Below are 60,948 nucleotides of genomic sequence, written 5' to 3'. Positions count from 1 at the left end.
GGAATTCTGGTTACAACACAATGAAACTGTAAAATTCTTATTTCAATTTAAAATTTGATCTTTATGAAGAAAAACTGTAGAATTTCCAATTAGAAAATTAATCATCAGTGTAAATTAAGCAATCAAAAGGTGGACTTAATTATGATTATGACCCCAGAACACTTACCTATTCAAGACCTTCCTGATACCAGGTCATAATGGAAACTATGGAGTGAAAACAAGATAGAAATACATGACACAATAACAAAAAAAAAGGAATACAAAGTAGGACAAAATAGCTTCTCAGCATTCTAACAGTTTTTACATAACATACCCATCAGTAAGTAGAACAATATTTTGAGATTTGAGAGAAACTGTATAAACATGATACATTAAGATGTTGTTTCTCACCTTTTCATCTCCACTAAGCAAGTACTGATCAATGGCATTATGTTTTTCACTAGTAAGTTCCTTTTTTTTCCATTTCTTGTTTTACCTTCTTCTCCAGTCTCCTTTCCAGTCTTAATTTCCTTGCACCTTTCCCATGGGGTCCAAAGTTCTGAAAAAATATTAAATATTGACTTTTGTCACCTGATACAACATTTTGATTACATTCACTGAAGTAAAATTTCTCAGAAGGAAGGATGCACAATTTACTTAATAGATGATCACTACAATTTTAAGGCTTCTGGAAAACGTGCTTCCTTCTCATCTTTTGTATATTGTAAGCAGGTGGTGATAGACTGCACCTTAAGTAACTACTGTGAACAGCAATGGTAGGTTCAAGATAAATTCCTTGCACTTACTCAGAAGTCAAAATAGGCTGTCTGCAACTCCAGACTTTAAGAGGTGAATGGAAAGTAGTGAGGAAAACTGTCAGTATGCTTACCTTCTGTTCACCCAGGACTGCCTTGCCAGTGGACAAAATTTATGGGTTACAGATGGAAAAAAAGATTGGAAACCACTGTTTTGGACTGATGTCTAGAGAGACAGTAATGCTACTTGAACAGTATTTAAGTGAGCATAGTCACAATTCCTCCTTCCCACTTCTCAGGCAGCTAGGGTCACTAAGTCTTGCAGCTGAACGAATATAGTAATTGTACATCAGTCCGCTCTTCATCTCTTTGATCTCTCTGCTTCAAGACAATGACACTCTGGCTTTAAGGAAGGTTACAATGACCTCATTTACTTATTCCAGTAATTCATATTTCAGTGCAAATCCATGGCCTGGACAACTGATGTTTCAGCTCCAGCTCTGCAGTGCTAAAGAAGTTAAAAGTTGTCACCTGTCGCTCCCTTGCTCATTCTCCTTTTGGGTGGAGTCTCCTGGTACAGGTCCTTGGTGGCCTTTGACAGAAGATGATCCACCAGAATAGGTTGCTTAGGAGTTTTCTTTGTATTCTGGCTCAGCCAACCCTTTACAAACCTAGTCTCTAAATTCCCAGTGACAAAAAGGTCCCTGGCAAAACATCAGGATTCTTTGGTATCACATGAACCATGTTCTGGGAACAGCACCAAAAGATCTTATCCAAACATTTCTCACAGACCTCACAAACGCTAGGGAAAACTAACTTAGTCCAACAGGCACAGGGAAGAACAAGTTGGCATCTTTCTGCTCCAGTGAGGTCTTTATTACTGTTAGAGGGTTTTATCCTCAGAAAGTGACTTCTTTTGTCTTCTTCCGTTTTGGAAAAGGGAGCCTTAGCTCACAGTTTGGGTCCCACAGCAGCTTTGAAACTAAGAACTACAGGCAACCTTAACCAGACTTAAAGTTTCCACTCAGATACACAATATACTGTAAAGAATTGCTTGTTTTCAGATTTTAACTTTATTTAGAGACACTTCCATGAGTATCTGGTGGATTTTAAGAGAATGCCCTTTATGCTACTGACTATTGTGACTCAAGAAAATAAAAAAATGAGGATTGTTGCCTGAACACTCATTTTATTTAAAAGTATTTAGCAGTTACTTGTACAGAGCATGAACATATATGATTTGTTCTGTATGTAAAACTTTGCGGATGATGCAGTTAGTGCCAGAGACAAACTCCTACCTATTCTCAGAGAGGCCAAGCAGTAGCCCTCCCTCAAGAGTCCTGTACTTTTTACTTTGGCAAGGAACGATGTAATGACCTGACTATTTCTCCACATAATTCTTTTTCAAAAGGTCATAAGATAACAATCTAGTAAAAATATAAAAAACCCCACCTTGCCTGCTTTGTGTATTTAATTATCTAAGTAAATGTCTTGTTTAATTAGGTTTTACAGAAATGTGAAAAAATATCCATAATCATGCACACCCACCCGAACTTATATTCTGAATAAATTTGCATTTAATACCTGAAAAATTTGTCTCAGAGAATCCAAAAGAGAGGCCAAACCTTTGCCTGTAAAGACAAAGAGTTTTGTATCCCTCACCAGCATGATTTCAATGCTTTCTACAAGTCTCTTCTCCATTCTAACAGTATAGCATTTTGATTTTATTATGTTTGATGCTGTAATCACTCTGGCACTGAGATTCCTGCATACAACATATCTCCAAGACAAAAAAACCCAAAAACCCAAAACCACTCACCAGTCTATGACTAGTAATTATTCAGCCTACAGAGTTGTCCCTGTTATGTTTTAAAGTTTGAAGTGCCTTGTTTTATGGATCTTCTGAACATTCCCATCACAGTGATCTCCAATTCCCCAGCACAGATATATATGTATCCAGTTGCAACATAGGACTGAAACCCTGGCCTCACTGAAACCAGTGGGAATGAGGAGTTCACTTTTGGAGTTCTGAGCTTGCATCATTAAAAAAAAAAAAAAGAAAAATTATTTTTGTTCATTTTTTTGCTATAATTTGGCTGAGACACATTCTAAAAAAGTCTCTACATGAAGGTGTTGCGAGGATGTGTCCTTTGGCTAACTCTTTATGATCAACTTGTTTTTAAATGGATGATTCCAGCAGTGCTCAACATCGGTGTTCATGTTAGGTGTGAATCCAGCCCTTTGCAATGTGTAAACTACTTAAGAAACAAGCAAGGCAATTCAGGCACAAATTACAGAAATTAGTATATTTTGTCTGTTGTTTTCAGCAGAACTACCTTTTAAAGGCTTCAGTCATGCTTTCAAAGGCAGTGTTGTGCCTGTCATGTTGTCTTGTCTGCTACCTGCCCTAATCTGAAAGAAAGGGAATGTTTAAACATCAAATACCTGCCTATTTTGAACCTGCATAGGACAATTCTGCATAGCCACAATGTCCCAAATTCTTTTTGTGTTTTGTCCCCTTTTTGTAGTAACAGTCAAAGACTGGCCATTGATCTTTACAGCCAAGTTCCATGTTCAAAGGTGGTTCTCTTCACCACAAAAGGCTAAACAATAAAGAAGTTCAGGACAAACACCCACATATTTAAGGTTAAATTGAGAAAACAATATTTGTAGCACAGGAATAGAATATTCTGTAATAACACATGTGTCTGTGGTTGTTCTACTGGGACTATCTTGTGAGGTTGCTTGAAAAGTCCACCTGAATTTTGCTGTCCACCTTTTTGGTAAGTACACAGAGGCCAGGTACACAAAAGTCTGCACTGGTGATCAGTTCACTTTCTAGGTGAAATACAGGGTGCTGATCACTATGTATAAAACCTGATGTGATCTGACTTACGGAGAATGTAGAAATTAGCAAATTTTTCTCTCTGCAATTGTCTTACCACAACAGCTGTGTTCAGAAGGAATGTTTCAGGTATCTTTTCATGAGCTAAGCTGCACAGGATTTAAGGACTTGGACATTTTTTAGAATAAGCCATTGTTTGACTTTAATGCCATTGAATATGTTTGAATCTTGTATTATTTACAAGAAGACATAAAATGTATATTCAGTTATAGATATTTGATAATAGTACTCGTTTTACTGATAAAGTATTGAGACAGCAACGGAAGCTTGAATTCAGCACTGAAATTCAGATCTTTGGTTTCCAGAATTGTGGAGATGTTTAGGATTAGAGAGTACATTTCAGTGATAAAGAGCAACGATAACCTTTGGAACTTAATTTAAATTTTCTTAAAGTTTCATGGAATTGCTATGAAATTTGGTTCAGATCTCCTGTATTCTCACAAGAATGAATATACTTGTTCACCACTTAAGCCTGTCTCCTTTGTCACATGATTGATTTCAGAGCACTCAGGTAATTTGGTATTCACTTTTTTAACCACATGGCACCCCATTTTCCATTGCAATCTTGTTACAGGTGTTCATGTGAAACAGTAGGAAATTGAATAACATACCATGGTAAAGTAGAAGAGATTATTGAAATACATCAGTACAGACTGTGCAATAACTAAGGAATATGGAATGACAATACTGATGGTTTGAGAATTACATTTGTATGATCCTTTCAGAAATGAATCAATCCACAGAAACGATTCTCCTTTATTTAAACAAATGACAACAGAAATGAAACTGCTCACCTGCAAGATGAACTGAAGGTAACTTGGCCACATGCCTGCGGTCTTCAGATTCAAAAGTATTATCTCAGTGGTATTCGTTTTTGGAATACGGCTGAATGCCATGAAATGATAGCCCAGATGATTAACGAAGCAGGAGCAAATAAAGTCATTTCAGCAATCCTGAAGAGTGTAAGAGTAGGCAAAGGTGCTAACACTGAAAAGTTCTACTTGCATAATAGCCTGCTGCCTCGTAAGCAACAGCAGAGCTGTTTGTAGCAAGAGGGAGGTTTCTAGTACACCACTACAGGCACTTTTAAAACAGCAATTGTTTTCAAATCTGTAACATTATCTGAAAAGAAAATGTGCTCTCTCAAGAATATTTTAGGGTCAAACTCACCTCAGTGTAAAGCAAGGGCAGCCCTGCTGACCCTTCTGAAAGTAATGGAGTAATACAGAATTTGCTCTTGGAGCAGCTGCCAGGCATGATAGGATGCATGTACCAGAATCTGGAAGGTTTAATGGAGGCGTGAGAGAGCTGAAACCGCCTGCCTTCAGATGGAATGCAGCTGGGTGAAAAAGTTAGGGGTAAAAGCCCAGATTTTTAGAACTAATTAGGCACCTAAAGTTGCTGGAAAGCTGCTGGCGTGATTTTCAAAAACTCCAGAAGAATTTAGAAAAGATGCTCTTGAAGACCTCATGGGCCATCCAAATATTTTAAATAATTGGGCACAACTTCCTTTTCTGAAGAAACAGAAATATAGTTTCTAAACTTTCATTACCTAAAGATCACAAGGAAGTAGTCATTAGTTATAGCTTCTCCCTGAACAGCGGCCACAGAGTTTTGGCATATCAGCTTAACAACGACATCTCCCTTGCTAGCACTGAACACCATGGTTTCTTTTCTATTCCTGTACAAAAGAGGAGTCAATTAAAACAGAGAAAACATACCTGTAGCATTATTCTGTCACACCACTAAATAAAACCTGAAGACTAAGTGGATGTACAAGAAAGACTGAATTGTTTCCAGATGGGTATGTGCAACCCAGTGCAAGAGGTATATGACAACATCAGGTCTATACTGTCAGAATCAACTAGGTGAGTAAGGTACAGAATGAATGCCAGATACTCTGATGCAGCCTGATATGGACTTTTTATACCAACTATGATATGAACTGGGAGGGGGAGGATTGGAAGGGCAATCTTGCTGCTCTGGCAGTGAGAGTTCATGAATAAAAAGACCTATCAGGTTGTCAAGTATGCTAGTTAACTGCACATTTTAATGCTATAAAAGATTGTCATGTACAGTAGTTGGGATTTTTAATGTGGTTTGATTTTGCCCCTGTCTCTGCCTGCACTGAATGTAGATGCAGCATACATTATGATTTGCTGTCCTCCCAATGTCATTACCGCCTCCAAGTCTAGCTTTTGAACCCTTCAGACATTCCGTGGATAAAATATGGGACTGAATAACAACATCAAAATACACTTTGGATTATTCTCTTTATAATCTCTTTTATGTATGACCTATTGCTTCCTTCCTCTTTCATCATTTTCTTTCTAACATTTTGTCTTAACTCCCTGCAACTGGATTTGCCTTTGCAAACGATGTCTATCTTTAATATCGAATACTGCCAGTGCCATTTGAAAATCAAATTGATGTGAGTGGCAGAAACTGGACTTCTAAACCTCATCATTCAAATCCTGTCAAACATACTGCGTAAGTAATTATGATTATCCTTTCCTACTGTTATATACTATAGAAGTAGACTAGTCATACTTAGAAAACCTATAATTTTTTTTAAGTGACTACAATATTTACACAGAGCAACAATGAGTAATGAACTCCCAGCTGATACTGGGAGTAGGATACCTGCTGAGCGAATACTCCTGCACTGCACTAGCACAAATCTTGTTCTCAGAAATTTCAGTTTGACAATCTCAACAAACATTGTGTAAAGCTGCATGCTGGACTGGCGCCTCAAACCAGGAAAGAATGCCCTTCAACTTATGTTTGGAAGAAGTACTTGAGTAGCAGTTTGTTAGTGGAAGATATAGTAGATTGTTGAGGGCATGAGGGAATTCATACCTACAAAACGTACCCTGAGGATTAACCCCTTATAACATGTGGATTATATAATGACAATACATCAATTATAGAGCAATGCAGTAAATGTAAAGAAATTATGAACAGATCTGACTTTCACAAAAATATAATGATGGAAGGCTGATATTCAGTTATGAAGAGGAATTTTTTAATCCGAAGTTCTCACTGGTGAAAAATACTTCCTACTACTCTATAAGCACATAGAATATAATCGTTCACTGAATTTCTTGATATAAGTATGGAGCAATCCCTGTATATAGGAGCATCTGCTGAAGAAATGTGTATTTAATGCAGCAACTGGCATGAGTCCATCAGATCAAAACCCTGAAATAATAAAAAAACCTATAGGTTGAAACACAGAGCTGAGTATATTTCCTGAGTCTGCAGCTGGCATATATTCCTTTCCCTTCCCTGACCTCAGAATAAAGTATGAGGCAATAAAATTCTGAGGGGAAGGGAAGTCAAATGTGAAAACAGGGAATATGAAAGTATCACCCCCACACAAGTGAGAGAGAAAAATAAACCCAAACAAGAAAGAGACCTGAAACAAAGATTGAAATGACAGTGGGAATGAAGTGCAGAGGCAAAGGAAAAAAGCTGTCAGAAATAATCAGGAGAAGCATAAAAAGTAACCCAAGGAAACTAAAAAAAAAAAAAAAGAAAAAAAAAAGAAGTGAAGGGTCATTTTATAGCTAGTTAATGGCATCTGAAAGAAATTATAATATAACGTATCTCCTCTTCCAAAAAAGTTGTAAGATTTTCTCCCCTTCTATTTTCTTTAATTAAGAAAATCCTAAAGTGCATGTTCACAGTGTCATACAGCACTGTAATTTATCCAACAGCCACTGCTGAGGAGGTACAATTCTAAACTGCATAATTTAAGGTTTGTTTTGTTTTTCAAATTTGAGTATCCTGCTAATCTTTTTGAAATTTTTACATTTCTCTTTTTATTTACTACATTTGACAGATTAATTCCCGTTGAAATGTTGGAGAATGCCTATTAAAAATCCTGACAAGTTATGCCATCATTTAACTAAATTGACAGAAAAATATATACCAAAATAAGTCCTCCTCTCTGAAATGCTGAAATATGGATAATGAGCCCTTCATAAGTTAGGTAGGATCCAGACATGAAAAAAATCTATTTAAACCTCACGCTCCGGTATATAAGGCAATTTCTAACTGAGGAAACTGTAAAGTGAAGTCCATTAGACAGCAATTTAATATAAACTGTCTCATACCTTCCTTTGAAGGACATGACAAAACACTGGCAAGGAACAGAAACCTGAGCTGAAATTGAGGTTATTTGATGTGACTATTACCGTTTTTGTATGACAAGATTTTGAATTTGAAAAAAAATCCAATAGGAGGTCTAATAGGCTAACTGTTTACCCACAATTGGTGGTGTAGAAAGCAAATTTGACTATTACCTAGGGAAGTTTCAATGTCTCCCATCGGTCTAATTCTTATGACCAATAGACTAATGGTTTTGCAGAAGTCAAAGGATGCCACAGCACTGAAAATTACAAAGTACTTGAGCAAGTAGCAAGCAGCTTAGAGGCAATAAGGACCAGCTTTGTATATGACTGCTCAGCTATAATTAATTGTGTGAGCTTTCCTGTCTTTTATAGTACAAAGAAATCAACTCCATCTATTCCTAAAGACTGTTTATGTTCATATGGTCAGATACAACTCAGAAATTGTGTAAGAAGCTGTTCCTTACCACTTTTCAGCTGTTAATCTCCATGTCTCAACATCTACATATTTCTCTGTGGATGACTTATTCCAAGTGCAGAAGGAAACATGTGGGAAGAAGCTCATTTGTCCAGAAGGATCAGCACTCCTACCATCCTCTAAGTCAAAGGAAGATTTTTTTTAAAAAGTTGATTAGATATAAATTGATCTTATGATTTAATGAACGGAAAGAAAACCAAGCACAATAAAACCTCTCTCACCTTGACCTATTGGTTACCATCAAAAAAACCAACAAGGAGTTCCCCATTCATTGCCGATGTCAGTATTGGCACACCCAAGGCAAGGAGATGTATGTCTTAATCCTTCATGTTTACTGATAAATAAATTAGCTATACCACTATTCTCAAGAATTTTTTTTTTAAATTACTTTTTATGGGATGTGTCAGGCTCCTAAATTCTTCACCATAACACTGAGATTTAGATTATATAATTTTAGAGGCCTGGGGTTTTTACATGTTATAATGAAAACATAGCTTTGTATAATTAAAAAAATTGTTTTAATTTTAACAAGCTTCTATCAATATACATTTAAAAAAACACTGCGGTTAAGCTGAATAAAAAATTGGCTGAGTGAAAAAATCAGAACATTCTTCAGTATATCATCATGAATTGGTATAAATTGGAGTATGTCAAAATACTGTGAATTTTAAGGAAAAATGAAGACATGTAAGTTTGGAAACACTTAAACACTTAGTTCCAAAATTACTCTCAAAGTTATTTCTTTTATACAATTTTGGTGTGCTTATTCATGTTACAAAGAACAGCATACGTAAAACCCAAAGAATGATGACATGTACATCACAAGGTTTTGCTTTGCTTACTTTGACACTGAAGCAACGGTTCCCAAAAGAGGTCAGAACTTAGCATAGGGAGGTACACTGATTTCCGACACAGTCCTCATCTGCTCCCAAGCTAACTTGAGGATAGATGCCCAAATCCAAAGTCCTGTGAAGTGTAAAAGAGGACTTTCACCAGGGAACCCCCTGGGAATTGAAAGGTCAACTCAAGTTGTACCAGGGGAGGTTTAGATTGGATATTAGGAAAAATTTCTTCACCAAAAGGGTTTTCAAGCATTGGAATGGGCTGCCCAGGGAAGTGGTTGAGTCACCATCCCTGGAGGTATTTAAAAGACGTGTAGATGTGGCTCTTAAGCACATGGTTTAGTGGCAGACTCAGCAGTGTTAGGTTAATAGCTGGACTCTATGATCTTACCGGCCTCTTCCAACCGAAATGACTCTATGATGCTATGAAAATCTGACAGTTCTTGGCTGCAGCTCCCTCTGGTGGATAATGCACACTCCAGAGAAGAGCAACTACTGGTAAAGGTAGCCACTACGAAACAAAACAACATGCAGGTTGCTATACTTTTCTTAAAATACACAGCAAATATACCAGCTGAGTAATGATTATAACTGAGATCAGAGCTTTAAGCTGCAACTTGAGACACTAGTCCTGAAAAGAGGAAGATGCAAGGTTCCTGCCAGAACTGAACTCCCTTCAAATTCAGAGAAGAAAAGAGATGGGGGTTTTGGTCCAGGTGGAATTCTATTTTCAGCACCTAATGCTGATTAAAATAAAATAAAGAACTAGTTAAACATTATTCTTTTTGACGAGAACATTCTCTTGGATTTCTGTTCTTGACTGATACTTTGAGGCCTAAATTTTGATGTTCTTTCTCAAAAACATTTTGTTTGCAGGATTCAGAAAATATTACTTCACAAATCTCACACCCCAAAGATTCTTTATTTGTAACAGAGTTTAGTTCCAGTGGGAAAGGAAAATATACTTTTAAATCTGTGATATCTTGCCTACAAACCATATACCTCCACACATTTACCAGCTGAAACAACTGAAAATATAAGCATATTTTATGATTTATATTCTTGGGCACAAATCTAAGTCCTTCCACAAGAACGATATGCACACTATATTGCAGTAGCCCAAATACATGGGTTATGAGAATGGCAATTTGTGATAATTATAATATTAAAATAACCAGCCGTAACATCTGCATGATATAACAGTACTGAAATTTTGGTTACCTCAGAAAAAAGCATGGAAATTTTGCAAACATCAGCAATCTGACAGCAGAGGCTTAGAATTAATCATACTTTTCTGCTCTCACCAATGGCACCAATAAATCAAATTACAGCTTTTGCATCCTTGTGTTATTTTTTTTTTTCTTTCAGAAGCTTACTTGTTGATCTGAAACACATACCGACAGTTGTTTTGTTGGAAAAATAACAATGTTCCCATCAGAAAACAGTAATCAAGTGTGAGAACATTTAGGGTAAGAATAGTCACATGAGTTCATGTTCTTCAGTGGACCAAGTCCATATTGTTCAGGCATAGGATCAACTTAAACAACTGTATAGTCTATTCATGAAATTGCTTATGGAGTTACGTCATATTTGAAGACAACTCAGTGGATGAAAAGCTGGACATGAGCCGGCAATGTGCACTTGCAGCCCAGAAGGCCAACCATATCCTGGCCTGCATCAAAAGAAGCGTGACCAGCAGGTCGAGGGAGGTGATTCTGCCCCTCTGCTCCACTCTCCTGAGACCCCACCTGGAGTACTGCATCCAGCTCTGGAGTCCTCAGCACGGGAAAGACACGGACCTGTTGGAGCAGGTCCAGAGGAGGGCCACGAAGATGATCAGAGGGGTGGAACACTTCTCCTATGAAGAAAGGCTGAGAGAGTTGGGGTTGCTCAGCCTGGAGAAGAGAAGGCTCTGGGAGACCTTATAGCAGCCTTTCAGTACTTAAAGGGGGCTTATAAGAAAAATGGGGACAAACTCTTTTGCAGGGCCTGTTGCGATAGGACAAGAGGTAATGGTTTTAAACTAAAACAGGGTAGATTTAGACTAGATATAAGGAAGAAATTTTTTACAATGAGGGTGGTAAAACACTGCAACAAGTTGCCCAGGGAAGTGGTAGATGCCCCATCCCTAGAAACATTCTAGGTCAGGCTGGACAGGGCTCTGAGCAACCTGATCTAGTTGAAGATGTCCCTGCTCATTGCAGGGAGGTTAGACTAGATGACCTTTAAAGGTCCCTTCCAATCCAAACTATTCTATGATTCTATGATAACTAAGCTGCAGGCAAGTATTTTACATCACAACTTTCACTCTGAAAGAAAACTGTAGAATTTACAAAAAGACATTTCTTTCTAATTAATATTTTCCTCCTTTTAAAAAGGAAACCATCCAAATTTCAGATACAAATAAGAATCTGGTATCAGAAGCTCTTCGCTAGATATGTAGTTTTAATTGGCATTCTAAACAATGGATGAAATACCCTAGAAATCTCTCCTAGAATTATTTTAATTAGGTCCCTCTCCCCTTACGCTGCTTCATATGTTTGCATCTTACATTAACTAACATAAGGTTTTGATGGGGTGAGGGCCTTGCATGCAAGTCACACAGTACACAGACTGACTTGTTTGTAGACATGTAGGACTGGATCCTCCATGTGGTCTCTGCTGGCTAATTAATTTGTAAATTTATGAATCCTCCTGCTTGTGTATCAGGGACTGGGGACAGAATGGATTTGTATCAACCTGCTTACAACACTCATAGTTCTGTGCGAAGATAATACATATAAGCAAATCTCATGCTTCTGGCATTCATCTGCAGAGCTCAGGAGAAAGACTGCTCCTCCTCTCATGTACGTAACTCACTCCTCTCAGCTACTGATATATTTGTGTATATAGACATATTAGATATATTTGAGATGAGATATATTTGAGAGAGGGCAGGTGTTTTGTCTTTCCTTGAAACATTGAGACAGGCTGGGCTAAGAGAGGGCGAATGGTGGCAGTACACTGAGGCAGCACAGAAAATCCTTAGTTTTCAAATCCCAAGCTCTAGACCATGTGTATGGTCAGGTTTTATATCAAGAAATCACTCTTTTACAACAGACTGGCTACAACTTTGGAGGATCTTTCTTTGCTCCTGAAGCACTGAAAACTGTGTCCCTTCTTAGGATCATAGGGAGGACTCCCTTAATAAACTGGTGGGGTATGAATAAGATGAATCACCATATACTTTCGAACCTATTTGAGGGGGGGGGCAAGGAGGGGGGCAAAAGCAAACAGCTAATCTCAAAAGGAAAAAAACCTCATCAATTTTTACAGACAGGTGAGATATTCCAAGTTTTCTCCACCACACCATGTTCTACTTAGCTTTGAGCTAACAAACATAAAATAAAGGGCAGCTTGCTGCTGAACTCAGAGCCTGACGCTGCTGAACATGTGCCAGAATTTCCTCATCCCCACTGTAAACACTTCCCTTTTCCTCCTGACTGTAGCATTGCTGGGGAAAAACTTGGAATTCATCATTCTAGGTAAACAGAAAGAGAAAGCCTTTGCTAAACACATTTTCCTTTTCCTTTATTTACAAAACTACCAGCAGTCTTACAAGTAAATAAATAACTCTTCTTGACCAGTGAACAGCAAACCCAAACACCATTATGACATTGGAAGTACACATGCAAGTTACCTAATATGCAAATTACATTCTTAAACCAGCTGCCCTATCTACAAATTCGTCATAAAATTGCAGAGATAGGTCCTTCGTAAGTACACACAAAATAGCTTCAACTGCCCTAGTTAACTCTAAGCACATTCAAAGTTAGAGGTTAAAGTCTTACATATGACATTTAGTGTACAACCCAACAGATTTATATAGTTGCAAACAAAAAAAATATTCTTATATATTCATATTCAGTCACATGCAGACAAAGGAATATAAAAATTAACAGGAAGGGCAAAATTTAGTTTAAGGGTTTACTTTCCCCCAAACCTACCAAGCTGATTTTCCAATATTCTTCAGTTCTTCTATTAATAAAATGAAAATATGTTGTAAACACTATCCTTACATGGTAAGCAGTGTACTACTATCTGTCAGCTGACTAGAAACATCTCACTTCATAACAGGTAAACTGCCCATGTTTTTCTTAGTCTCAAGACTGTTTTCAGACTCACTTAAATACAAGGGGATTTTTTCACTATAACTTTTCAGAGTACTTAAAACACAGCCTTTTGTCTGCAGCTCCTACTTCTGGTGTTTGTTACTTTCCCTCAGATAAGGTCCTTGTCAAGAGCTGACCAGTGGAATTGGGTAATGACAATTTTCTGAAAGTTATTGCATAGATGTTCAAGGTAGAAGGAACAGGATTTGCTGTTGCTAGGTTCAATTCCATCTTTGCCCTAGCTTACACTTTTCTTATAGATACTGGTGTGATGAAACTAAATAGAGAAAACAAACCTATCAAGCATGGAAACTAGTTGAATCAAAACATACTGGAAGGCAACCAGTGATAACTCTTGCTACAATGAAGTAACGTCTGCATTATATCCAGTACACTGATAAATACGTCTTCCTGCACAAGTCATACTAAATTAATCTCTAACAATCCTAGACAACAGCTTGTGCATTACTATTTCTACCTGACAATTTTAGGTTTGCAACAAGAAAAGAAAATAACATCCCTTCATGCACGCTTTGAGTATGCTGAAGGATAACACAAGCAATGGCCAAACCCATTTCATTGAGATGCAAAAGAGGAGATAAAGGGGGCTGGGTAGGAAGAAAACACAGAGCAGGTTTGTGCTCAATAATGTACTTTTTGTTTTACAACCTCGTAAAGCCCAGAGCATATACCCACAGACAAGAAAGGTGATCTAAGATGAGGTCTGAAAGGAAGGATTAAGATAAAGTGAAGCCAAAAATAGATACATCATATCTTGTTACACCTTTTCTCAACAGATTAATACAGTTTTCCGTCTGTGAGTTCATATAATAGAAAAGCATACCCGAAATCCCAATGCTGAATGAGTCCACTTAGATCTCATTTACAGTTAAGAGAAAAAGAGTTATTCTAGGCTATACCTAATACTTTTCTTGACTTCTTCAGATTTGCGAGACACAGCTGAGTTTGTTACTAACTCAAAGAATTAACAGCAATAAATTAGCAGATACAGATTTTAATTAAACATAAATTAATAACTACTGATAAGATTTTGATTCTTGATTCACACTGCCTTAATTCCATGCCAATCCCACCATTTTTGATGGGATTGCTGATGAAGTTGAGTATCCAGGGTGAATTAAGAATGAAGTGACAGCCTCCTACATCACTTGAACTCAGCATGCCTTTCTAAGGATTTAAAGTGACATGGACTCTCCTCTGTATAGCTTTTCCTGAATATTGAGAATTGAGGTAACAGGCAAAGCAAATTGAAGACTGGTCTTCAGGAAGTCTTAGAAGATTGCAGCTGGTTAAGGGGGAGAGATAAAGAACATCAGAATAAACACCTAAGTGGGAAAACCAAGCTGAAAGAAGGGAACTTAGAGAAAGTATTTAAAGAAAAGAGTGAAGGCACCTGACTTGGGGGTATAAAATTACTGCAGGTTTAGGATGCACCTTTAAAAATACAGTTACACTCAAGACAAAGAATATTGTGATCTTCAATTTTTCCCTGTTTAAAGCTCTACAACACGATGAAAAGAAATCCCCAGCATCTGGGGTGAATAAAGCAAAGTGATGGTAGGCATACCTGTGCATGGGTGCTTTCTATGATGTTCTGATGTGCTTCATACTTCCTTTCACTAACCTCTGTTTTCACAAGGTGGATGTCAAAACATACTGAAGCCTGCTTGCTTGACAGGTTGTATTCTAAGTCACAGGTCTTCCTCTTGAAGCAGTAACAGTGATCTTCTGGAGAGCCCTGATCTTGAATCCTTGATCAACCTCTTCCTGCAAGACTTGAGAGAGAAAAAATTGTTCTAATTCTTAACTGCATTTTTTAAAAGTTACCATCAAAATAATTTAAGAAAAAATTATGCTGGAAGAGAATATAGCATGCATGAGGATGGCAATAAGGATCTTGGTATGGTTGCAGCAACACAGACCCTTCTATAAACCTGTGAAATCTTCTAACAAACTCTGATAAAACAAACTATTGATTGGAATTTAAGTAATTGGTCTGGGTCAGGGTAACATAATGGAAAACACGCTAAGTGATGGAGAAAAGTTACAAGACAATAATGCTGTGAAGGACTGGAATTGAAAGAGTGTGGACATGTCTACATCACAACATGATTATGGATACAAGAAAAGAACTGTGTCATTCTAGATGCTAAACTCAAAGATTTGGGTTTTTTTATGGAACAGCGCATCAATAATCTGTGACCAAGTGTGTCTCTGGCATACGAACCTAAGTTACTTATAAAACACTAGGGAAAGGTAGCAACGAAGTGGAGGACAGGCCAAGAACATCAACAAACCACATTGATTAACAGGGAAATTGCCACGAGGACTCATTAAGACCTAAATTGATCTAACTCATACTAACCAGTGACCAACAGGGGTAGTCTTCAAATACATAAATAACCCCAAAGGTATCACAGAAGGAGCAACTTTCTTTACTGGATTGAAGGCTAACAGCTTTATAATCTCTCTAAATAATTTAACTGCTCATCTGAGCACTATGAACACCATACTGTGGAAGGGGTGGCAGAAAGAAGTACTAAATTACTTTCTTAGCTCTGATGCACAGCCACTTTGAACCTCAGAGAAAACATTTGATTTTCCTTTGTTCTTCTTATGAAAACCAGAAAAGATCTATTTGTAAAAAAACTCATGAAATGAGTGATCTTGATGTTAAATTATTATTGCATTATTAAGCTTATTCTGCAGTAGTAATTTTATTCTTTGCAGTTAAACAGAATTTCACAGCATGTGTTTTATTTCGTTTGGCCAAACTCCAGGATTTTTGCTCCTCTGGTAGAGCCTAAATAGTTGCTGGCAGATTTTAGAAGGAGTTACATATGTTTAAGTGGACTAAACAGTCCACTGAACAAGAAAAGGCATTTAGGGTTTTTGAGAAGTAATGTCTTTGAAGTTCTGTATATTTTACATATTTATTACAGCAGTAGCACACTCACTTAAGTATTGTTTGTCCTATCACAAGATTCCAAGGAGTGCCAAAACAGATGAAGTCTGTAACTCCTTTAACTTATTTTATTAGTGAAACTAACCTTTCTCCTTCTTTTAGGCAATACTGTATTGCTGATCATTCCAGCTGAGTGCCCTTCTCTTCATTTTGGGTTTCTAGTCTCACCTGTCTCAAGAAGCTCAGTGGATGCTCCCTCCCTGAGAGTAAGCGGAGCATACTTTTGAAATATCTTGTGTAGTTTCTGGAAAGAGCTCAGCCATTTGCTCTTAGCTTGCTGCCAGTGCAGGATCACTGCTGAAAATATCCCTGTAAAATGTGCTATGAAGATGAGTAAAAGACAAGCTGTGAGAACATACTAGAAAATTAAGAAGCTGCTCTAATCATAAAACATGATTAAAGAACACCATTACTTCAGGTAGGTGCAGCTCTAGCCTACCAAACTGCTGCACAGTTTGGCAGATGGACCGATACAGGTTTGACTCTTACTACCTCTGTTTTAATAAGTATATATCTCAACTGGGCCTCAGTTACACCATCTCTAAGATGGGGATAAAATCTCATATGGCTATTTGATGACAGTATTATCAGCATCATTAATAAACATTCAGGGGAAATTTTCCTTCAAATGATACCTTCTAATGCTGCACTTCGTACTATGATGAGAAAAGCACTGCTGCTCGTTTAAATGAAGATACTATTAATTTGCAGGATATAATGCTGAAGAAAACTCTTCAGACTTAGCATTTCTTTCATGCAAGTGTTTAGTAGTGATTAAAGAAGTGAACCACTTTCAGACTAATGAAGAATAAATTCATCTCCTTAATGGATTGGAAGGAAAGCCATGTTTATTCCTTTACTAAACAACTTCTGAACAGAAGGAACTCAGCACTAACCTGAGAGGCTGTGGTTTATAAATACTTGAAACAAAATTTTCAACCTGACTGTACCAGTGGTTAAGAAGCTGCAGTTCTTTGTCACATTCAACAGCAGGTTTATGCTTGAGGAATGAAGATGACACATTAAAAAGATCCTGCTCATCCGAAACGTTTGAGTCTGACTCTCTGTTAGAGTGAATTCCAGTTATATCTTCTTTTGATGATTTGCCAGTTCCCAAAAAGTGTTGAGTAACACCTGCCTGATTATCATCTGTCTGCACTGCTTTTTCAGTCAGAACTGTTTCTTTTGATTCCCCATGAGATGCAACACTTAACATTTTCTGCTTTTGCATTATTTCAGTTAGTTTCATTCTTCCAATTATACCTTTAATTAATTCTAAGTTTTTCTTTCACAATATTCCTGGGATGACAGGACTATCAGACTTTCACCCAACAAAACCTGAAAGCAATAAAAAAGGAATACATACACAAAGGAGACAAATACAACCCTGATTTACATACAGCACAAAAGCCAACCTAACAGGTTTCTTATAGTGTGTATCAGTCAAGAATTTGCTTCACTACCCCTTCTTCTTTTGCATTCTAGGTTTACAATATGCCCTTTCTTTATATAATAAAATCAGTAATACTTACTGTACCCTAAAATTATAAATTCAATTGAATTCCAAAATTAAATAAAAAGATCCCAAAAGCCTTACAACAAATGTTTGATGTCTCATCTCTTGACACGTCTTCAAAATTTCCAGATGTAGTAAAACAATTTTGGTGATCACTTCTGACACCACCTTGAAGCCCCCACCTCAGGTCCATCAGCTGGAGTCACAACCTCTTTCTTTACAGGAATTGGATAATTGAGGATAGGATTCTTCCATTGATGGATTTCTTTCTGCCTCTGATTCTAGTACAAATAAGCATAATGAGATCACGCTGTTGTAATAAAAAATCATTGCAGTTCTGATTATTTTGCTGCATTTGATGGCAACAAAAGCTTTGAATGAGTCAGAGGATAAATATTTCTCGAATAAGACACACGTTCTTACAGGGGATATACTTTGTACATTCGTAACTTAAGTGATACGATGTAATGATGCACCTTACCAAGATTGTGCATATATGCACAAGCACGGCAAATCACATTTTAACCATTCTGCTCACAAGACACACACTTTAATTGGAGATTTAAATACTGATGGGCCAAATTTGCATGTGCAAAATGTACATCTAAATGCAAATTTTGTGCTTCCAGCAGATAAAATTCTGAGCTTGCAACAGTCAAAATATTAAACTGCTCAGAATTTGGAAGGGAAGATGAAGCTAGATTTTAGAGTTGCCGCCATCTCTTCACGTAATGGAAATTGCATTTGCTTGGTATACAAGAATTTCAGAGCTTCAAATCAAAATTCCCAGATTTGCTCCTGTGCATAACTTTCTTCATGATAATTCTTCCCTTCCTTCCCTCAACGGTTTATCATTAACACCTTCAAAAAGACTTTATCATTTTTAAAATACCTTAGAGATGTTTTAACATGCAGAGAAACAGCGTATGTTTATCAACTGTATTTTTTAGAAGAGTAAGCAACCATGTTCTTAAGGCTCCAGATCTCAAGCTGTTCCCCCCTCCTTCTTTCATCTCTTCAATACTTCTGTCATCTTCTCTCCCTGAACAGACATCCAAAGAAGTTCAGTGTTTGCTTTTCATATTTAGCATGTGTCCTCATAGAATACATTTCTTCCCCATTTCCTGATCCTGCAAAACACTGACTACCCCTGCTTCCTTTGAGTTCATTGATATAGCATCTAACAGAGCAGGGCTTGTGTCTGTGAAACAGATTACTGTGATGATCACAAAGAGATTCTACCCAATCTTTACCAGTCAGAGGTTGTAGTAGAGGCCTCAAGCATATACATTTAAAACAGGAGAAAATAAATCAGGAGGGAGACATATTGTAGCTTGTGCATTATATTATATGCAATGTGACACAGATTATCTCAATTAGTTCCCGGTGTGAGGCATCAGTACCAGTTAGTAGTTTATATTAATTTTTTTCTTCCTCCCCCACCCAGTATACCTTTCTACATAAAAGCTATGAAGGAGACAGGCAGTGATGCCGAGAACCATTTTTTGCCCATGCTGGGAAGAAAACTTGGGAAGGGATATTATCCGTAGGTATGCGCCGTGAAAAGAGATAGAGAACTCTCATAATACCACGAAACAGGAAAGACAAGGTAACTGCTCTTGAACTCATATGACTGAACAGTTACTTGACACATACACACACTAACTAATAAGCTAATATATCTGCTTGCCTTCAGAGCATTTTAAACAACACAATAAGCAAGTTAACAAAGAAAGTAGTGGATCCACATTCATACAAGCTACTACAATTATCTTGTAGAACTTCACCTTTTAACTCTTTCAGATTGATTGTAATGCCTGTTAACCAAGTCCGGGTAGCCTTTGTTGACAGCATACATGTAGATTTCTTTCATCCAAGAGAAGTAAGCAGTGTATCTCCTTCCCTCAAATGAAAAGGGATGGAACTAGAGCTTGTTCACAATACATTAGAATCTGCACTGACTTCTGTAACACAAATTTATTGAAAACAATGCTTAATCACATGGACTGTAGCTATATAATCAACCTAAAATTATCCATAAGCATTTGTATGTCATAGATCCACTGCATGGAAACAGACTCTGAAACAGGCACTAAAGCCACTCAGATACGGTCAGTTTTATTAAAGCAAATTCATTTACCCCTATACCTGGTCATCCTGTTTCAAAAGTCCACTTTGTTCCAGGGACAGTTGTGTTACTTTATTTACTTCTACAAAGTGAAAACTTTCTTCCCTTTTCAGATTTAGGAGCATACTAAAACTCAGGTTTTTGTACTGCCTTCCTACTAACAGGGACACTAGGAAGCAAAGCATTAAGCATCTGCTTGGACACTTCCAGGGGAAAAGAAACCCACAAACAAAACCCAAAAAACATGTAGTCACAGAAAGAAAAATCTTCCTATGCATTCTTCATATAAACATCACATAGGCAGCTTTAATTTTGCCACATCCTTACTTCTGAGTAAGACTGATTTCCTTCCTTTGAGTGGATGTGTCACTTTAGCTCTATTTTGATCTAGGAAATAAATTTCTATACTACATCCTGTACTTTTATCATCTAAAGACATACGGCATGAGGGGGAAAAAAAAATCATAATCATGCTCTATGCCAGTTAACTAAAACGTGGTAATATTCTAGTGCTGATCTTCAGAGAAAAATATAAAACTGATAATGCTGTGCAAATTTGTTAACCGTCTATAGAGGCTATGTACTTTTTATCAACAGGCTGCTACATTTTCCCTGTACTACTATAAAATATCTCTCTTCAAGGTCAATTGAACCATAGTTTTCCCTATAAGTAGAGATCAAATGGTTCCCTACGGTGGAGAGAGCAGCTCTTTAGATAGTAATGCTTTTTTCACATTTTGTTTTTCCTGCAGGAAATCATAAAATGCATTACTGACAGAGACACTTTATTTAAAGTAAGATCCTGCTCTGAAGAGTGACTCCATACAAGACTATGTTTATGTTTATTGCCTCTCAGTGACACTATAACAGACAATGGTTTGAGAAGGAAAAAATTATCTTTTCTTGAATGATGTCTTCCAAACTCATCCTAGGTTGACCTTTCCCTTTCACTGATCATTACCAGTAATAAAGATACTTCAGAAGAAATTATGCCCTCAGAGACACCCACACAACACTGTTCCTCTCCACTAAGGCTGTGCAGTTATAGTTTGGCTTTGTCTCTCAGTGCTATGACCTTATCCCATCTCACAACATAAGCAACTTGCAGTAGGCAATCACAGTAAGAGTTTTCAAATCTCTGCAGTATTGTAAACATGAATATTTAAAACACATACTACTGTAGGAACCACAAGCATGAATGCTCAGACACAGTAGCAAGGGATAGCTATGTAATACTTTAAACTAGACGGACAAACTTTCAGTCTGACGTAGGACACCGGTGTCTGGATATAGATTCTCAGTATGTCTTGTGTAATTCAGCCATTTGGAGTCATCCCTCACTTTGCTCTGAATGAAGGAGAGAGAAGAGAAACAGTTAATTCTTTCTTTCACCTGCATCAAATATTCTAACATGATTTTCCAGTGCCTAGTCAATATGTTTTGCCTTAACTTATTTCTGAGAGTAGACCAGACTTTCAGAGGTTGCTTTCATGGGCTCAGAAAGAAAGTAACAGGAAGCGTAAGTGTCAAACAGAAATTCTTCTTACAACCATGGAGCAGCCCTATTCTGAAGTGAAGCCAAATCCCTGTTGGTGAAAGAATAGGTGACAGTGACAGAAAGAAAATCTACAATCCTCTTGTCTTTTACTGTAACCCAACCTCATGCCAGAATTTATAGCTCTGCAACCGTAAGCTTAGCTTTTGCTTTGTTGTATTGTCCTGCAGCAATGAAGATTTATCCCCTATGCTCTTCTAGTTTTGTGTACAAGGATGCTTTTCCCCCTCCAATCCACCCAGAATTCTCACACTTCCGCTGTTTTCTCTGTTGAATGAACATTTCCTTCCCCCTTCATTCTGCTGTTAACTACAAGTGCTTAGGGTGCTGTACTATAAGCCACAAAACATAGGTGAAGGAAACAATTTCCAAAAGGGAACTGTTTCTCATTCAGACCAGGTCAACGATTTTCACAGCACAAATTCACAGTATAACCCAAAACCACTTGAATTGCCTCAAATGAAAGGAGTATAGTCTCCCTACGTTTGCACTTCTACCAAAGGTCCCCTATGAAGAAATGGTGGCTTTTTTCCTACTGTTCTTTTACTCACCAAAATCTAATCACTCATCAGTTGGGCATGCTTTATCTATCCACCCCACGTGCAGCCAGTTGCAGCAGTACTGCAGACAGTAGCAGCCTTGACTTCAGTGTCAGTTGTGCCAGGCTGACCCGGGGGTGAGCAGGATACACTAGATACACACTGCTGATTAATCGCAGATGTCACCCCTCCACCCAACATACGTAAAGGCAGTCTGCATTATTCCCTGGGATTCGATAAATTACAGTGCAATGGAGCATCTTTGGTCTTGGTACCAACAGCACTAAATGAACTTGTATTTAACATCCAACCAAAGACTTCTTTGAAGTTCCATCCAAAATAAAGTATAAAATACCAATGCGATAGTGACAGTTCTTGTGCCCCCACCATACTTTTTTTTTTAAATCTTTAAGTACCCGTATCAACAACAGAAAGAGCTGGACAGATTTTGGAGACGAGGTCACTGTGTTTCAGAGATACTGAACCATTTTATAGCAAAAACCGCATACATCCGATGCTAACAGCGCCTGTAAGTTGAGGCTGGGAAGTGCACTGTCCCGTGATGTGCTCCAGGGCACCACAAGGACTGACAGAGGGAAAAAAAAAGAGGCAGGGGGAAGAGAGAGAAACTCCCTGCCTCCTTTAACAGCAAGCAAACAAACCACAAAATGATAGTCTGATGAGAAAAATTTTGAAAGAAAAAAAAAAAAGCATAGCTTAAATTTTATTAACTTTCAAAGGCATTAGGAATATGAACTAATTCAAATATGTACTAAAATACTGAAGAGAAAGAAATATTATAAGTTAAATTTCAGTTAAAAAACCTAAACTTCATTTGACGCCTCAATTTTCTGCACCAAATTTGTCTCAAAAAAAGATTCTCAGAGAAAAATTTGAAAAAGGGAAAAAAGTAAGCTATGCTTCATCAGATGAGATTTCCAAGAGGTTACTGCAACAACACTACAAATAAAAAGTATTTTTTTTAAAAAGCCCTTTCAACTAGTGCTTCAGTAAGGCAATTAGTATCTATGCAGTATGGAAACTTTTGCAAACTAACAAATTCCTTTTTAATCATCCTGTATTTTGAACACTTGCTACTTTCACTTTACTGTTACTAGTATTGACACTTGTCTTCTCAGGCCAACCAAAGCTTGCATAAATAGGTGGTGCATTTAAAGAGGTGGTATAGCCCTACAATCAAGAGACTCTTGCCCTACTGAAATAAAGCATAAACCACCATTTTTATCACTGCCAGAAGGTTTTTACTTAAAAAAAGGTGATGGTGGTGGTGTATTTTTCAAGTGTTTAGAATTCCCTCAGTAGTCATGATCTGTTTACAGTTGTGCCTTTCTCGATAAGAATCATTACATTTTCCCTCCCCTCAGTTGTCAGTGCTCAGGCCTCTCCATATCAAGTACCTAGATTCTTGAAATGACCCTGTTGCAACCATCATGTCATACGAGAAAATGATTTAATGACACCTTTCAAAATTTACACAAAAGCAAAGAACCAATAGAAAAATTCCCAATGCAAAACATTTCCCTTGAAAGAAGACTTCCAAACAAACCCATGTTTACTAACAGAACCAGAGGAGACTGCTCGGATGTCTTCACAAGGGCATGGGATTTATAGGCAGACTAGGAGCTGAAAACATCAGGCATTTCACAAGATTAACAAGTTTGCCATTACACACAGTAACACTACACAAGCAAGAGAGGTGGTTCTTATTTATCCTTCACTGACCCTCCCTAACTAATCTATACAGATAAATTTTCATGGCAACTTGATTTTTACACCAAGGCTACTAGCAAAGACAACTTAATTCCCCTTGGAGATGTTGTGAATAGAAGTCCTGCCCATACTGATGCTGGCAGAGACTAAAGCTAAATGCCCTTCCCTGTTACAGGCTCACTGTGTACTACCAGGGCGACTTCTCCCCGCAGTGTTACTCCCTGCCAGACACTCTTGCTCAGATTGCAGCCATGAGCCTTCAGTTTATGTCAGAGGCAAGATTGCATCATTTGGAAAAAGGCCTACCTTATGTACTTTACCAGCTTCAGTAAAAGGCGAGTTGAGTTCAAAAAGAAGCACAACTTTCTGAAATAAAGAATTCTTTAAGAATTAATAGTATTTTCCTTATTGAGGAAGCACATACATTTACCGCTTGGAACTTGAGTGTTTCCGTAAAAACTACAACTTCTTGTTGGATGACAGCAGTACAGACCATATTTGTTTCAGATCTCTTCACAGTCTCTTCAGAAGAGTGAAAACCACAGAACAAATTCAATTTTTTTTTCCTTCACCTGCAGTCACAACATTCCGTGCAACTTTTTTTCTTTACATATATATACACACACACAAAGACAAGCAGTGATTTTGCAATATATTTAGTGTATCTCCTTTGGTAAAACAGAAATAATTTAAGAGAATTTAAGAGAACTATATTAAAGTATGCTGCATATAAGCTCTCTTGACACAGACAGTAGCATGAACACCTCCGCTCCATCAACTGAAGTCCTAATATGACAGTCACATAAACTATCCTCTATTGGCTACACAGGCTCTTAGCACCACTGATCAGAGCATCCAGCCTGCGCCTCTAACATCCCTCTCACCGAATGCTGTACCTAGCGTGTGCAGTGGAGTGCACTCTTTCAAAGAGACACTGGACTTACTGTGTGTACTGAACGTAATGGATATTCTCCTATGGCTCTCAGTGGGACAACTGACCCTCATATTAGTAACAAACACAGCTACCCTGAAGAACATGTAAACATATACTGAAAGAGGGAAGATCTAATTATTTCACCATTTTTTAAGAATGCTTTCTTTGTAATAGAAAATCCTTTGCAAGTTCAAACTTGGCCCTAGAGGTGCAGTAGGCAATACACAATTTTAAAAAAATAAACACATACCACAGCAGATAAATAGGCATTTATTAAAGTTCATCTCAAAACAAACAAAAATAATAAAGGACATTAAGGCATCTTGTATTCAGTAACCATTGTAACCATTCGTATAGTAAAGATGACTTCTCTTTCTGATACAAGAGAGCAGATTAGGAAAAAAAGAGTTTGCCCAACACATTTGGCAGAGCGCTGACTTCCACTGTCCCACCAGTCAGTCAGCAGACCCCTCCAAGGAGTGCTCATTTCTCAAATGAAATAGCTACCAAATCCCAACACTCATTGAGACACGTGCAAGAAAGCACTTTTCCTTCCCCTCATTCAACCTTCTGTAAAGATGCATACTGGAGAAAGACTAACAGATGGGTATCGCAGAGAATAAAGAAGACATACTCCTGCTATAACCACTCATTTTTGAGCAGACTAGAATATTCGGCCTTGCTTTCGCTAGTATTTACTATTTCAGCCAGTAACTAGTGAAAACTGGACCACAAGCTCTAGTCTGTATTGCAATGTAACCATTTTTATGTTCTCCTTCTACATTCATATTAGATAAACAAATGACAAAGGTCTTGTTTCCATGGAATAATTTATTTTTATGAATTATGCTGTCAAGTGACCAATCACTGTTATAGTGCTTTTTTTGTCAATTGGAGTAAGAACATCAGGAAATGTTTACAGTAGCATTGGGTTCACTATAACAGGATTTTACTACAGAGTAAAATATAAATTAATAAACACTGCATATAGCACTATTCACTTCACCACATTGGCTCTCTATATCCTTTGTCACATTCTGACCTTCATTTAAGGCAAGTTTGTTTTTTTTTTTTCCAAAGAAGACCACGTAGTCTCTAGATAAACTTGTGTGACTAGGTTTGCAAGTTAGGAAATTGAGCTTTATAAAATGTTTACTTCCAACAAATATGAAAGTTATTAAGAGAAAGATGGTGACCCAAAATTGCACTGTATTAAAAGGTGGAGTTTCCTTGTACCAAAGTCCTTTATTCATCATCTTTAGAACCAGTTTTGCTTAACTATAAAAGAGACACAAAAAGAAAGTATTCAAAGCTTAGACTGCCATTCCATTTATTAGGAAACAAGAACAACATTATCTCCATCTTACATAGAACACATGTATATTTAATTAATAATACAGACTGATTGTGCTACTGTATGAAGAGACTGAAAAGTATAAAAAATTATTTCTTAAGCTCAAACACTAAACGAGCTTATTTCCTGAACATGAAAGTTGATTTTAAAAAACCAACAACACAAAACCCCAGAAAAACCTCAGGGTAGTGTTTCTATTTAATTTGAAGACTCTGTTACCAGCTCTCCAAAATAAAAAAGATGAAGTAATGAAAAAAGTATCTCCACACATCTCTGAGAGAATTCCCATAAATTTACACAATACAAAAAGAGACATTAACTTACTATTTCTCACTTTTTAAAGCTAAGTTTATAATTACTAAATGTAGTGCATCTATCATGAAATCTATCTGGAATCCAAGACATCCACTACAAATAGCCACTTTTAATTCAGAAGACCTCTACCCAAAACCACCATCATCATTTACTTGCTCTTATTTAACAATTGGAACTGGTGTTAGGTCTTACACCAAGAATTACTTCTAGTTGTGTAAAATAAAACAGTTTGCTTTCAAAATTGTCAAGCAGCTATACTGATTTCCACTGAATCAGCAAAGATAAGAGGGTGGAAGAAATTAATGGTGAGGGAGCAAGTAGAAAAGAATTATTCACTGGAGCAGTTGTGGCAGAGAATGCTCAGGCTTGTAGGAGACAGCAAGGTGCTCCCACTTGGGACAGCTCCCTTTTTCTGCTTACTTATCCATTGCCCTCCACAACCTGGCAGCGCCACTAACTTTATTTTACATCTTGTTGCCGTATGAAGACAGAATATTTGCAGTGCATGTGGCTAGCAAAGCTCTCTCATCATAAAATTAAAATGTAATTGTTCAATAAATAAAGAAGAAATACTAAACCAACAAAGTTCAAAGAGGAATCAAAGTCCTTCTGACTCTAATATTCAGAAGGACTACCCATTTTAAAGCATTTGAGAAATATGTAAATTAAAATCCAAAATAAGCAACAGTTCTTACTATTTCTTGCAAATCTTTTTAACATTAAAAAAGATAACTTAAAAATACTTACATGCTGGACGCATATAGAAATGAATCACACACCACAGCCAAATCCAAACAAAGTTAGGAAGAAAAGCAAGAAAAAACATCATATTAGTTTTCTCCAGATATAAGTACAAACTATTTTTAATGTACATATGCAGTATCATGAGAATACTGCATATAATACAGTCATATTACCTTAATTACGTCCACCCAGTTCCATCCTCGTGGAAGCTCCCCTTTGTTATCTGCAGAAGAAGGTTTTATTTTCAACACACAAGCTAAGGGGAACCTTTATCTTTCTTTAAAATCAACACACAAAATTCTAAAGATCAAAAAACATTAATTTTTCCACTACAAAGACATGAGGACAAAACCAGGTATTAATATCTTAAACGCGTATTGTTCTTCAAAGTAATTCTGTTTAAATAAAAACACCTCAGCTTGTGAGACATTTAATCTAGAAGGCAACTCCAACATGAGCTGGGCTGATGAGCAATGATGCATTCCGTCAAAGAACAAAATTTTACACAGCTTTTCCTTTATATGGTCAACAATTAATCTGCCAATTATACTTTAGGTTAGGTAAATTATACCCAGAAATTGCTGTCACAGGGTACCACTTATTGCTGCAATAGAACAGTATTATCCAGATCATGATTAAAAATTAAGGTTGAACCATAAAAGTCATCAGCAAGATTAGCTGAAATATTGAATGCTTTTCAATCAAAAACCTACCATTTCATTGAAAGCATAAAGTATCTGCAGAAGCATCTCTATGTTGAGGATACAAACTAAATTAAATGTTTTGGGTTCCAAAACAAATACTTTCATTTAGAAATTACATTTTTAATAATGTGAATTATTTACGAGGGCCCATCAACAAACCATGTCTTTTGTTGAAAGTGAATTTTTAGAAGTCCCAAATGCTCTCCTCCCACAAGTATTTTTTTAAAATTTCACTTATGCCACAAATTGAAATAAAAAAAATAAAACAAAACCAATGACATCTTGAAATCCCTACTCTATAGAAAGTTGCTTTGACCAGAACTAACATCTCAGGCAAGAATAATTCATCTAAAACAAGCAAAACAGAGACCACAGACTTAAAGTAGTTAATCTTATAAACAAATAACTACTGATTCTGACTCTAGCAAGTTGTCACTGCTATAAAATTTGGATTCTCATACTGCTCAAACAAAACAATATTATAGTGGACAAACCTGTTTTATCAGCTAGTTTTCGTTTCTGCGTTTTGGATAACTGTTCCTTTTTATCTTTTTTCTTACTTGCTGGCATGTCATGAGTTCCGATTGCAATACTATTGCTTACTGAAGTCTGAGAGGATAAAAATGGTTGTTAATATTTTGCATAGCAGTTCCACAGATACCTCTGTGTATGATTACTGAACCTGACATACTGAAATATCTTGAGTCTCAGAAAGAACCAATGCTGTCAGCAGTCTGCAGCTTTTAATCACCATATAATCATTATTGCAGTTTCAAAAAAGCATGCATTGGGGACTGGAATTATTCCCTTTCAGAATTGCAAAGGGCACCTCTTACACTTTTTAAATTTAATCATGGAGTGTGATTTAGTCTGAAGGGATTCAGACTTCCCAAACATGGAAACCTTTCCTTCTTCCTCAATGCAAATCTGCAGCACCACAATGGCCAGTAATGTCCTTACACAACACAGAAGCCACAAATAGACCCAGCCTGATTCATCCAAGACCCTGGAGGTGCACTTATGCAATCCATTGCATCCCAGGAAGGTTGCAGTAATTTGCCATCCCCCCACTGCCCCACCCCCAGCAGATGCCTTTAATCTCTGTTTCAGCTCTCTTTAGTTCTGCTTCTGCTCCAAGTCTCCATTTTTATGTTACTCTGTGGGACAGAACTGCAGCCCACAAACATTTTGGTAGAACAGCAAAATAATAATAATTAAATACAACAATTATGACCACAGAGTCACTCTTTAGCCACTAACATGTGTATACCCAATATATTGATTAACAACTTAAAGACAGAGCTATGAAGTATTTAGAATTGTAATAACCATTTTTTTTTGCAGTTTTAAAGGCAAGAGATTAAAATCTGAATTTATCTACTTACCACAGTGTTAACAGGTTGATTTTCCATGAACACCTCTTTATTATCTTTGGCATATTCAAAAAGTGTGTATGTCATAGCAGTTCCAAGATTCGCCTCAACTTCTACCATTAACTTATCCAATATACTTTGTTTAATAGTTGAAGATCTAAAAGAAATTGTAAAACTCAACTATAATCTAGACAGATGAAGAAAAGCTTGTCAACCAAAAAGCCCCCACATACAAGGCTAGGGAGTGAAGCTGTCTTAAATACTTACATTGTGTTGTTGAAGAAAGCATCCATCGATATGACTGGTGCTGTTTGTGGATATGTTTCCGGCCAAGAAACTTCTATTAGAAAGGCTTTGGGATCTCCACTTTCACCTATCTGAAGTGAAAAGAAAAACTTTATATATAGACAGTTTCCAGTCACTATTAAGGATTACAATGCCAATATGCAAGTCTTTCACTTCTTTAAGACTATCCAAATTCCTTAAGATAACAACTGTTTTCATAAAGTTATCAGAAAATAAAGCTGTTATCTAAGAAAAATTTCTGACATCAGTATTAAAATCTGCCCTGCAGTTTTCAACCTAGGAAAAGCAGCAGAAACATTTAAAGCTCTCTTTATGTTTTTTTTTTTTAATTGCTTGGTTTTAAAAGATACTTTGTAGCACCTGCAAGCCAAATATTATACAATCATACATGAGAACAGAAAAGATGAAACCCTCTTCCCCCCCAGCATCCAAGCTCAGAGCACTAGTGGCCTAAGATAGCAAAAATAATAGATAAGAATTTCAATATTTATGTCTCAGCCCTACAGACATTTTATTTCATGACAAGAAAGAATGCATGGTAAAAGATTTAAGAAGTCAATAGAATGAGACTGGATAAAAAAATCATAGCATTAAAAAAAAGGCACACTTTAATATAAATAATCATGCATATCAAACCAATTTAGTGAATCCAAATTGCATACACAATCCTTACAATTATGTTAAATTCAATAAAAACCTTTTTTTTTTAATTTAAAACTAGTACAGGTGTTTCCAAAAGCATACTACACAAACAGAAATAACTGTTTCACACAAGGATTTGGAAGACAAGCGCAACAAAGTTGGTTACATCCATATTCTAAAACCACCTGAAAATTCTCCCTTATTTCCATCACTATATAATAGTCAAAATCTGGCTTCATCAAATTACATGGAATGAAGTGTAGCCAGAAGAAAAGTGCTAATCAAGGTAAGGCTACTGTACTTCAAAATAAAAAAAAAGAAAAGAAAAGAAAGAAAGTCCGTGCTTTTTTATTTACAGTGTGTGTTTCAGCAGAGTGGACTAACTGACATTCAGAAGCATCTGTTTCAGAGGTGAAATAAATAAGACTTTAAATCAAGAATCTGCAACATTTTTCAAGATATCATCTACAGTGTTGCAGTCCATTTCCCGCTGCTACCAAGTAGAGAAGTGGTGGTAAGGTTTACAGAGTTCTCTCAGGAAAGCATTGTCTGCGCACTGAGCAAATCCATACAGAAAGCTGCGTGACCATGCTCCTCCTTGTCAGTGCAACCTAAAAATTGGGTAGCCTTACTTTAAATGATGCTGCTACATTTTCTCAATATTTGAAAAATCTTTCTTTAATCTCAATTTCATAGCACATTAATTACAAAATACCTGTGTTTAACGTGAGACATGCGAGACATAAGGCTCACAGAAATGGCATACTAATTCTTTCTCACGCACTTACTTGTGTTATGCCTTCTCGTAATAAAAAATTCTTCTTCATGGGAGAGATGTATTATTGCCTTTGTCTGACACTAAGTTTCACGGTATTTAAATTGATTTCTCCTAACTTTTGACAATTATTTGTCATCTAATAAAAATTAGCAATGACCAAAGCTAGTAAAATGTAGACTTGTAGGCATGTCACATTCACTCTTTTGAGGAAATTAGATTTACTGAGAATGGTCCTATCAGTGAAGGAAGGCTGCACTTACATGGATGGAATTCAAGTGTTATTAATTAAATTGATCTATATCTCATTACAATCACTGATGTTACTCTGAAGTTACTTGAGAAGTCACGAAAAGGTGATTTTAGATGCCTCCTCCCCACTACAGGCATACGGCATTTTCAGAAGTCTCCCTTCTGACCCATGGGTGCCTAAGTTTTCATTAGTAAAGTTCTCTGTCCATCCAAAGATCTGCCTTAGTCCATGCTCAGAAGAACTTCCAGGTCTTTACATTTGAGAAAGCTGGCAAGAATTTCATGCCAGAATCTAATTTCATATCTGAAGTTTAGCACTCCCTGTATGTCTCTCCTGAGCAGACCGTATCAGAGTACATGCCCAAAGCATTTTGTGGATTTGCTCTTTAGCAGGTAGACAAGGCATGTCAACTACCTCTGGACAACAGACTAGAACCTTGTAACTGAGCAACAGGGAAGGTTCAAAGCTTTACATATACATGTCTCAATAAGTGACATTTCTGACCAGCTAGTTTAAGTATTACTCAGCAGGCTGGCTCCTTCAGCCAGTTTGACAGTTCTAGCTAGCAGTGCATAGCCGTGTAAGTAGGATGCCTAGCTAAGGGATATCAAACCCGCGCTGGGAGCAGGTTCCTAAATATGAAGCATTGTGCTATCAAGCATCATCGTACCAAAGGTCCCGAAACAACAGCCTATGGATCTAGCCTTTACTGCATCGAACACCGATTTTTTTTAGAAAAATCCTGGTACGTCAACTGCAAGACAGCAGAGTAACTTCAAGGCAAAGCCTGTGCTGCAGCGACTCGCAGACCTTCACCTTGCCTTACCCTGTACTGGAAGGAAACCGGGCTAAGCTCCCTGAAGCACACATCTCCCTCGTAGATAGAGCGCAGCGCTTCCAGCTCCATCTGCAGCAAGGAGCAAAGAAGGGGGTTACCGATTTCAGCCCAAACACGAAGCTCGCACCCAACCGCCGTCGGCTTGCGAAGCTGTGCACGGCCTCGCCGGTTTCCCGCCCTCCCCCCCAGCCCCGCCGCCGCCCGGTTCCCTCCTCCCCGGCTCCTCGCCCGCTCAAACGACCAGCTCTTCCCTTCCGCTCCTCGCCACTCGGGCCGCCTCCCCTCCGAGGCCTTTCTCCCCACGCCGGGACTCCTTCCCGGCCCTGGGGCAGGTGCAGGGGAGTCTCCCGGGCCGGCTCCCCCTCAGGCAGTGGCGCCTCACGGCCTCCCCGCCCAGCGCGGGCAGGGCCCGGGACTCACCTCCTGGTCCTCGTTAGCCGCCATGGCGCGCGCGCGCTGCGGGGGAGGCGGCGCGCGGAGATCTCCCCCTCACCGCCGCCAGGGCTGGACGGGCCTCGCTGGCGCGGCGCGGCCCCGCCGGTGTCGCATGGGGAGGCCCCGAGCGGCCCCGCCCGATGGACACACCTCCCCTGAGGGCAGCACAGGTCACCCGGTCGCTCGCTGCTATTGGTCTCCTCTTGCCGTCATCACCTCCTCCTTGTCTTTCCATTGGCCGGCTCCCTTAGTCTCGCCTCTCTTCCTTCTTTAGCTAACTGGGTCCTTCGCTAGTGACGTCCCCGAGCGAGTGCCTCCTGGCTGGCCCGCCAGTAGAGCTGAGGCGCCGATTGGTCGCTTCTGCTGCCCTTCCGATGCCCGGCGCTCGCTTCCTCAGGCGGAGGCCCTCCCTCTCCCCCTGCCCGCGACGCCTCCTGTGACCCGCGGCCGCTCCCGGCTGGTGCTGCCCGGCGCCGAGCTCCAGCCCGCGGCGGTGAGCGGCGCTCCGGGGGAGAGGACTGGCCGGGTGCCGTGTCAACACCAGGGCGGGGCAGCGGGGAGCTTCTGCAGCCGGGGCGGGCCGGGGAGGAGCGGTCGGCCTGGGCCGCGAAGTCGCCGCGCTGAGAGCCGCCCTCCTGCCGCCTCGCAGGCCTCCTGCCCGGGCGCAGGATGACCCCTACGCAGTGGGACTTCCCAGTGGAGCTGTGCTGCCGGCCCATGGCGTTTGTCACCCTCACCGGCTTGGACGTGGTGTACAACGCCGTGCACCGGGCCGTGTGGGACGCCTTCTGCGCCAACCGGAGAGCCGACCGCGTCCCCATCTCCTTCAAAGTGCTCCCCGGCGACCACGAGTACCCCAAGTGCAGGACGAAGGTAGCGAGCGGCGTGTGCCCCGGCTGCTCCCCGTCCTGGTGGGCCCGGCCCCTCACGGGGTTCAAGCTTCTGCCCGTGTAGCAAAAGCCAGCGGCTGGCTGGGGGGGGATGCGGGAGTCGGTGGCTCCCTGAGGGCAAGGGCTGTAGGAAGGGGCTGGGCTAATCTGCCTGGTTTACAGGCAGCTGAGCAGCACTCTCAGTGCTTAACCGCTTAGCCGGACTTCTGCTGTCTCTTCCCCCGCTGTTGGAGTGGAAGCGTGGGAGCTTGAAGTCTGAGAAAAATTGTCAGGGCTAAAAGGAAGCCAAGGGTGTTGTGGTGGAGTGCTGTGGATTTGTAGGAAGCCAGGGTGCCTTAGCTCATTAGCAAGAAGCAGAGAAAGCCAATACGACTTGCTTTTTAAAGTACTTGCTGTTCATTTACTCAGCATTAAGGTATGCTTGTAAAATTTGAGCTTTAATGAAACCCAAAGTTTAACTCAAGAGAAACTAGGTATTTGAAATTGGCGTATTCTGAAAAAATTGTGAAGCCTTTAACTAAGTGAAATACGGCAGAAATAATATTTCTGCTCTACTTTCTGCTTTGCAGTGGCAGTTAGGAAGCAATGTCAATGGGTTTAACCCTTGGAAAACTACATAATTTTGTGATGCTGGCAAGCAACAAGAATCCTAACTGGTTTCTCCTGACTCTGAGAGTCCCTCAAGAGCCCTTTTTTAAAATAAACCTAACTATTCATGAAGGAGTGTGAAACATGCTTCTGAACTTGACCCTTTTTCTCCAGTCTACCTGGAATCTGCTCTTCTTGTTGCTGACCTCTCAGGCAGTAGGCCCTGATGCCAGGGAATGAGGTGTGTGTCTTAGTCAATAGGAAGTAAAGGCGTGAAGGGAAGAATGTTAAAGGAAAGATGACAAACATAGTCACAAGTGACAAGAATGTAGAGGCAATTCCCCTTCTCCTGCTATACTAAGAGGCCTGTAAATGGATTTGGTAGCCTGCTTTAATAACCTCAATATTTTCAGAGAACATCCTATGAATGGTATATTCCAAAAGGCATCCTGAAGACTGGTTGGATGAACAAACACCTGAATTTGGTTCCAGCACTTGTTGTGGTGTTCTATGAACTAGACTGGGATGAGCCGCAATGGAAAGAAAAACAGTCGGAATGTGCTACTCGAGTTGAAATTGTCAGGTAGAGTTTTTTCACTTGGTTCATAATGTACTACAAGCTAATGGTAAATGTGAATTGCAGAATCCTTTTTGCATTCTAAGATATATAAATATTTTTTTTCTTAGACACAAATTAAGAAGAACTTGAACTTTGCTTTTTGAAGTACAGCTGACACTAAAGAAACTTTTCTTAAAATGGCTTATTTTTAAAAGTCATTTAAGTAAAAACAGCCTCTGAAATTTTGCTTGCTAAACTCAGCACAATTATTCCGTCCCATCTGAACAAAGAAAACACAGCTTTGTGTGGATGATGCAGCGTGTTGTGTTTTGTTTTATTTCTTATATAGCATTCTTTCAATGCTTCCTTCTGACTGAAATACCATTTTGTTTTGATGATTCATAAATAAGAAGTGAAACCTTGACACTGTGCCCTGTTGTTTTTATTTTAGGCAAAGTTTGCAGGGAAGAAACACAAAAGTCGCTGTGGTTTTGATTCAGAAAAAAACACCGTTACCTCCAGGTACTAGAAAACTCTGTACACAGTTGTGATAATCCCATCTTTCAGAAGGCCCGACAGACTGAACTGACTATCACTTGTGACATTATCGGCAGTTCTTAATATAATGCCGTCTACATATATGACATGCGTTGTGGCTGCAGGAAGGTATACAAATGGAAAGAGTGCTCAGGGCAGTTAGCACTAAACATTTGATACTTTTAGCCTTAACTTCTTCCTCTTAAGTCCAAGTCCATCTTTTGATACACAGTGTCAAAAAATGGTATGTTAGTGTAATACATGACATGCCTCCTTGTAAGTAAGTTGTATTTTAAACCTTGCTTGAGATCAAGAAAAGCTGTAAAAGCAAAGAGAACTTAGAGGAAGGGTATTTGGTACCTAGAGAAGCCTTTTAGTTTAACTCGGTTTTAATCAATAAAACTCTGGAGTCAAGTGGAGCTGTGGTATGTTTCCATGGAGCTGCTGCTTCAGCTGTAGCTGCATACTTTCTAGTGTTTGGCAAACTATTTCATATTTTTGTTGGGTGGTTTTGTTTTTTTCCCCCTCTACCTGCTATGTATGTTTGTCTTTTCTGGATGCTATTGTAGATTTCAATACACAGGATACTTAATTCTGTGAGAGAGATGAAAAATTTATGTTATACTTCTACCTTGTTGCTAGCTAAGCCACTCATAGAAAGTTTCTGCAATGTGTTCTGATGGATAAAGCACGTAGTACTCAGAAAGAAGTAAGAAAGAATGTGGTCTCAGTTTTATGTGTATTAGATTTTTCCAATCCTTGTACTGGTCAAGCTTTTAGAGGTAGTTTGACATTACAGCACTGCATACTGCTTACTTGTGCTTTCCTTGACTTCACCAGGGGAAGATGTTATTGCATCAGAGAGGGCAGCGGCTTTATGCAATGCTTGTGACCTTTCTGGGAAATCCCTCTTTGTACTTCCACACACTGATCATCTTGTTGGTTATATAATAAGGTAAGTGACTAAAACACTGTTTTGCTCTGTTTGCTAGTGGATGTGATGAGAGAGGTGATAGATTGGGATGGCTACCATGTGGCATGCTGATTGTAGATCAGCAGCGAATGTTTTATCGGTGCACTGGAATTCTTTAGGTTATTCTGCAACCTGATGAATTCCACACAGCTCCCCTTTCTCTGTAAGGCTGAGTAATGACTGTCAGATGTTGCTTTTGAAGAAACATAATAGATATCCCAAGATGTTCCCTTCCTCCAGTTGGGTAGAGGCTTTTCTACCTCTACAGTGGTCTTGGCCCTGCTGGTTCTGAATAACTTTCCCTACAAATCTTTTGTTAGGTGTAACTCTGTATTAGCAGGTCTTTACTTCCCCTCTCCCCCCACCCCTAAACTTCCTGGCTGTATAGGTATCTCTCTCTCTCTCTCTATTTATGCTAAGTGGCATTTATCTGTTTGCAGATATGTCTTTGTCATTTTTACATTTCTTGTGCTTTCTGTTTTAATATTTACAGGGAATACAGCTTCAAATAAATTATGAAGTCATTTCAAAAACAGAACAGGGAAAGGAACACAGTCTTGTGTAGACCTAAAAAGAAGGGCTCAAACAGAGGCAAATCATGGTTGTTTAGTTTTAATTTTTCCAGATATGCTTAGGGAGAGGAAAGGTCGTGGTCTGAGAGACTAATTCTTCTCTCACCTCATATTTCTATAAAAACAGTAAAGTTCTCAACATAAATCAGTGCTGTTGTATCCATGCTGCTCATAAACAGCTACTAGAATTGATTAAAATAAAGTAACGGTTACCTCTAGTTTTTTCATATTTTTCTCAGTGCTAAAGAGGGGATGTTTACTGCATGTTAACTAGCGTAAGCCTTTGCAAACTGCATATAGTTGCATTTTGATAAGTGATTTGCAACTGTCTCCAAGTTTGCAAAGATAAGGCTGTATCATTAGGGATTAATAGCTTTTAATGCACATTTAAAAAAAAAATGTTTGAGCATATAATCATGTCAGAATTCCTGGTATTAATCTTTTTGTTTTGACATTTTTTTAATTGAGGTTTCATAGTAGTAAAAGAGAATTTTTTTTTACCTCTCAAACTGGCTTGTCTTTTCTTATACAGCTGCAATATACTGCTAAAATAAGTATAATAGTAGACTTATTTTATCTTGTCTTCCTTTTGTGACTGAACTCATAGTTAACAATTGCTGTCCATTGGTCTGTCCTGTTGTTTTCATCGCCATCCTTTCTGTTGCGTGGCAAGCAGAACACAAGTTGTGATCTGCCTTAGTCAAAGCCTGCAGTGATCCCTTCTTGACCAAATCACAGAACTGGTACTCCATCCTTTATTTCCTGTGTGCGTCAGTGCTATTGAATGTATTCCTCTCCTGGATTCTGATCTTGTTCTAGTTGATTTTACTCCTTATAATTTGGTCATACAGCATATGCTGCTTAGATCCTCCTCAGCCTTATACTGTATTCAGGGTTCTGGACCTTTGTCTTTCTCTTCTTCCCCTGTGACTTGCCATTGGGTTATTTATCTTGCAAACACAAGTTCAACTGTTACCTCTGCAATCCAGGTAGCTGTTGATGTTTGGACAGAATGATGAAACCTAACCTGTGCCCTCATAATTTTATTTACTGCTATTTTTTTCCTTTCCACTCCTCTCCCCGCAGTCCAGCAAGTAAGATCTTGACCTGTTCAGACTTATCCCAGGAGCCTCTGCCAAATTTGCTTGCTTTGACTGAGGCATCTCTTCACTTTCTGTTGCCTTGCAAAATCCTAACAGCTTATCCTCGGACTTTCTCAAGTTAAATGCTAGAGGTTGTATGAGAAATCAATCCATAAGGCTCTTGAACCTACTTGTTCTACTTTGTGCTACCCCTGTGTAAGGCTTTGTGTGAAGTGTTTTTGTCTGCAAACTCTTACCCTGTATGGTAACTAAAAGAAGAGTTTAATGATACCTCAAGCTTCTTTTGTCAACCTTGAAATAAGCATGATTAAAAGTAACTTACTCTGAAGTTCTTAAAATTCTTTTTATGTGGGAAAAACTTAGTGAAACTTACAAGCAACTTTGTTGCAGGTTGGAAAATGCTTTCTATGAGCATGCACAAACTTACTATTATACAGAAATACGAAGGGTTAAATCTCATAAGGAGTTCTTGAACAAAACCACTCATCAGGTAATGTTACCCTAATTTTTAGATACTGTGTAAGTTACAGTGCATGTTAAAACATGAAAATAAGGGTTGTTTGCTTAAATGTTTTTATTTCCCCCCTTCCAACTTGAGATGCCTTCTCTCTGTAAATCTGGTTTTATTTTCTACAACTTAAACTTTTATTTTGATTGGTTTTGTTCTTACATTTGTCTTCCTCACATCTTCCTTAGAGGAAGAGCCATAGCCCAAAAATGAAGTTCTCTTATTAAAAAAAAAAAAAAATTAAAAAATTTCTATATGGGTTAACCTATTTGAATGTAGTATCTTAACAAGTTGTGGGAAGTGCTTCCCTTAGAAGCTCAGAACTTAACTTAAACTTGACCTTGATTTGGCTTTTAGTTTTTGCTTTTCAAATTGTTAAATATTTGCTCAGATACACAACATTCTGTTGGAGTTGTCAGCCTCCGTCTCTTGGAAACTGGGATCCAAGTGGCGAGCTTCAAACCAACAATTGACACTGGTGTAGAGATTTTTGGTTGTTACAAAGCCTCTCCCCTGTTCCAGAGTGAAAGGCTTGGAATAGATTAAAGCTGTTGAAAGATCACTGCTGTGTCATGGTGGTGGAGAGAACTATTAGGAAACAGTTGCATGGTCAGTTTTTCAAGCCAACTGCTATATTATGTAAACCTCTGAAATTACGACCTGTATCTGCTTTGTAGTTAACAGGTATGTTCATATGTTTGTGAATGATGTACACTGGTTGTGTTTTGCAGCTTTTATTTGTTAGACACCAGTTCAAAATAGCATTCTTCAGTGAGCTGAAACAGGATACGCAGAATGCTCTCAAGTAAGACTCATGTAATATTCCTCCACCCTGTCTACCCCAAACTACTGCTAAGCTGTAGACTATGATAAATATTTTCCCGAATGCAAAATTACTTAAATATGTATGTAAGTGGCGAGTTCTTCACTGGGAAGAACACTCTGACTAGAAGGCTGTTTTCTGCTGTCGGCAATCCTGTTTTTAAATTTCATTATCTTCTATGATTTAACTCTAATTTAAATATTCCTGCTTAGAAATTACAGAACTGCCTATAATCTTGTGCATGAATTGAGGGCTCATGAAACAAACATGCTGGAAATCAAGACCATGGCAGGATTTATAAACTACAAGGTAACAAGTGTACTTCTAATCTTTGACAACCTTTACTTAAAAAAGAAAAGTTCATGTATTTAATGTGTAAAGGTTTAAAAGTTCCATTTTATGTTGCTTTTAAGGAGATGGATTAGAAACAGCTATCAGTGGAATACCAAGTATGCTCAGACTTGCACAGACTTCTGAATTCCACACAAAAGAAAGATCCTTAGCTGGAGTTTGGGAGTGTCTTGAAGAATTGGAGTTCATTTGAGATGCAGTCATCTGAAATACTAGACTGTCTTTTAACTTTCACTCTGTGCAGGGAGAATGAAAACAAGGGTTGCTTGTTCCTTGAATATTTTTGTCTTGCAAAGCTTAAGCCAGTATAGTTCAGTTACTGCTTGTTAGGAGGAGGAAAGTAACTCTTTAAGAATCAGACATACTTCTGTGGCATTTTGGGGACTTTTAGGTGAAACAAAACTATCCAACCATTTACAACAATCCTGGAGTTGGACTCCATCAAATTCCATTTGCAGAGTGTGGGCTTTAAAGATAAGGATCTTCCTAGTGTCTCTGCAGTTCCATCTTTAATTTGGCTGTGAGTTATGCACTCTTCCATTGATGATTTGAGGGAGAAGGGGAAGAAAAATAACATTAGATGAAATAGAGGACCACATGGTTTCAGGTGTAGTACATTGTGGTTTACGTGTATTTTTCTCCCTCTGTTTTCTATGCTATTTGAGCTCTTCAGAAATATGTAAAATTACTTTGTTTGGGTTTTCTGTAGATGGCCTTTTTGGGGGCTTTTTTTTTAAACCTAATCCATAGCAGCCTAATACAGTTATTTTTCCTTTAATTTTTATTTCTTCTAGATCTGTCGCCTCTGTTTTCAGCATAATACGCCACTGGATGCAATTGCTCAGTTCAGGAAACATATAGACTTGTGCAAGAAAAAAATAGGAAGTGCAGAACTGGCTTTTGAGCATGCTGCCTGGATGTCTAAACAGTATGTTTTTGCTTAGTAATGTTTCTGGTTTAGTTCCTATATAACCTTATGAAGTTCACTGTTTACTTGTCTAGACAAGATACAAATTCTGAGCTCTTTATCTAAGAAAGAGGTATACTAGATTGTAAAAACTGTATGCTGTCATTCTGTTTTGCATTGATTATTGACTCCTTTTCTCTGGGAATGAACAGGGTGTGACACAAATGCAGCTGTAGAACTTAAATGCAAAAGTTCAGAGAAGTATCATCTGTCTTGGGACTAACCAGCACCTTTGACTGAAATGTACCTTTCAATTCAAATTGCTGTTCTGTACATAATATTGGTCATGAATTTTTCTTAATAGGTTTCAGGCTTTTGGTGACTTGTTTGATGAAGCTATTAAGCTGGGATTGACAGCAATTCAGACTCAGAATCCAGGTTTCTATTACCAGCAGGCAGCCTACTATGCACAGGAACGGAAACAGCTAGCAAGTATGCTTTGTGACCATGATGTAAGTTGGGAGGGGATAAAATGCTTTGCAAGTAACCATATAGTAAATTAGCTAACGTTTTAGTCTCAAATGGTAGTGGAATAATCTGTAATATGTGTAAATGAAATCCAAGGACAGGATATGTGTTTTTCTGGTGCTTACTAACATTACAAGTATTTGTTATGTATTGGAAAGGTTACTCCAGAACAAATGTGTTAGTGTTTATTTTATTACAAATAATTCTGACATGTTTATAAAATACTTATTTAAAAAATAGTATACTTTCTACATCTCTGGATACTTGAGAACTTACTGTTTTGTTTTTTCCAGTATATTTCTCTATGCATATACTGCATCATCTGGTGACTTACAGGAAGCAGAGAAACAAGAGCATTAGTATTGGGGGGGGGGGGGGGGTGTTTGTTGTTATAAGTTGGTGGTTTTTTTCACACTTGCCTGGCAGAAGGGGTTGCATGGAAAATTGATCTCTGCAGTCGATTAAACACATATGCTAATTATGTGTAGCTACTCTCCAGCTGACGTGTCCTGATTATTTAAAAATATCTTTGTTCCTATTGGTGCTATTTATTTCTTGTTCTTGGATTATTTTGTCAGGAACCAGTTTTAAAAAGGATTACCCAGTTATTCTTTAACAGTATTTGACATGAATGAAGGTGAATGAAGTAGAATGTCAGACTGAATTAATGAGAAGTGTTTAGATGTTTGGCTTTCATGAAGTACTATTTTTATACAGGTGGCTGGAAAGCTTACATGTTTTAAAGCAGATTTCTTCTTTTACGTGCATGTGTATTGGAGCATCAGATCACTTTTAGTGCTTTAAAATGAAACATGAACCCTTTTTTTATGACTATATTTGCTGAATTTACAGTCCTCTGTGATATATCCCAATCCGGATCCCCTGGAAACGCAAACTGGAGTGCTTGACTTCTATGGGCAAAGACCATGGCGGCAGGGAATATTAAGTATGTTTCTGTGTCTTGTATCTGTGGAGTTCAGACAAACTTTAGTTGCTGATCCTGCCAGCTGACTTAGTGGGCATAAGCATGTAATCCCTTTTTCCACAGAGCCAGATGCAGGGCTGGGACCTCAGTCACCTGTTAGTTGGTCGTACAACTTGAACAGGTGTCAATTGGAAGTGCAGGAAGTGTGTTTTATCTCTTCTAACAAATAGAAAAAGGAACCTCAGGTTTATGCAGGATCAGGTCTTCAGCAAAGTTGTGTAGGCTATACTGAAGCTCTGCTGCTGCTCTGTTTCTGTTGCTGCCCAAGCTACCTGTAATCAGTGTGCTGCAGAAATGCTTGACTGCAGTGAAATGCATTATCCCTGGAAAGAGAAGTTGGAGAACTGGACGCAGCAAAAGTAATGATGTCCCTGAATGCAATTGTTATAAATTCATCCATGCTGTATCTTGTCAACTGTAGACTGAAACTCATTACTTCCTTTTTTTTTTTTTTTCTGAAAAAGCTTTTTGTATTTCAAAAAGGATTGAAAGGATGCAATGACTAGGTTTTAATCTAATAAAGGAATTTGTGGTTTTCCTGTTAAGGAGGATATTTTCTCAGAAATTCAGACTTTGAATGTATAGCTTTGAGCTATGTATGAATACACAAGCAGTTCTGAGATCATTGTTGACTGTGGTTTTACTTCCCTTTCTCCCTCTCCATTTGGTCTCCTATTCTTTATTCTCTGCATATCCTTTGGGCTTTGCCACTTTATCACTGCCCTCTTTTAAAAACTTTATTTAATTTACTGTAAATACAGTACTGTCTAACCTCTTCTATCTTGAAGTGTTATTGTTTTAAAATTAGTTAGAATCTACTGCCAAGGTTAAACAGTTTAAGATGAAAAGAAACTTTACCTGTTAATACATTCAGATTTTTTGGTTCCAGCAAGAGTTTATAGTTTTTAATGCCCTGTACAGTTCTTCATATGTTGGCATTCTCTACTGCTAGAGAAACATAAGCTTGAATCCTTACTTGAGAGCAGATAGGGCTACAAATTTTTCTTAACGTATGTGCTTTAAATGTTAATAGATGCATTCTAAAGACTAGGTCGTCTTACTATAGTTTGCTATTTTTGGGTAGCTTCAGATAACTTCTCTTAAACAGAAGAATTCTGTTTGTTCCAGAATTTCCCTTCTAGAACACAGTGGATGGATGAGTTCTTAAAGCCATATATCTGTCTCCTAGGCAAAAGAGTATTTAAGAGTTTGAGTGTGCTTGAGTTGGAGCTTGCATGGCATATAGCTCACCGCGTAAATGGTCCCCTTTTGGGTCTGGACAAAATTCCAATTTAATGGATTTTTCATTGTCTTATGCAGGCTTTGATCTTTCTGATCCTGAAAAGGAGAAGATGGGGATTTTATCCCTACAGTTGAAAGAGAAAAATGTCCTTCACTCGGTAAGCTTTATTCTACAAAAAAAAAAAAATCTGTTTTCTAAAACTATCCTAATGTTTGCATATATAATGATATCAGTAATGGTTTTATCTGTTAGGAGTTAATAATCACGTTGTTGAGTAATGCTGTTGCGCAGTTCAAGAAATACAAATGTCCAAGAATGAAAAGTCACTTGAGTGAGTATAGAAAATCAGATGCATTTTTTAAAATTAATTTTGCAAAGACTTTCAGTATTGATCTGATACTTTTTTTTTTTTAAATCAGTGGTTCAAATGGGAGAAGAATATTACTACGCTAAAGACTATGCCAAAGCTTTGAAGTGAGTACCATCCATGATTGCTATTCTTCTCACTAAGACCCCACGTCTTATTGCTATGGAATAATGTTGAAAGCTCATCTAAGATGCTCCTAGTACCTGGATTTGATTGAAGCACAAGCTTTGAAGTCTACGAACTCCACTTATATCAAAGAAAGCAAACCAGCTATGATGAGTCAGTTGTTAGAGCAGAAAAACTTCCTGCTGTAAGCCGTTGTGGGGATTTGCCTTATTGGGCAAATGTTATTTATTTCTAGCTCACTGATTGAGTGCACTCGCTCGCCCTCCCTCCCAGAAGTGATTTCTGAAACTTGCCTGCTACTACAATGAAAATATAGTTACATTTAATTACAAACTTTGTTACAAAATTAAAAAAATAGGGAAATGTAGCTGAATTTCATTTTTGTTTATATACCAGGGAATTAGCAAAAGGAATTCTTATTCGTGTAGTTTTCTGCTATTAAAGACTACAGAGCTAGGAAAGCTTAGTGCTGGGGTACAGCTACCATGTTTTCTGAAGGACATGTCTTATGCTTAGTTTCTTAACTTTGTATTTTTAAGGGAAATCAGAGTCAAGGTCATGTTAGGTAGAAGTCCCACAATGTTGTCATTAATCAGGTTTCAAAGATCACATGTTGTAAAGGGAGTATGTTTGAGGTAGGAGAGATGTGTTTACTGTTGTTACTAATTGACTGGAAGCTTTGTGAAGGAGAAGATAGGCTTGATACAAATTGATCTGCTTATCCTAGTCTAATTTTTATGTGAACAAGCATTTCTTATTTACGTTTAGGTAGATTTTTCTGAACTAGGCAGAAACTCTTGAACAGAGTTTAAAAAAATTCACCTCTGCTTTGCTAGTAATAGCAAATGTTGCTCAGTATTAAAAATCCCATTAAGGTGTGCAGTTTTGCCTGATAAAGACTGATGCATGTGTTGTTTGTAGATCTTTGAAACCCTTGAAGGGAGCAGGGAATAGGAGGTAGGTGGGAAAAGAAACATCTCAGCTTAAGGAACATTAGAATTCTTCAGTTTGGAAGGGGATTTTATTGTGGGGTTTTGGCTTGTTTTTCTTAAAACTTACTGCATACTCAAAAGTAAAGTGTATTTTTAATGCAATGCTGGACTAAGGCAGTTGCTGTTTTGCTAGTTCTTTGTGTGAAGACAGGTGAGTTTTCCTGTTATTCTCTTGTGAAAATTTTTCTAGCCTGAAATAGAAAATTCATGGAATAAATGTGTTTCTTTACAATAATTTAATGATGTTTTCAATAAATCATTGCCATATGTAAACAGTAGACTTGACTTTAATGTAGCATTTTTATTAGTGAAGATGAATTTTGTGTTAATGATACCAAATAAATGCGAGTGTCTAAAAAATACTGGTGTGTATAACTTGGTTTTTCTCTAAATTTTACTGTGTTGCAGGCTTTTGGATTATGTTATGTGTGAATATCGCAGTGAAGGATGGTGGACTCTTCTCACTTCCATATTGACGACAGCTCTCAAATGTTCATATCTGATGGCCCAGCTAAAAGATTATATAACGTACTCTTTGGAGCTACTGGGTAGAGGTATTTTAAGAAACATATTCAGCCTATACAGAAAAATTATATGTATTTGGAAGTCTGACAAGTCTGACAAATCATTGCCAGATGCAGTGCTTACAGTATTTCAAATGATTTGACTACAAAATAACTGTATACCTGTGCTGAATTTTACTACCTTCTGTCATATGCTGGAAGTCGAATTTTCTTGCCCTTCTATTATAAAATTCATTGCATTCAAATAGACTGTGTCAGGATATCTGAGGCACAGAGCTTCGTTGGAGACTGTTAAAATAGTGTAACAGAAACTTCCTGTGCTTTGGGATGGGGGAAGAGCTGTAATACAGCTAAAGAGAAAAACATTTTTCCTAGTAAGTAACAAAGCTAGCACCATTTTTCTGGACTTTACAATCCCAAATACGCCTCTCAGATTTCTTTACTAAAATTCTTCTGATGAAATATGCATGTGGTATGTTTTAGGGAAAGAATGTGACGTAGGGTGGCTGCACAGTAATAACGCAAATGCTTTGCTTCGTATAATGTCTGTTACCTGATATTGCAGAAATAGCAATTTGAGGCACAAAAGGATTAACTGGCAGCTGGTCACAAGCAGAGTCCCCCAGGGCTCAGTTTTGGGGCCGGTCTTGTTTAATATATTTATCGATGATCTGGATGAGGGGATTGAGTGCTCCCTCAGCAAGTTTGCAGATGACACCAAGTTGGGTGGGAGTGTTGATCTGCTCGAGGGTCGGAAGGCTCTGCAGAGGGATGTGGACAGGCTGGATCGATGGGCCCAGGCCAATTGGATGAAGTTCAACAAGGCCGAGTGCCGGGTCCTGCACTTGGGTCACAACAACCCCATGCAACGCTACAGACTTGGGGACGAGTGGCTGGAAAGCTGCCTGGCAGAAAAGGACCTGGGGGTGTTGACCAACAGCCGGCTGAAGATGAGCCAGCAGTGTGCCCAGGTGGCCAAGAAGGCCAACAACATCCTGGCCTGTATCAGAAACAGTGTGGCCAGCAGGAGCAGAGAGGTGATCGTGCCCCTGTACTCGGCACTGGTGAGGCTGCACCTCGAATCCTGTGTTCAGTTTTGGGCCCCTCACTACAAGAAGGACATTGAGGTGCTGGAGCGTGTCCAGAGAAGGGCGACGAAGCTGGTGAGGGATCTGGAGCACAAGTCTGATGAGGAGTGGCTGAGGGGACTGGGTTTGTTCAGTCTGGAGAAGAGGAGGCTGAGGGGAGACCTTATCGCTCTCTACAATTACCTGAAAGGGGGTTGTGGTGAGGTGGGTGTTGGTCTCTTCTCCCAAGTGACAAGTGATAGGACAAGAGGAAATGGCCTCAAGTTGTGCCAGGGGAGGTTTAGACTGGATATTAGGAAAAAATTTCTTTACTGAGAGAGTGGTGACACACTGGAATAAACTGTCCAGGGAAGTGGTGGAGTCACCATCACTGGAGGTGTTCAAGGAACGTGTGGATGAGGCATTGGGACATGCTTTAGTGGGCATGGTAGTGTTGGGTTGATGGTTGGACTTGATGATCTTACAGGTCTTCTCGAACCGTAGTGATTCCGTGAACTAATACCAGTATTAGCCTAAAGTGTGGTAAAAATGGGTTTGCATCTTCTGTTAGCTAGCCAGGCTGCTCTGCTTTGTATTAAAGAATAACCAATGAGACAAACCCACCTTTCTTCATCTTCAAGAGAAGAGTGCTTATTTCAGTTAGTCCTTTTTTTTTCTCCCCATCACCTTCTCTAGCTGTTGTTTCTAATATTATCCGAGTTTGCCTTTTGCATGTCCCAGACTTTTCTGTTTTCTACTGTTTCTTATGTTTAAAAACATAAAAAACAAGAAGGTATAAGCATTACTCTCTTGAGGTTTTCCTCCAATGAATTATGAAACACTTGTCTAACCAAAAAATTTTTTACTTGGTTCCAGTGGAAGTAAGAGGAAACACTTAAAATGGGGGAAGTTCTGAAAGTTGAACAAATCCTTCATTACTGGTAGATTGATGTTAGACTTTTTTTCCCCCAGAATGTGTTTTTTGGAAGATGCAATCTAAAGGAAAGATTTATTAAGCTTAAAAAAAAAAAGTATGAGGACTTGCTTCTGTCTTGTAATCTTTTGGTTTTGTTCTGTTTGCTAGCATCTACTCTTAAAGAAGATCAGAAATCTCGAATAGAAAAAAATCTGATAAATGTTCTAATGGTAAGTGACAAAATTGCTATTACCCTTTTAAATAATCTTAAGAGTGGTCAGTGTTTGGTAACCTTCTTTTATTGTTATTTGTCATTTTCTATCTGGATACAGAATGAAAGCCCTGATCCTGAATCTGATTGTGATGCTGCTGCTGTGAAAACATCACAAAAATTGTGGGCTGACCGTGTTTCTTTGACAGGCAGTAATGTTTTTACAATAGAAGTCCAAGATTTTATACCATTTGGTAAGTAAGAAAGCAGATTTACACCAGATTAGTTATTTTCAAGAGGTAACTACATCAAAATTTATAATTAGGAAAAAAAATAAAGTGTATATTAAAGCCAGCAACACTGAAACTCTTGTTCCAGCACTTCTCTGTTCTTCACCTAAATCAGTAAGATAAGAAATCATGAGAGAAGCCAGTGATCTCTTGTTGTCGATACGGATTACTAAAGAATCCTTTGAGCATTGTGTCTGAGGGGGGGAAAAAACCTCTGAACTTCCAGATGAGGCTACCTATGCCTTTAAACATGGTAGAAGTAGTAAGCCCTTGCTTTTTGAAAGACTTCTGCCACTCTGGTGTGCTTTGAAGTAGGATTCTGAGGAGAGGGCAGAGCGTGTGCAAAGTAATACTCCCCATAAAAAGGGGTCATGAGTGAGCATTACCTACAAAAGAGGTGTATCTAAGTGTACAGGATTATTTTTTTGTTCTGCTGGACGTCTGCCTCTTTTCTCTGGAAAGGCTTCAGTCAAGTGCTGAAAAGTGGCTTTCTGTGATAGTGTTAGTAGCCAAATTTCTCCCACTTACATACAAACCAAGTTTTAAGAGTATACTCAGAACAATCCTTACCATGATTATTTCAAGAGCATGCTTCTGGAATTTAATGTTGTAGCTTGAGGTTTTGTGAGGGTTTTTTGTGGTGTGTTTTGATTTTTGTTATTTTTTCCCTTTTTTTTTAAATTTCAGTGCAGTGCAAAGCAAAATTTCTTGCCCCTAGTTTTCATGTTGATGTTCCTGTGCAGTTTGATGTATATTTGAGAGCTGATTGTCCTCATCCTATCAGGTTTTCTAAGCTCTGCATCAGTTTCAATAATCAGGTAACTATGTTCTATCTATCTCTGACCTAGTGATAGAAGCTTTTAATAAGAATGGAATAATATCTATTAGTGTTTTCAAACATTAAAAAATTAAAAAGTTCCTTTCAAAAAGTTCTTTTAATACTTAAGTTCTAAAGGTGTTTTTTTCTTTTTGCATTATCTATCACTTTTGATAAGTATACTGATACTGTGATAAAACTCCCAAATACAGTTTGATTAGTTTGGCTATCGTATCTTTGTTTTTCTGTGAAGCTCTCTAAAGTTGTAGAAGGATCATCTTAATGTCTTATTTCTCTTCATATTCTTGCATAAAGTTACATTAATTAATATAATGGGTATCTTGTGTCAAAGAATTGCGTTGTAATTACTTGCTAAGTCTAACTTCTGTAGTGTGAAAAGTAGCAAAAACCTATATAGCTTCATCCAGTAACACAGAGCCTTAACATTTGCTATGCTACCGTTACTCTCTAAAGATGTCTTAAGTCTGGATTTATCAACTTTATTCCCCACTCCTCCATTGTAGGATTACAACCAATACTGTGTGGTAGAAGAAGCCTATCAAAAAAGTGATATTCTAGAACAGTCATCGCAAGGAACAATGTGCTTAGTCCCTGGCAAAACAAGAAAGTTCACTTTCAAATTTATTGCAAAAACTGAAGATGTAGGAAAGAAAATTGAGGTTTGTCAACGTGTTCTACACTGTTCTTGCTGATGTTTACGAAGAACTCAAAACTACAAAGCTGCATGTAATCTGGCACCAGTTACGAATGTCACTGCAGTTCAAAATATTTGAATTCTTGACACCGAGTAGCAAAAATAAGAGTAAAATTTTATTGACAATACCAAAGCAAAAAATTATCACAAAAACTTAAGCATTGCTTTAAGATTGTTTTGGGTTTTTTAAATATGTGCAATACCCTAAAAAAAAAGGGGGGGGGGGAGGGGTGGTATTGCACTATGGGAGGGTAAGAAACTACAAAATACTACACTGCAAACACATAAGCACGGGTACTTTTGCCATCACTGTAATGCTAAATGAAATCCTGGAGTGGTGAGGTGTCTTCAGTCTGCAAAGCTGTCAGAAGCTTTTCGGTGATGTACGGGCACAATAAGGTTGTGTATGTTGAAAAACTATAGCATTACAGTAGGTGATGTGAAGACAAAGTTGCCAGTATGCGTTCAAATTTGTGTCTATCAGATCACCTCCGTGGATTTGATCCTGGGAAGTGAATCTGGCCGATGTGTGATTCTAAACTGGCGTGGAGGAGGTGGAGACGCTGCTTCATCCCAAGAAGCATTGCAGGCAGCACGTTCCTTCAGGCGAAGACCTAAGCTTCCAGATAATGAAGTGCACTGGGACAGTTTGACTATTCAGGCAAGCACTATGTGAGTAAAAACTTTAAAATATATGTGATGTATCCTTGTGAGTCTCCTGTGAAGTCCTGATCACTCTGCCTAAAAGAAGAAAGACTCGTTGGGACTTCTTTAATATGAGCTTTTTAATATGTCTTTGCTTAACTGAGGATAAGATAGTACCTATCTTAATTCTTTAGGACTTGTGAGGCTCCAGATAGCTAGAATTACAGAAAAACCTTGCATTGATCTCTGAGCATACAAGTATGATTTAGTTCTCCCCTTCACCTAACTTTGCTAGGGAGACTTTGCATGGATTTTTGTGCAAACTAGGAGGTGTTATTGTTCTCTTACAAAAGCTATCACACAAACAAAGGATCCCTAAGAAAGTGCATTGGAAAATAATTATTAATGAATATGCTAACACTAATTTAGATGTATTCAAAATAATTAAATCCAATTGCTGTTGGTGGGGGTGCGCTTTTCTTTCCTGGCAGAACATTTGAACCATCAATGCTTATTACTGGTTTTCCAAACTGGTTTTATAGAGTTCCCATCATGTTGCTTTTCGTGAATCTCGCATCTCCTAGTTGAATAGGCCACCAGTTGTCAGAACTCTCTTAAACAATAGGCTGTTTCAATCTTCTTTTAAACTAGGCTTAAAAACTTGTTCTTTAAAAATGTATGATAACTGAGTCTTTTCTCTTAAAGGATTATTTCTAGAGTGCCAAACATTTCTGTTCAGCTCCGTCACGAACCTCCTGCCCTGACTAATGAAATGTATTGTTTGATTGTGACAGTCCAGTCACATGAGGAGACAGTGGCCAAAGATGTTAAGCTTACAGCAGGTTTAAAGCCAGGTATTTGAGGTTATTTTCTTTTAATCCAGCACTATCCTAATTGACTCCTTGTTCTTGATGCAATGGAGAGGAATATAGAAAATGGCTCTCCTGCAGTAACTAAAGAGCCAAACCGAAGTGAAGGTTGGGAATGATGAGACACTAGTGGTAAGAAGAAGAGCTAACAGACTCATGCAGTTATGGTTATCTTAACCACTGCTTGTCAGTAGTGTTTACGTGGGTATTTTCAAAAGATAAGTCTTTACAAGTTTGAAAGAAGACATGGAAGCTTTTGTATTCCTTCCTAACCTTTTATTTAATTTGCTGATAACTAAATCTTTCTTTTGCCAAGAGACAGATCTTTTTCTTGCTGAGATGAAAGCATTAGACAGTGCTAAATAAAATGTTTTCCAAGTATAGTCTTTGTGGGTTTTCTCCCTCACCCACCCCTGCTTTTTTCCCCACCCTGGACAATGTGGTTTTGTTTTTAAACCACTTGATATTTGGGGAGTGGTGGAGAATTGAGACAGTATTCCTTTGAATGAAAAGGGGAAAAAATGCAAATATTGTACGTCTAAGTTGTAGTTAGCTGTATGTAGTTACTTCTGACAGTTTTCAATATGTGAAGTCCAAATGCTATACTCGATATGCCTATTTGTAGCAATTACCCTAAAAGGCAAAAATATTTTTAAGTCACTAGCATGTAGGATGCAATATGTGCTGTGTACTCTGAAACAGAACCACATGCCCTATACAGTTGTATGGTTCATTAAAGTCAGTGGAGTGTTCTTACTTAATTGGATATTGAGCTTGACTCCTAAAGCAGTGTTAATAGTTGGTCTTGATTTCCCCCCTGCCAATTGATCTTGACTCTTAACACGTGATATGCAAGGTTAGTGTAATCAGCAAGCCCACATTGAAAGAACAATTGAAATATGTCATTTCATTTATAGGGAAGGTGATATATTTTGCACAGTTGCAACTTTTTGGCAAGATGTGGCTTGTTTTGCTTTGAAAATTATCCCACATGATTGCTGTAATGCCATTATTCTAGTCAACCTCTGACTGAAGAATTGTGTCATTTAACATCTATACATTTGGTTTTATGTATTTTCAACACAGATTTGGAACAATTTTAAAAAGATGTAAAATCATTAAAGCATGCTCTTTAAAACAGAAGAATCGCAGAACAGTGGAATTTCCTTTTTAATTCATATAGAGTACCAAGAAAAACTTGGATCACGTGTTTTGTATATGGTAGGGATCATCTAAAAATTATTTCTGATTTTTGAGATTTTCTTTTTTTTTTCTGGCCTAAATAGATGAAACAAACCTTGCAGGATGTGAACCCTCCAACTTAGAAAACTTAAGGTGTTGTCAGATCTACCCTCTGCTGGTACTTTTGAAAGATTCCCTCAACTAAATGAACAATATTAATTCCTCATGCATTGCTTTCTGAGATTAATATCTTACTAGTTTTAGTTATTGCTTTCATGCTTCAGTGATGTAAGCCTGTGTGCATATGAAGACTATTTTTAATCCTAGGGCAAGATGCCAACCTGACTCAGAAAACTCAGGTGACTCTTCATGGAACAGATGCATGTGATGACTCCTTCCCTGCACTGCTTCCTGATATCCCTGTAGGAGACTTGCAACCAGGGGAAAAGGTAAGACTTAAAACCTTCTTTCTATATCACACTTAAGAAAATGGGGATCAACTAATAAGACTCTCATAGAAGGACCTATGTTTACATTCAGATATCTGAACTGATCAATGAAATACTTATGGCATATTTTACCTATTGTTTACTTGTAGTTTAGTATTTCTTTAGCTGGATCCCCTTTTGGACTAAATTTAGGAATAAGGTATATTCTGGGATTGACACAACTGGGAGATAAGAAATAGAATAAGGAGGCTAATCTCAACTGTTTATTAAATGCACTGCCTAATGGTCAGTAGATAATAATAGTCAGCAAGTGTGATTCAACATAGTAGAGGATCAAATATACAGATGTTGCACCAAACTGAAATTGACTAGTAAATTCGAAGTTGGGTATATCATACATTAGACAGTAATGATGCCTTTCTTGTACTGTTAAGTAACAGATGAGCAATTGGAGCTGTGCTACTCTGATTAAAATAATTCACTGCATGAATAAAGTCATGCATTGTAGGAGACTCTTTATGGTCAAAATAATACCCATTCTACTATTGCCCTCTTGGACCAAGTAAGATGATTAACAAGTCTTGGACAGCTGTAGGACTGATTAATGTAATTTAGGTATAGCTTGGCTTATACTGTCTCCTTTGTCTTGCAGCTGGAAAAACCAATATACATTCGTTGTGGAACAGTCGGTGCAAGAATGTTTCTGGTTTACGTTTCTTACTTAATCAACACTATCGTTGAGGGGAAAGAAATTCTCTGCAAGTGTCACCGGGTAGGATGTAAAGATGCACCAATTGCTGGAGATACATTCATGAAATGCTAGATATGTTCTCAGTCTAAAGGCTGTAATTTCAAATCTCTTAGAAGCCCTAGTAGATAGAAAAAAAATGCTAAATCATTATATGGTAGCCCAATTTAGGGTGAGCAGTTTCATAAGTATAATCAGAAGAAAAGTTTTACTATATTTATTCTTAAATATCTTGAAGATACATTCTGCCCTGGGGAGGACTTTGTTAAAATGATGATTAAAAGTAACTACACTAGTAACCTTTGACATCAGTAGCCAGGTCTGAAACAGAATATAACTTCTTTACCCTCTTCTTCCACCCCTTTTGTTGCCTATACAGGATGAAACTGTAACCATAGAAACAGTATTTCCTTTTGATATTGCTGTCAAATTTGTCTCCACAAAGGTATGTGTTTGAAAAGTTGCTGATATTTTAGAATCACACCACTTTCAATAGTCACACCCTGTTTAGTTAGAAATAGCCAGATCTTGTGTCTGTCTTGACAGTTGGAGCACTTGGACAGAGTGTTTGCGGATATACCATTTTTACTGATGACAGACATCCTGAGTGCCTCTCCTTGGCCTCTCACTATTGTAACCAGCCAGCTACAGCTGTCAACTTCCATGACCCCAGTAGATCAACTGGAATCTTATGTGGAGAATGGTAAGTCTTCTTAGACTACACTCTCTATCAGGAGGATGTTTTTTACATAAGTTGGGAGTAAGAAAGGGGGACACTGAACAGCATTTGCTTATGAAACTAAGTAGAAGAAAGCTGCTTAATACTATAGTTGCTTGCCAGAACACAACTTAGACAGCAGTATGCTTCAAAATGCAGTTCTACTTTACTAGATCATGTAAATAGACTTGAATAATAGATGGTAACCAAAATTCTAAATATATCAGACGTAAGGGAAAGCACCTGAAAGTACTTCTGATATGCAACTTCTCAGATACCCGTATGAAAATATACTCAGTATTTCCAGTGTTTATGGGCTATGTATACTTTCTGGAATGCAAACACTTTACCACCTGATAGAGGCAGCATCCAAAGGCTAAAGTGATCCATGTTCATGATTGCAGTCACAAAACTGAAAAATGTGAAGCTAGACAGGGTAGGCTATAAAGAACAGTTAGAAGTAAGCATCTTTTTTTATACTAACACAGTTTAACATATTACTTAAATGTAAATGTAAAAAAAAAAAAATTATCTTACAGAGTTTAACCTTTAAGCCTGCGGTATGTTAGCTTTAAAGTCAAATAAATGGAGTACTCAGCAACAGAGCTGATCCAAAATCTTCCAACAAAACATTGTCTTAGCATTTTCTGAGTCAGACATGTGAAAATGTGTGTATTCTATCAAAACTTGGAATAAAATGAGGCAGTCTGGATGGATGGCTGATTGTGGAGCAGCTGTCTACCCATGTAATCAAGGACTTGCAAGACTCTAGTTCCTGTGTAGATTCAAGGGTTACCTGGCCAAAAGCAATGATTTCCCAGGTCCTTTAGTCTTCAAACTATGAGATTTCACCTTCAGCTCTGGCACCTTGATCTTCATGGCTTCTGGTTCATGCTTCTAAAGAGCTAACTGCCAGGAGGTATGAACCGCCTCAGATACTAGCTATTCAGCTGTCCACCTTTTGGTTGATTTTCCCCCCCACCCCTTCTAAGACTTATTAATCATTAATTTTGAATGACTGAAATATCTTTTTTTCTCAGTACTTTTTTTAAATCACTCTAAGTGAAAAGGTACTTTTTTTTTAGTTCATTCAAGTGGAGGGGAAGAAAAAAAGAAGAAAACAGTGAAAACTCAAAGCCAATAGATTTTTCTTGTGTTCCCTCTCTTCCCCACCTCTCATCCATTTGGGTGGGAGAGGAGAAATGTCCGTGTTCATTTTAATTTTAAAACATGAGAGACATCTTATGCTGATGTCTTGGAATTTGCTGTGGGAGAAGTGTAGAATTTGAATTGGCATTATTTTCCTTTTTTATTTTTGTGTACGCACTCTAAATTTGCAATGACGTGTTCTGTGTGTATGTGAAAGACCTCATAATGCCATTCAGACAGTAAACTGTCATATATTTGTATATGTCACCCTTTCATGTATTGGGATACTTCACAGTCTTTCTTGAATTTATATATTTTGTTTGGTATAGTTTGCAAAGCACTTCAAAGGCCTTTCTGGCTGAACACTTGTTTTTGTGTCATATTGGATTTTTAGACTTGGTGGCTTCTGCAGTAATGATTACGCTTTGATTTTAAACAAAATCTTGCTGATAGTTGTTTTACAGACAGGTGAGAGTGCCAGTGAGTGCTTTTGCCTTCGATGTCCTCCAGTTACTAATGCTAGTGGAGTGGCAACTGGGTGTTATATCATTTCCTGGAAGAGGTAAGTATCTCTTGGCCTGGATGGGGAGAGGAAGTTGGTTTGTTTTTAGAGATGATGGTGAGTTGGTGGGTTTTTGGGTGGGTGTGGGGTGTGTTGGGGTTTTTTTAATGTTTTGGATCTTCCTGTAGCAAGCACTATCTAGACTTTGAACCTTACTGATTACTGCTTAGCTTGTTAGACTTATGAATAAATACATATTTCACTTCAGAAAAAAATACTATTTGATTATGGTTTTAACATTCCATGAAGCTTGCTTCTTTGTAAGATCTTCGGTCAATTACAAAGCTTTTTTTGTCACCTTCCACTCCCTATTTTCTCCAGTCATGAAATACTTCACTTGAGAAGTCAAGTCAAAGGAATAGTTTTGTAATAGTAGAAACAAACTTTTTCAATGGGAAAACTGTTTTCCCACCCTAGATTTCCAAGGCAGATGTTGAGGTATATCTTTATTCTAGTTTGCTTTTATTTGGTTTTAGAGCTGTTTAGTGTTCTTACTTGCCTTTTGCTGTTTTATCTCCATGCTGTGGCCCTTTTCTTGCTCACTTCAAACAATCCAGTATAAGGATTTGGGTTTTTTCTTTCCACCACTGAAACTACTATCATTTTAGTTTAGTCACATAAGTGATGTTCTTTTGGTGTACTCAGTTGATACTTTATGTTGTATAACTTTTAACATGGTCTACGTTTGACTTTTTCCTGCAGAAGTTCACCTGTGGAAAGTGTACCTGTTGTTAGTACAGTCATCACTCTACCGCATGTGATTGTAGAGAGCATTCCCCTCCATGTTAATGCAGGTAATATTAATTTGGCAACATATATGTCACAATTAGAATTTTTGGGACTGCCAAAGTTTTTACAGCATCCAGAGCTTGTATTTTCTGTAGCAAAAGACAGAAAACTGGTGCTGGATATTATGGAGCTAGTGAAAGAAACTGTATCATTGCTTAGACTGCCTCAAGCCTTGCCCGTTTTTCCCCCCTTCAATTCAAGGGAAGAGCTGGAAGGTAGTTATATGAATGTTTTCTCTTAAAAGCTGTCAATGGATTGATCTGTGTTATGTGGCAGCGCAGAGGCCAAAGTTACCTTTGCTGATGCGGCCCTCCCAGTAGGTTTCTCTAGATGCCTATGGCAAGTATTGTTCCATCACCCACGCCCTGGCTGCATCCCAGGAAAGAAACAGCCTGGAGAATTGGAGCTGCTTGCAGGCAGGTGAACTGTTTCTCTTCTAGCACTTCACGTGCACAAGAGCAGAGAGGGAGTGGAGAGCTCACTGAACACACAGAATTCCTGTGTTTTCCTCAGTTTTGGTTTCATTTGTACTGAGATTCTTCCACCATCCTTTCTTGTTATATTTTGAAGGAGCTTCCTGACAGTGTCTGATAAGGGTTTGGTAAGCTGAAAATACCCAGCAGCAACCAAAGTGACTTCCTAGTTAGCATTCCTGGACAATGTTAGCAGTTGGGGGTTCTGTAACTAGATGTTAAAGAAGTGTTATTGAAAAGCTGTAATGAAGTTGTGTTCTGTTCTTTAATCTTTCTGAAAAATCTTGTCAGAAATGCTTTAGATATCTGGTTATTGTATCTTTTTTTTCTCAAACGTTTCACCACTCTTTGCAATAGACTTTTTTATGTATGGAACTTTAAAACATACTTTGTATTTGAGGTTGCTTACTTTCTTTCCAAAGATCTGCCATCATTTGGTCGAGTCCGAGAATCCCTACCTGTCAGGTATCACCTGCAAAATAAGACCAACTTAGTCCAGGATGTGGAGGTGTCAGTGGAACCTAGTGATGCCTTCATGTTTTCTGGCCTTAAACAGGTACAAAATTGTCACAACTACTGATCCTGCTGGCTTATCTGGTAGTGAAGAATACGTTGATTAGACTTACACTGATGTGCAGAGAGGACAAACTCATTGTTTTTTCAATGTTTAAAATATTGTAAATTCTCTCTGGAAGAACGCATGGATGCAGACTCCATTTAAAGAAGGGCTAAATGGAAGCCTGCGTAAGAGTCGTTTGTCATGTTTATGGGTAACATGGTGCATCAGTATAGAAGTAATAGTTTAACTAGAATAGCAAAATAGTTGCATTCTTTCCAACTTCAGAAAGTAAACAGTGTATAAATAGAAAGTAAACAGAGGACTGCTTTTGGTCACAGAACTTATCTATGTTTGTGGCTTTTTTCTTTAAGATCCGATTAAGAATCCTTCCTGGCACACAGCAGGAAATGTTATATAACTTCTATCCTCTAATGGCTGGATATCAGCAGTTACCGTCTCTTCATGTTAACTTGCTGCGATTCCCAAACTTCACTAATCAGTTGCTCAGACGATTCATACCGACACACATTTTTGTAAAGGTAAGACTGCGAGGAGTGCCTTGTGTTTAAAGGCTCCCTGTGGGGCAGCTCAGTTCTTGGAGACTACCACCCCAGCTCTGTTCAAAGCTGAGCGTTTCTAAGCAGCCTAAAATAGCCGGCTTGTAACAGAGTTACTTGCTTTGAAAAGTCTTGGGTTGTGCATTGGTGTTGTCAACCAGAATTCTTAGGAAATCTGTGTAAGTGCAACAGGTATTTGGTTACAGTTGGATGAACTAGCTGAATGTGCTTAGCCTGTCCCTGTTATTCCATGTCTTACTCTGTAAAATGAGTTTTAAAGTCGTCTGTATTTTGACTACAATGGAGTGAGCTAAATGTAATGAAATATTTTAATACCATAATTTGTAGGACTCCTGGAAAAAAGCCTGTGTTTGAGCAACCCATATGACTAGGTTCAGAAACACTGTAGTATCCCACACCTCCCTAAATAACTGCTAAAAACATATCCTCTCTGTGAATCACTCAGTCTACATTTTTTTTATTTCTTAAGTGGTATAACTGAAGACAACTCAATCATGTCATGAAAAACAGATCAGATTTCTTTTGACTTTTTAAGAATCATTGAAATCTAGTTGCCCCAATCTAGTTGGCCAAATGCTTTCTTGTTCCACTGCTGCTGTCTCCAGAATATTATATTCACTTTTTAGTCAGACTTTTAGTGAGCAAGGAGCCTGAAGAGTTTGTCTGTATGACTTGAGATGGACTTGTTTGGACATCTATAATCCTGTTTCCAGGAAACAGGCCTGGCATTCTTTCAATTTTGTTTTAGCCGAAAGAGATAGGCAGAACTTTCTTTTTACATATACTGTCAATCAGTAGCTCTTCTAGTCTGCTTGTCAAGATGTCCTAAGTCAGTACAAAAGGCTTTTTTCATCAAAAGCGTGGTATTCTCAATGTTCCTGTGGAATCTCTCAGGCTTCAGAATTCTTTGCTTTTGCTTTGGAGTTGTCAGGACCCCTTCCTTAAAAGGATGCCTTTTCTTCCTTAAAACTTCCTCCTTGGTCTCTCCCATATCTAGTGATTCTGCTTAAAATTCCTCCAAGAAACTGTCAGTCTTGTTCCTGTTTTATGCGTTGGTAACTATCAGCTTTTTATACTGCCTCTGATCAGCCAGGTCCTGTGCTAAGTTGCCAAATGTGTATGGAGATGCTCTTGGCATTTAATAGGGCAGTTAAGGAGCTGAAGCCTTTACCAGGTACTCACTGGGCCAAACTGAAACTTCAGTTGGATGTCTTCTACGCTTGTGCTACTACTGGAAACCATTAGAAGTAAGGATAGGTTTAACGCCACGCTTGTGTACTAGAGCTACATTGATCCACACAATATATTGCAAAGTGAGGTTTCATAACAGCCTTAGTATTTTGCCTTTTTTATTTACTTTTTTAATTCTCTATCTTTTAAAGCCTCAGGGTCGTCAAGCAGATGATAACTCGATTGCAGCTGCGTAACTTCGAGACCTGTACCTCTGCACTTAAAGAAAATGGGATGTTGCACAGAATCCATAAAGCTCTCTTTGGAAACGTGGCTTTGATCAAACCATAAGAATTAAATTTTATTTTTAAATTACAACTCTTAGAGAACTGATGTTTAAAAAATAAAAAGCAAACTAGTCTTTTGTAGACTTTCTTTAAGGATGGGGAAAACTTGGGGCTTTATTTAACAGGAACATTCTTTTGAAGTTAACTTTGAATGTCAAACTCTTAAAAGTATTATTAAGGCATATTAAATGTCTTGAGTATTTAAGTGAAGAAATGCTAATTCATTTGACCAAAAGAGAAAAAAGATGTTTTCATGATTACAGTAAGTTGAAGTGCAAAGTTTGTACTTACTGATATTTACAACACTGAAAATGATCATCCTTTATAGAAGTTTGTTCTGTGCCACTTATGTTGAGGACAGACCTGGGTGTGCAGTAGCACAGTAAACTACAAATAGTTACGTTGTGCTGTTGGAATGGAGCGGCTTACTAGTTCTTTAAAACCATAAATCTAAAAGGCACTATTTCTTCCACAATTTCACCATACATCTGAATTTGAATTCAGCAACAGCTGGTCTAATGAACAGAGATTCATTTGTAACAGTTGAACTATACAACCTGAAGCTGATATCATTTTGGATTACTTTTACACGCACAGCTTCCAGATTAATGATGTGTCTTGGTAGTCTACTGCTGTGTGAACTTAAAAAATGGACATCCTACTGTTGTACAGCTCCAGATGAAGTGGTGTTTAAAATACAGTAAATCATGTATATAAAAAAAAATGCATTGTGAAAACCTCAGTTGTTTAACTTTCTAAATAATTACATTTTGATTGCTTGGGAAATACCTTATTTATTGTCAAAGTGAAGTTCTAATAAACAGCTTGTAACATTACTTCAGAAACTGTGTCCTTAATTGCATTGTTTTCACAGCTGTTGTTTCATAACTCTGGTCTGTCTTATGGGCTGATACATTCATTTATGGCCCTGAAATCCAAAATAACAGCTGTAATACTTGGAGAAAAGCATTAGAGAAGCAATGTAAACATTCCTTATGAGTGAATGGACTGTAGGCTAATTGGCAGTCCTGAAAAAATATGCATGAGCATACATAGGTTTTCCATGGAGTGCAGATGTAGCTATATTATGAGTTTTTTCAGTGTATAGAGGAGGAAAAGACTGTGACTGACAAACCATGCTGTGAGGAACAAACGAAACCTTCCTTAGTTCATGATACTTAAGCAAAGAATAAGTCTTATCTCTTTATTTAAGAATGGAAAATGTGTTTCATTTCCAGATACTTTTTTTTCCTTTTAAGTAGCTGCTCAGATTACAGCACCTCTGCTACTGCATCTTAAAAGACATGTTGATGCAAGTGGTGCAAGTGTTCAGTGTAGAACTGGGGTGCATTTTTTTTCCCCCCTCCTGAAACAGTCTAACAGCAAAGTAGTGATTTGTGTTCCTTTGAGAAAGGGGAGGGCATAAAATACTTCTGTGGTTACAAAATATACAATTTATACCATTCTTAAGTGAATTGTATAAATAAGTTTCTACTTAAAATGGTGAGTAGTAAAAGTAGGAACTGTCTAAAAATACAGAAATACGGAAGTGCCAACTTACACTATGGAAAAAAAAATCACTTGCTACTTTACCATAGTTGTAATTCCTATTCTTTTTTTTTTTTCATTCTCAAAGAGAATCTTTTCTTGTTTTGTGTGATCTTATTGTAGCTGTAAACACTACAAAGCAAAGATTTTTGTCTTAGTTGTCTGTGAAGTGCTAGGTACACCTTTTATGCTATGTAAA

General features: G+C 38.1%; 2 protein-coding genes across 2 annotated transcripts; one reads left to right on the top strand and one right to left on the bottom strand.

Moving 5' to 3' along the window:
• Positions 1 to 24,897: 24,897 nt before the first annotated feature.
• On the bottom strand, positions 24,898 to 32,401 carry RWDD4 (RWD domain containing 4). The gene is made up of 8 exons (XM_059817949.1): positions 32,357 to 32,401; positions 31,925 to 32,005; positions 29,390 to 29,499; positions 29,135 to 29,279; positions 28,244 to 28,358; positions 27,219 to 27,268; positions 27,049 to 27,051; positions 24,898 to 25,910 (listed from the first exon to the last, which is right to left on the bottom strand). Exons 1-8 carry the CDS (start codon positions 32,378 to 32,380, stop codon positions 25,878 to 25,880), a joined length of 561 nt encoding a protein of 186 aa, XP_059673932.1. The 5' UTR covers positions 32,381 to 32,401; the 3' UTR covers positions 24,898 to 25,877.
• A 618-nt stretch (positions 32,402 to 33,019) lies between these two features.
• On the top strand, positions 33,020 to 60,001 carry TRAPPC11 (trafficking protein particle complex subunit 11). Its single transcript, XM_059817506.1, has 29 exons — positions 33,020 to 33,244; positions 34,263 to 34,432; positions 34,860 to 34,930; positions 35,786 to 35,900; positions 37,984 to 38,083; positions 38,833 to 38,906; positions 39,137 to 39,233; positions 40,070 to 40,203; positions 40,547 to 40,694; positions 41,563 to 41,656; positions 43,016 to 43,095; positions 43,191 to 43,269; positions 43,358 to 43,412; positions 44,832 to 44,977; positions 47,099 to 47,160; positions 47,263 to 47,395; positions 48,119 to 48,249; positions 48,773 to 48,928; positions 49,448 to 49,635; positions 50,314 to 50,462; positions 51,987 to 52,108; positions 52,761 to 52,880; positions 53,236 to 53,301; positions 53,403 to 53,559; positions 55,177 to 55,285; positions 55,988 to 56,079; positions 56,970 to 57,103; positions 57,478 to 57,645; positions 59,067 to 60,001. The coding sequence occupies exons 1-29, from the start codon at positions 33,041 to 33,043 to the stop codon at positions 59,109 to 59,111; spliced, it is 3,399 nt and encodes a 1,132-aa protein (XP_059673489.1). The 5' UTR covers positions 33,020 to 33,040; the 3' UTR covers positions 59,112 to 60,001.
• The last annotated feature ends 947 nt before the right edge of the window (positions 60,002 to 60,948 follow it).

This window comes from Gavia stellata, chromosome 5 (genome assembly GCF_030936135.1).
Source record: "Gavia stellata isolate bGavSte3 chromosome 5, bGavSte3.hap2, whole genome shotgun sequence".
NCBI lineage: Eukaryota > Metazoa > Chordata > Aves > Gaviiformes > Gaviidae > Gavia > Gavia stellata.
Note: the sequence above shows the minus strand (reverse complement) of the source record. Positions and strands in the feature narration are given on the sequence as shown.

Bases quoted from the DNA above. Each gene is read 5' to 3' on its own strand.
- TRAPPC11 (XM_059817506.1), top strand. From the start codon at position 33,041: ATGACCCCTACGCAGTGGGACTTCCCAGTGGAGCTGTGCTGCCGGCCC. The intron at 43,096-43,190 runs GTAAGCTTTATT...TTTATCTGTTAG, and splicing joins AGAAAAATGTCCTTCACTCG to GAGTTAATAATCACGTTGTT. The intron at 49,636-50,313 runs GTGAGTAAAAAC...TTTCTCTTAAAG, and splicing joins ACTATTCAGGCAAGCACTAT to GATTATTTCTAGAGTGCCAA.
- RWDD4 (XM_059817949.1), bottom strand. From the start codon at position 32,380: ATGGCGGCTAACGAGGACCAGGAG. The intron at 32,006-32,356 runs GTGAGTCCCGGG...TCCTTGCTGCAG, and splicing joins CGGCTAACGAGGACCAGGAG to ATGGAGCTGGAAGCGCTGCG. The intron at 27,269-28,243 runs GTTTGTCCACTA...CTTCTTCTGCAG, and splicing joins AAAACTAGCTGATAAAACAG to ATAACAAAGGGGAGCTTCCA.